The sequence below is a fragment of the Chiloscyllium plagiosum genome, unplaced genomic scaffold (assembly GCF_037043375.1).
Source record: "Chiloscyllium plagiosum isolate Xiang-an unplaced genomic scaffold, Cpla_swu_hap1 HiC_scaffold_29, whole genome shotgun sequence".
NCBI classification, from domain to species: Eukaryota; Metazoa; Chordata; class Chondrichthyes; order Orectolobiformes; family Hemiscylliidae; genus Chiloscyllium; species Chiloscyllium plagiosum.
Genome location: NW_028270167.1, coordinates 94020625 through 94092713, shown reverse-complemented (window position 1 = coordinate 94092713; position 72089 = coordinate 94020625). Strand labels below are relative to the sequence as shown.

Genomic DNA, 72089 nt, shown 5'->3' with positions numbered 1-72089 from the left:
CATTCGTTCACACTGCCAAGAAACTGACCTTTAATCCTGGATTCTGCAATCCTTCAAAATGAATCACTTCACACTCTTCCAGTTTGAACTCCATCTGCCACTTCTCAACCCAGGTCGGCATCGTATCAGTATCCCGTTGCAAACTACAACATCCCTCCACACTATCCACCACTCCAACAAATTTCATCGGGAATCCTCTTAACCTGCTCTTTCACATCCACAACCATGTGTTTTCCCAGAAAAGATCCCTGCAGAATACCACTGATCACTAAGGTCCAGGTTGAATGCTTCCCATCTCCTACCACCCTCCAACTTTTATGGTCAATCAATTTTGTGTGCAGATAGCCAAAATTCCCTGTAATCCATGCCTCCGTACTTTCTGAATGCAACTACCCTGGCGAACTGAAATATTTTTTGAAGCTTGAAACTGTTCAACAAATATTTTCAAGAATGTTGCCAGAGTTGTAGGGTTTCAATTGTAGGGAGACGCTGAAAAGACTTGGAATTTTTTCCCTGAAGCATCAGAGGCTGAGGTCGAACATGATAAAGGTTGAAATAATCATGATGGGCATGAATAGGACAAATAGGCAATGTCTATTTCCTGGGGGAGCTTGACCAGAACTAGAGAACTTATGTTTCGCGTGAGATCGGAAAGATATAACAGTTAACTTAGGGGCAACATTTTCATGTAGAGCGTGGTGCGTGTATGGATTGAGCTGCCAGTGGAACTAATTTGGCAGGAGGAACGTGGCTGGTAAAATAACAGCATTTAAAAAGCATTTGGATGGGTATATGAATAGGAAGGGAGTAGAGGGATATGGTCAAGTGCTGGAAAGTAGGACTAGATTAGGTTGAAATATTTGGTGGGTATGGACGAGTTATTTCGAAGTGTCTGCTTCCGTGCTGTACATCTCTGTGCCTCTGTGTCACTGTGTCACATCAATGTGTTTTGTCACAGCCTGAAGGAATTCTTTAAAATTTGTGAGGCTTCAACTGCCCCGCAAAAAGCCATGCTGACTATCATTAATCAAACTATGGTTTTCCAAATGATCATAAACCCTGTTTTAGAGTTCTCTCCAATAATCTGCGCAACACAAAAAAGGACAAAAACAAAGACAATTTACAGCTCAGGATCAGGCCCTTCGGCACTCCAAGCTTGAGTCAATCCAAACCAACTGACTAAACCTCTCAGCCAATTTCTAAGCATTTGTATCCCTCTGCTCCCCACCTACTCATGCATCTGTCCAGACTCAGCTAAAATGCATCTACCTTGCCTGTCTCTACCGCCTCTGCTGGCAATGCGTTCGAAACGCCCACCATTCTTTGTGTGAAGTACTTGCCGCGTGTATCCCACTTAACCTTTCCACTTCTCACCTTGAAAGTTTATTGAATCTTCACCCTAGTAAAAGGCTTGTCTCTATCCACTCTGTCTATACCCTTCATGATATTGTAAACCTCAATCACGTCCCCCCACCCAATCTCCTTTTATCGAGTGAAAGTAAATCTAACCAACTCAACCTCTCTTCATAGCTAGCACCTTCTCATCCAGGCAATATCCTCGTAAACCTTCTCTGAACCCTCTCCAATGCATCCACATCCTTTTGGTAATGTGGCGACCAAATCTGGATACAATATTTTAAAGGCGGCCGAACCAATGTATTGTACAATTTTAACATGACTTACCAGCTCTAATACTCAATATCCCGTCCAATAAAGGCAAGCATACCAAATGCCTTCTTGAACACTCTATCCACCTGTGCAGCAACCTTCAGGGTACAATGGACCTGCACTCCCAAATCTGTCTGCCCATCTCCGTTTCCTAAGGATCTTCCATTCGTTGTATAATTCGCTCCAGAATTAGACTTGCCTAAATGCATCACTTTACATTTGTCTGGATTGAAAGCCACCTGTCACTTTTCCGCCCAAATCTCCGGTTTATCTATATCCTCATATATTCTCTGACAGCCCCTAATGCTCTCTGCTACTCCAGCAATCTTTGTTCCATCTGCAAACTTGCTGATCATGCCAACTGTACCCCCTTCTAGATTCTTTATGTATATTACAAACAACAGTGGACCCTGTGGAACACCACTGGTCACCTTTCTAAATTTCGAGAAACTCCCATCAACTTCTACTCACTGTCTCCTGTTGCTCAACCAGTTCTTTATCCACCTAGGTAGAATACCCTGCGCACCATGTGACTTCACTTTCTCCATTAGTCTACAATGGGAAACCTTATCAAACGCCTCACTAAAATCCATGTATATGACATCAACAGCCCTTCCTTCATCTAACAACTTGGTCACTTCCTCAAAGAACTCTATTAAGTTGGTAAGGCACGATCTCCCCTGCACAAAACCATGTTAGCTATCACTGATAAACTCATTATTTTCTAAATATAAATAGCTCTTATCTCTCAGTACCCTCTCCAGTAACTTCCTAACACTGACGTCAGGCTCACTGGTCTGTAGTTATCCGAACTATCCCTACTAACCTTCTTGTACAGGTGGAAAACATAAGTTACCCTCCAGTCCTCCTGCACATGGCCTGTATTTACGGATGCCACAAAGGTATCGGTCACGGCCCCAGGTATTTCCTCTCTCGCCTCCTTCAGCAACCTGGGATAGATCCCATCCGATCCTGCGGATTTGTCCACCTTAATAACCTCTAACACACCCAACACATCAACCCTACTTATGTCACGTGATCCAGACTAATCAAACTTCTATCACTAATCTCAAGGTTCATTATGTTCCTCTCCTCAGTGAACACTGATGCAAAGTAATCTTTCAGAATCTCACACATTCTTTCAGGTTCAGCACAAAGCCTTTCTTCTTTATCATTTAATGGAACAATCCTTTCTCCTGTTACCCGCTTGCTTCTTATATAAGAATAAAATGCTTTGGGATTTTCCTTAATTCTGCTTGCTATAGCTATTTCAAGACCGCTTTTCGCCCGCTTGATATCTTGTTTAAGACTTGTCCTACTCTTCACATATGCCTCCACTGCCCGTAAGACTAAATGGTATCTAATTCACACAATTTGATTTCGTCCCTGTCTTGAACCAGGCAATAACATTTGCCACCCTGCAATTATCTCGCATGACTCCAATGGACAGTGAGGACACAAAGATCATCGTCAAACGTACAGCAATCTCTTTCCTCTGTTCTTGTGTTAATCTTGGGTATATCTTTTTCTGGCCCAGGGGATTTATCTATCCTTAATGTTTTTCAAAATGTTCATCACATCCGCCTTCTCAACATAAACATGTTCTTATATATCAACCTGTTTCACGCATCCTTCACAAACGACAAGTTCGCTCTCAGCAGTGAATACTGAGGCAATGTATTATCTAAGGACCTTCCCTACCTCCTGTTACTCTAGATACATATTTCCCTTCACGATCCCTGATGGCACTACCTTCACTCTGGCAATCCTCTTTTTCCTCACGTAAGTGTAGAATGCAGTTGGAGGCGTGGGTTACTTGTGTGTGAATTGGGGAAGATGCACTGGAAGGTATTTTTGAGGTTTTCGAAATAGAAGGCCATCCAGGATGTTCTGGGCTGGAATTTCTCCTCTTGGGAGAAAACACAGCGGAGGAATTCGGAGTTAGGGATAGCGACTTTACAAGGAGCGGGTGTGGGAGGATGTGCAGTTCAGGCAGCTGTGGGAGTTCCTGGGTTTGATATAGATGTCCATCACTTGGTCACCGGAGAGGGAGATGTACAGAAAGAAGAGGGAGGTGCCGGAAATGACCCAAGCGAACTTGAGGTCAGAGTGGAAGGCACTGTTAAAGTCAATGAACTGTTCAACCTACTCGTGAGAGCACGAGGTGGCGCCGATACAGTCAGCAATGTAATGGAGGAAAAACGACGGATCTGATGCCAGTGTAACTGCGAAAAATGGACTGTTCCACGTATTTTCTGGACCAACCTAACTTGAGGAAACTTTACCAATGCCTCAGTAAAGTTCATATCGACAACATCTGTTGTCTTACCCTCAATAACGATTCTTGCCACTTCCTTTGGTTTCCCTTGTTCGAGATAGTGTGATTGGAGGCATAAAATCCGAGCAAGACTTTATTCATTCACGACAGAGATGAGGAGAAATTTCTTCCCTTACAGGGGAGTGAATCTGTGGGATTCCTTACCGCAGTGGGCTGTCGAGGCGAGGTCATTAAGTATATTTACAGAAGAGAAGGTCAGATTGTAACTAATCAGTGAAACAAGGCTTTCGCATGAAAAGCAGGAAAGTAGAATTGCAGATTATCGGACCAGCCATGATCCCATTGAAGGGCAGAGCATACTCGATGGGCAAAAGTCCTGATGCCATTCCTATGAATTATGATCTTAACTAAATCTGTTTCGAACTCAAAAAAACGATTCTTTCACATTCTGGTTCTCTGCTCACAAAACTCCGCTGATATGAGATGATTAGACATTTCTTTTTACAGAACATTTGATCTCGAACAGTCCATTCTCTTGATTGCTCCTTGATATGCTGTTACAGAAAACCATCTCATATACAATCCTGGATTCCATCCATTCCAACACTGATAGTCATTAGTTATCCAGTTCGGATGGAATCTACTTTAATACACAGTTGCTGTACTGCCCTTGCTGCAAGTACATTCTCAGTTTTTTCAGTTTTACTAAAATGACTCTGAAATTTAATTCATTTCATAAATTTCATTTTCCGTGAAATTCCCAGGTTGAATTGGTTATCTCACTAATTCGCAAACTCCATTGATTCTTCACAACACTTTGTTTGTCGTTTTGCCTATGCTGCGAAAATCATGGAAATCTTTCAAAATTCACTTCCCAGACATGGGCATTCTACAGCCACATTTCCATACAGACAGTTCAATCATTTTTGATCTCTTCAGTTAAAGCGACCTTTCATCGACATTGCTGCAAATATAGGGAGTGTTTCAGTGACAGTAGGGGCTAAAGGGGTGATTTAAAGAGACAGGGAGGCATCGAGGGGCAGGAGGACCTTACACATTTAAGGATAGTTGCTGGTGCTGCTGAATACCAGTTGGAGATAGGAATTTAGCATTGGAGGAAATTGCAGCGATAGAGGGGCCTGGATAAGGTTCCAGGCTTAGGTATGTGTGTAGGGCTGCAGATCATTAGACACTACATTGAGCTGGATGTGGTGGCATTCAGGGGTATCAAGGTTGTGGCACATTCAATGCCACTTGCCGCATCTGCAGAATGTGACAGAGAAAGGGAGGATAGTATAGACTGGAGAATGTGAGAGGAAGTGGTAGAGGCTGGTGCAATTGCAACATTTAAGAGGCATTTGTATGGGTATATGATTGGGAAGTGTTTGGAGGAATATGGGCCGGGTGATGGCACGTGGGACCAGATTGAGTTGGGATATCTGGTCGACATGGACGGGTTGGACTGAATGGTCTGTTTCCATGCTGAACGTCTCCAGGATTCTATGAGTCCAGGGCTGGATAATGTGACAGGAATAGGGAGGTTGTATGGACTGGAGATTGTTACAGGGATAGGGATGATGGCATGGACTGAAGAACGTAATCGACATAGGGAGGATGGTATGCACTGGAGATTATTTCAGGAACAGGGAGGATGATATTGACTGGAGAATGCTACGGGATAGGGATGATGGTATGAACTGCAGAGTATTACATGTATAAGGAGGGTTGTTTGGACTGGAAAATATTAAATGGACAGAGAGGATAGCATGGACTGGCGAATATTCGAGAATGATCTGGTTTTATGTACGAGAAAATATTTTAGAGTGAGTGAGCGTTATGCATGCTGGACAGGAATAGGGAAGCTTATCGTGACTGTAGCAGGCTGCAGTCATACAAAGTGTTGTGATGCACTGGAGTACCTTACGACATTAGGATGGGCTATAGTGAGACGAATTGTTTACAGATATAAGGAGAATTTAATTGCCTCAAATTCGTCACACCGATAGGGAGGTATATAGCATCTGATGGAGTGTGGAAGTGGGAAGCTGTCAGGGTGTGAAGAGTTTAAAAAAGATTGAGCGTGTTTTCGAGATTGGAAGGGATTACACAGACAGGGATGGATTTAGCGACTGAAGAATGTCAAGAAATAGAGAGGGTTGCAAAGGTGAGAGAAGGTGGCAGCAAGTTGAATATGGAGGTGAAGGTTATTACACAGATAGTGATGGCTGTAGGGTCTGGTGGACATTGCACAGCCAAGGAGCTTGCAGTCACTGGGGGTATTGACAGGTACAGGGAGAATACTAGCGGCAGGTAGAGTTTATAGAGATGGGGAGAATGGTTGAGGTGGTGTGAGATTACAGAAATGAGTAGTATTGTATGAATTGGATGGTTTACACAGGAGGGTGAGTTTTAATGGTAAGAAACAAGGACTGCAGATGCTGTAAACCAGAGTCGAGATTAGATTGTTGCTGGAAAAGCAGAGCAGGCCAGGCTGCATCCCAGGAGCAGGAAAATCGACGTTTCGGGCAAAAGCCCTTCATCAGGAACAGAGGTAGGGTGCCTGCAGAGTGGAGAGATAAATGAGAGGGGGGGGTGGGTTTGGGGAGAAATTAGCATAGAGTACAATAGGCGAATGGGGGTGGAATGGAGGTGATAGGTCAGAGAGGAGGGTGGAGTGGATAGGTGGAAAGGAAGATAGGCAGAAAGAACACTTCATGAGGGTGGTGCTGAGCTGGAATGTTGGAGCTGGGATGAGGTGTGGGAAGGGGAAATGAAGAAACTGGTGAAATCCACATTGATAGCAAAGGGTTGAAATGTTCCGAGGCGGAAGCTGAGACATTCTTCGTCCAGGCGCCGGGTGGTGAGGGAGCGGCGGTGCAGGAGGCCCAGGATCTGCATATCCTTGGCAGAGTGGGAGGGAGAGTTGAAATGTTGGGCCACAGGGCGGTGGGATTGATTGGTCCGGGTGTCCCGGATATGTCCCCTAAATCGCTCTGCTCGGAGGTGTCCAGTCTTCCCAATGTAGAGGAGACCGCATCGGGAGCAATGGATACAATAAATGATATTAGTGGATGTGCAGGTGAAACTTTGATGGATGTTGAAGGCTCCTTTGGGGTCTTGGATGGAGGTGAGGGAGGAAGTGTGGGCGCAGGTTTTGCAATTTCTGTGGTAGCAGGGGAAGGTGGCAGGATGGGAGAGTGGGTTGCACGGGGGCGTGGGCCTGACCAGGTAGTCACGGAGGGAATGGTCTTTGCGAAAGGCGGAAAGGGGTGCGGAGGGAAATATATCCTTGGTGGTCGGGTGTTTTTGGAGTTGGCAAAAATGTCGGCGGATGTTATGGTTTATGCGAAGTTTGATAGGGTGGAAGGTGAGCACCCGGGGGGTTCTCTCCTTGTTACGATTAGAGGGGTGGGGTATCAGGGCGGAGGGGTGGTACGTGGATGAGATCGTTGGAGGGCATCTTTAACCACGTGGGAAGGGGAATTGCAGCCCCTAAAGAAGGAGGCCATCTGGTGTGTTCTGTGGTGGAACTGGTCCTCCTGGGAACAGACATGGTGGAGGCGGAGGAATTGAGAATACGGGATGGCATTTTTGCAGGAGGTAGGGTGAGAATAGGAATAATCCAGGTAGTTGTGGGAGTCGGAGGATTTGAAAAAAAATGTAAGTGGCAAGTCGGTCGTCATTAATGGAGATGGAGAGGTCCAGGAAGGGGAGGGAGGTGTCAGAGATGGTCCAGGTAAATTTAAGGTCAGGGTGGAATGTGTTGGTGAAGTTGATGAATTGCTCAACGTCCTTCCTGGAGCATGAGGTTGCGCCAATGCAGTCATCAATGTAGCAGAGGAAGAGGTGGGAGTGGTGCCGATGTAACTATGGATATGGACTGTTCTACGTAACCAATAAACAGACAGGCATATCTGGGCCCCATACCGGTGCACACGGCTACCCGTTTTATACCCGCCTCAGGCGACTGACTGTGTGGAGTTTGCACGTTCTCCCCGTGTCTGCGTGGGTTTCCTCCGGGTGCTCCGGTTTCCTCCCACAGTCCAAAAGATGTGCTGGGTCAGGTGAATTGGCCATGCTAAATTGCCCGTAGTGTTAGGTAAGGGGTAAATGTAGGGGTATGTGTGGGTTTCGCTTCGGCGGGTCGGTGTGGACTTGTTGGGCCGAAGGGCCTGTTTCCACACTGTAATGTAATCTAATCTAAAAAAAAATAATGAGTTCACCAAGACAAGGAGAAATGTAATGATTCGGGGATACAGATATGGCTGTCACAGAAATTAAAAATTGGGAGCACTGTGGAAGCCGGAGCATTTCATTGCGATTCAGATGGATTGTCAGAGTGTATGAAGTTTGCAGAACTAAGAAGTTGTAAAGCATTCCCAGTAAATAGTAGTTTGGAGTACTATCCAGGCTGGGGTAGGTTTCAGAGGGATAGAGCAACAGGAAGTGGTTGCAGAAACATAGAGGGATACTGACTTGGATACTTGGGTCCTTTGCCTGCTGAGAGTCATCAGGATGATAACTGAACTCATTAAATGTCCGGATTCCCAGGGAACTGATAGGATGGATGCTGAAATGATACCTCCTTCCTCTTATGGGACAGGCACACAAGGAAGCTCATCTTGACAAAGAAAATTCCCATATAAGATGGAGAAGGGGACTTTATTTCAGTGATTCAAATCTACTTCGGGTTTGTTTCCACACAGCACCAACGAATTTCACAGGGTAACAAAGAACAAGGTCATTGCGGACTGCAGGAGATAATAGACGAAGGCGAGGCTGTAAGGTCTGGAAAGAATTAGAGAGAGGGGAGACGTTCAGCGGCAGAAGTGGGTTACAGTGAGGGTATCCTGCCAGGAATGGAGAACGGAACAGGCTCACTTAATGAGAGGTCAGTAATTATATGGTATAATGTCAGACACAACAGAAAGACCTCAAGCTCTCGATTTGGCATTTCCTCAGTTAGCTGCGCTCACTCAGTCTGGTGCAAGCCCCACATACAAACAATAGGAGGTTTCCCAGCTCCTGGTGCTCAAGTCCCAGTGCACAAACTTCTGAGCCAGTTGGAGATATACCATCTTTTCGGTTTTTTCACTGTTACAGCCTTGCCACAGCACAACATCTACGTTACAGTCACATGATGACTAATTGCACCAAACAAAGAAAATCATCACTCAGATTCCCAGGTTATATAATCCTCTGAACGACAGTCTACAGAAAACGGCAGAATCCACAAAACCTCACTGCATGGGTCAAAGTTAATGAAGAATATTTCATTCTCTCCACTTGGAAACCAGTTCCTGCATTTTACAAATTTGCCACTTTACAATAAGGAGAAAAATCAACAAAATTCCAAATTAAGGTTTTGCTGAGGTGAACTCTGGTGTATCATGCAGATCTGAAGATTACATGAGCAGCACCAGGTCAGAGTCAATCACTCCGACAGAATGGCCAAATACATTCACATTTGAACTACATCTCTCAACCTGGGAACCTGAAGCTGCGCTCAGCCATTCCAGGAAAGTTCTCCAGATGCAGCTCAACAAGATCCCAGGTTTGTGCATTTAAAATTACAAAATATTTGTTTTGAATCCCTTGGTCCAATCAGAAGACGTCCGTGATTCAGATTGCAATATCCCTCAGGATTCACAGCCCATTATCGATCCAATCCTGCAGATTCTTTAAATGCCGCTTCCTCTACTCGAATGCAGGATCCACGGCCCGTCCAACATTTGAGTGGTCCTCCAGCTTCTGAAGCTCTTCCTACCTCCGTAACATAGCCCAACGTCAACAACGTTTCCTCTGCAATGTTCACCAGAAGGGCACTGGTGCAGGTTACAGAGACAGGGAGGGATATCAGCACTGGAGGATTTTGCAAAATTGCGAGGGTTGAAGTGGCAATGGAGGCTTTATATTTATGAGGGTTCATGGTGATGGAGGAAGTTCCTTCGCTCGGGACGTTGTGGGAGAGGGCGACATTTGCTCAGAAAGGGGCGTCAGTGCAGAAGCAGAATATGGAGATGAGTAGATGGATGGAGAGACTGCTGGAACTTGCATTGAGAGGGCGTGTGAACGCGATGGGAGGATGTTGCATCGATAGTGAGTCTTGTAGGAACTGGATCGGGAAAGTCACAGGCATTGGAGAGGGTTCTACAGATCGGGAAGCTTTCAGGGACCTGAGAGGATTATACAGAATGCGAGGATTGTCGGTTCTCCACAGATTGATATTGTTATTGGAGGAAGTTACACCGATTAGCCACATTGCAGGAGATGCAAGAGTTATAAGGAGGTTTGGTGGGGTTGGAACAATTTACAGAGAGGGGGAGAGTTTTAGAACAGTAGTAGATTACAGATAGTGAGAATTGTGTGGCAGGAGAAACTTGAGGGAGTTCTTTTGGATCTGGAAGAGATCAACATAGATAGGGACAGCTCAGGAAACTGGGACTTGCTTCATCAATAAGGTGAATTGAATGGTCTAGGTAAGATAACACAGATAATGAAATATGTGGGGACTGAGGGCAAATACGCAGGCATGGCCAGCTCTTTTGACAGAAGGAACTTCGAGGGGTAAGGACTGCTAGAGCGAGTTTACATGGAGAGTGAAGTTTGTATTTACTGGCGAGGTTTACATTGATACAGACAGAGTGAGAGAGTAGAGAAGCTGACAGAGGTTACGTGTGTTCTGTTGAGTCGAGGAGGTTACACGCAGAGGATCACAGGAACTGGAGGAGATTACTGCCAGAAGGAGGACTGTAGAGTTGGAAAGAATTTACCAAGATAGCCAGTTCAGGGATAGCAGCAATTTACACTCTGCAGTAATTTTGTTAAGACTTAATTACTTTATTGTTATCGAGGGGGACTGAGGAAGTGACAGTCAAATGCAAGTTTATGCAAACTAGGTCAGTTTGCACAGCTTTATGAATGGTTCTGGAAGTTGCATGCAGTAATTTTGATGGCGAGTGCGGCAACGAATGCCAACGTATTTTTTTTAGCGTTCGTACCTGTATTCTCTTATTAAGGATTATATCTACGTATCCTGTACTTAAAATGATACTGCGTGTTGCTGATATTGCTGCATTGTACCTAAACTTGTAACTGAAGAGTCAGTAAATAGTTACCCTTGTCAATCCGATGGCGCTGTACATGGAGAGTCAAAAGCTTCTCACTCTACTTGTTGGAGTACATGTGACAAAAAGCTAACTTATTCGTTCATTTATTCGAAGGTTGCAGTCACAGGCAGAATTCTCAGGAAAGAAACAAGTGACAGTCACAAGGAGCTTTGTAAGGACTGCAGAAGCTTATAAAGGCAAAGAGTGTACAATAGCCTGTTTTCAGAGTTAAGCAGAATAGTGGGAAACAGGCAAAGTTCAAGAGACAAGGATGGTTCGTCGGAGGAAAATACTATGATAATGAGCATTACAAAGACTGGACGAGTTCCCAATCTCCACAAGGGTTATTTGAACAGGAAGAGGATACTGCCAGGGTACAGCAAAAGAACGGGAGGAATTATTAATAGCAGTGTGTTTTCGAGGGACTGGAGAAGGGTACAACAATAGGGAGGACGGTGGAGGTTCTAGTCGATTACAGAGATAGGGAAGGCTGTCGAGAATGGATGAAGTTAGCAATACTGATGGTTTCACAATTAGAAAGAACTATTCAGACTGACAATGCAGAGAGTGTCGTAGGGACCGGAAGAGGTGACAGTAATCAAGAGTATGTTAGACATTCATGGATGGTTTTAGTAGTGGCAGGAGGTTACAGGGTTAAGAAGGCTACTAGTGACGGAAGGAGATCACAGAGATAGAGAAGATTTCAGAGATTGGGCGAGTTACAGATCTAGGCAGGGGCAAGTGGTTTCATAATGTTACACAAAGAGAGGACTGGCAGGAAAGGCTGCATGAACTGGAGTAGTTTATGCAGATAAGGAATTTTATATAGATTGTAGAAGATTAGACGGAGTGAGGTGCTATAGAACAGGATGGAAGAGTGTTGTGGGGTTTGCAATGTTACCTTATGTAGATAGTGGAAGAAAGTGCACAAATGGAGAATTTAGTAAAGGCAGGACGATGTTTGAGAGACAGGTAGGCTGGAGTTCCTGGACAAGATGACAGAGATAAGGATTATATAGTTCTATGGAGTAAGTTGCCATAATTCTGTAAGTTTCGAAGTCATTATGGAAAAAAATAAGGATTGTCTAGAAGTATTATGCCTAAATTTGGCGAAGGCCACTTGTCATTAGAATATCTCTATTACATAAAATTACCACGACCATTATACAGGATCTGACAAACATAGACTTGGAGAAACTATTTACAATAAAGTCCATAGTCGAAAAAGGAGCATCTTAACGTGATACAGAGAGAATTCAGGGACAATGAGTTCCGTGAAGAGTGAATGGCAAAGGCAGTAACTCCAGTGAATACTGATAAAGTGATGTCATGAGTTTGATAAAGAAATTAGAGTGCAATCAGAACAGGGGAAGCCCTTCAAAAGTGTAGAGGGTGGATGAGGGTCATTAAAATGAGGGGCGCAAAATGCAGAGTTATTAAATGTTTTCGCAGGCATAAAAGTGGAGGAATTCTCAGTGTCCAATGAAAAGAATCCCAGGCAGCTATGGGAGATAAGTGATTTGATTGTTGGTGCCGTGGTGTGCCATAGGTTAAGTGCCGAATTACTGGAGGATAGCAAATTTGGTTCCTTTGTTCAAGAAGGGCAGCAGGGGTAGGTCACGTAAGTACAAGCAGATAGTCTGACATCAGTGGGAGGGAAATTATTGGAAACAATTCTGAAGATGAATCTACAATTGAAAAGGCAAGGAGGAATTCGTCATAAGCACAACAATTGGATAGAGGAAGAACTTGTCTGATGAATTCAATTGAGTTTAGTTTTGAAATGATGTCCAAATGTATCGATGAGTGCAGTGCAGAATATGTGGATTACATGTACTTGAATCAGGCTTCTGACATGGTCCCACATTGAAGGCAGGTCCAAGAGGGATGGGCCCATGGGATCCAAGGCAAGTTGGCAAATTGGATCCTAAGTTGGTGGATAGACCTTTTTGTGATTGAAATGGGTCACTAGCGTGTGTAGCGCAGGGACCTGTGCAGGAACCATTGTTGTTTATTATGCAAAGTAATGACTTGAATGTGAAAGTAGAAGGTTTCATTATTAGAAATGCAGACCACATGAAAGATTAGGGTGGTGTGCATAGTGAGGGGGATGGTCTCAGTCTACAGTCCGAAGTCGATCAGACGATAAAAAGCGCAGAGAAATGGCAGATGGAGTTTACTTCTGATCGGTGTGAGGTAATACCCTGTGGGAAGTATGATAAGTGAAGGACATACATAATGAACTGTAGACCGTTGTGGAGTACTGAGCAACGAAGTGACGTTGATCGACAAGTCCATAGGTCCCCGAAGGTGGCATCACGTGTCGACAGGGTGTAAAGAAACCTGAATTGGGGTGAGAGGGGGATCCACATCCAAATGGGTAGAAACGTTTGGGCTACTCGAGAGTATTTAAGCTTGTCTAGCAGGATGTTAGACTTGACACAATTGTAAGGCCAGCGAGACGGTTGAGGCTGGTACACAAGTAAAAGAGGAATTTCAATTGGCAAGGCAGGCAAGAATGCAGCAGGCAATAAGGGAAAACTGATGATTAACAGCATTTATTCTAATGCAAGGGTCCCGACAGTTTAGGCAGATGAACTCAGGTCATGGATGGGAACATGGCTCTGCGGTATTATACATATTACAGAAACAGAGTTGGGGCAGTGAATGACTGACAGCTCATTGTTTCAAGGTACGGACGCAACAGGAAAGGTATAAGGGGAGGAAAGAGAGGAGAGGTTGTGGTGGGTTTTAACAACATTAATCATCGCAGCAGTACATATAGAGGATACTCCTGTGGGATCACTCAGTGAAGCGATGTTAGTGGAACTGAGGAATGAGAATAGTATCAGAATAAGAAGTTTGATATGATTGTGCTACTGATCCCAGATAATCAGTGGAAGATTAATGAACAAATATGTTGGGAGATCTCAAATATCAATGATAACAATGGGTTGTAATGGTAGGGGCTTTTAAACTTCCCAAAGCTAGATTGGGACTGCCAGTGTTCAGCATTTGGCAGGGAGGCATTTGTTAATTGCGTTCCAGTAAACGCCCAATCAATAAATAAATGGCCCGACTGGTGGAAGTGGAAAGAATATTACCTTCCATAGGGAAAGGAGGTGGGGAAAGGGACTGGGTGTCAGTAATAGACAATGTGATCAGAATTCAATTCGCTTGAAAATAGTTATGAGAAAGGACAGGCTTTTCTCACAAGTTTAAGTTGATAAAATGGGGAATGACCAATCTTGATAGTATTAGGCATGAACTTTCAAACTGTGATTGGAGGCGTCTCTTTGTAGGGAAAGGGGTGTCGAAGGAAGTGGGAATATTTTCAAAGTGCGATAAAATGAGCAGCCAGGGCCAGCATGTTCCTTTTAGTGTGATGGTCAATGCTGACAGAATTAGGAAACACTAGATGACTGCTCAGACTCTGATCATGGAAAAGGGAGACATGTCAGGGATAATCAGGTCGATCAGGTGAATCTCTTGGGCAGCATGCAGGTTGGAGATATACACTTTGAATGGAAATCAGGAATGCAAAAACGGGACATGGAATAGCTTCAGCAGAGAAGTTTAAGGAGAATTCAAAGTGATTCCAAAATACATTAAGGGCCAGAGAGTAACTGGGAGGAAATAGGGGCACCTAAAGGTCAATGAGGTCATCGATGTGTGGAACGACTTCAAGAGATGGTTAAGATTCTAAACAAATTTGGCCCATATTTGGAATACTCTGTAACTCCAATCTCCATTCTACATGAAGGATGTTATGAATCTTGATAAAGCTCAGAAAAATATTTTCAGATGTTGCCACGGTTGGGGCTGTGTTCCCTGGAGCATCGGAGACTGAGGGGTAATCTGACAGGCATTTATACAAACATGACGGCCATGGATAGGGTGAATATTCAAGGTCTTTTCCACGTGGTCGTGGAGCCCAAAACTATGCGGCATATGTTTAATGTGAGAGAATAAAGAGTTCAAATTGTACAAGAGGCAATGCTGAAAGGTTGTAAAACACAAAGGTAGATCAAGTTCAGAAACTGATGAAGTGTATTTCAGGACATTGTAGGAAGCTAGGTAATAAATTGTGGAGCTCCTTGCAGAGATATTAGTACCATTACCATGTATGTTGTTCTGGAAGACAGATGGGCGGCAAAGAGGACAGTGAGAGAGGTTTTCTTAGATGAGAAAGGGAGGTTGCTGATATGAGTGAATGGGATGAAAAACTGTCGATGGAATTCAATTTGAATAAATATGAGGTAATGCATTTGGTGCAACAAACAAAGGTAAAACAAATGCTATTAATGCCAGGGCCTTTGTCAGTGTTACAGAGCAGCGGGACCTCCGGATTCAGGTACATAATTCTAGAATTTTTCATCGCAGAATGGATGAGACAGTGCTTTGCATGCTTAGTCCATTGCGTACAGGGTTTGTGAATTCATATTGAGGTTGTACAAGTCATTGATGAGGCCTTTTCTGTAATTCTTGTCCACGTCTGGTCGACCAGTTATAGGAACGATATTAGTGATTATTTAGAAGATTTGTAGCTCAGGTTGATGATATGTCTAAAGATAACTCACTGAGCATGAATATTTGTTTTCAGACGTTCCGTCACCATACGAGGTAACATCATCAGTGAGCGTCTCCGGTGAAGTGCTGATGGTATGTCCTGCCTCTCTACTTACAAGACTTGGTTTCTTAAGGTGGGTGATGTTATTTTGTTTTGTTTTTTTTTTCTCAAGGGAAGGCAGGTAGGATATAAATCGCTGTGTTTATTGTTTGAGTTCTGGTTAGAATGTTATGGCTCTCAGAATTCTCGTGTGTGTTTCTGTTTCGCCTGTCTTAGGCTGGATGTTGTTGTCGTAGTCAAAGTGGAGTCTTTCTTAGTCTGTGTGCATGGAAACTAGTGACAGTACATCGTGTCATTTGGTGAACAATTGGTGTTCATGTACGCTCGTGACACGTTTTCTGCAAGTTTTTCTGATGTATTTTTGACAGTTCTTGGATGGTATCTTGTAAACGACGTTGGTTTTGCTAGGAATATCTAATGGATATATAGTTTCATTAGTCGCTGTTTAAGTGTATTGTTAGGTTTGTGGACTATCATGATGCAAAGGGGTCTGAAAAGTGTGGAAGTCATTTCTGATATGCCTTTGATGTATGTGAATGTGGCTCTAGTTTTTGGTTGCGTTGTGTCTGCTTGTTTTGGGTTTGTTTCTGAGGAATCATCGGATTGTTTTTAGTGGCTACCCGTTTTTCTTGAAAACGTTGCAAAGATATTCTTTAGATGCCAGAGGTTCAGAAGGGATTAACCAGGATGTTGCCAGCTATGGAAAGTGTGAGTTATGAAGGAAAGCTTTGTCGGCGGAGTCGCTTTTCACTGGACACTGAAGGTTGAGAAGCAACCTTATCCAAGTTTTAAAATAATGAGGGATATAGATAGAGTTAATGTTCGTTGTCTTTTCCCAGGATGGGGTATTTGAACAGGAGGGCCACATTTATTTTAGATTTAAGGATAGATACGTTTAATAAGAACATGAGGATTCAACTGTTACATAGTCGATGCTTTGAACAGTGTGAGGAATGAACCTCCCGAGGGAGGGGTGGATGTGGGTACAATTACAACGTGTAAAATACATTTGGATAAGTACTTGAATAGGGAAGGCTTGCAGGGATATGAACCAGGAGAAGGCAGGTGGGACGAGTTTAATTTTAGATTATGGTTGGTATCAACCGATGGGTCAGTTTCCATGCTGCGTGAATCTATGAGTACGAATAGTGTGATGTTCGACTATTTAACAAAGACTGAGAGGTAATCCCAAGGAACGAAAGATGAAATAGCCAGATGTCGGTTGTGGGACAGTTGTAAAAGCGAGTCTGCCAGAGAGGAGTTAAATGTATTTGGAAAGGCAAGGATTGATTAAAGTTAGTCAGCACGGCTTTGTCCATACAATGTCAGGTGTCACAAATTTGACTGTGTCTATTGAAAAGCTTGTCTGTACTGACTTCAGCATGACATAAAACAGGGTTTCACATAGCATCTTGGCTAGTAACGTAATCCCACATGGAATCAGGGAGGGATAGCGAACAGGATAGTAAATTGGCTTGACAGCAGGAGACAGAGGGTGGTGGTCGAAGGGTTTTGTTCAAACTGGAGGCCTGTGACCAGTGGTGTGACACAAGGCTCGGTGCTGTGTCTGTTGATTGCATCATTTACACAAGTGATTTGGTTAAAATGTAGGAATAATACTTCGTAAGTTTGTGGATAACAAACTTAATTGTAGTGTTGGCAGTGAATGCGGTTACCAAATAAAATCTTGTTCAACTCGGTCAATGGGCCAAGAAAAGAAAGATGAAATTTAATTCAGGTGTTGGATTGTGTTTAGAAATACCAGGGAGGCCCAACACAGTTAATGGCTGAGCCCTGGGCAGTGTTGTTGAACAGTGGGACAACAAGGGGTGCAGCTACATGTTTCCTTGGAAGTAGCATTACCGTGGGGCAGGGTGAAGAAAGCGGCATTTGGCGCACATGTCTGCATTGGCCAGAGCGTTGAGTCCCTCAGTTGGAGATGCTTGTCGTCTTTGTTTCCCTTGGACGTAGAAGGCGACAGGGTGACATTATAAGCCTTTCTTAGAACATGTGGGGCATAAGTAAGGTGAATAGCCAAGGGTAGGTGAGTATTAAACTAGAGGGAAGAAACCTGAGGTTGAGAGAGCAAAGATTTAAGGAGGTAATTAAGGGGCAACATTATTAGACGATTGCACCTGCAAGGAATGAACTGGGAAAAAATCGTAAAAAGAAATACAGTTACCACATGTAAGAGACATTTGGGCAGGTACATGGAGAGACGAATATTACAAGGGACAGGGGCCAAACGCTGGAAATTGCAACCCGTTCAATTTGAGAAATCTGTCAGCATTGTTCAGTTAGGCTGAAGGGTCTGTTTCTGTGCTGTCTTCAGTAACTGGAAGGGAAGTAAATCGAGGCAGCTTGTAGAAACTGAAGTAAATTGCAGAATTATGGATGGTAGTTTGGCTTAGAGTACACTTGAACTCCGTGCAGGGATTGTAGAGAGGGCAGGAAGTTACAGAGATTGGAACTGTTCTTGGAGTTAGAATGGTTGAAGACACGAGTCCGTAAGTCATGCCATGAACAAAATGTTGGACAGGGAACACAGAACAGAAAGATTCCAGGTATCTTTAGCACCCTTCCGTGAGAGGTCTGTTTTCACCTCTGTTGTACAGATGCTCACTAAGACAACACAGGCCTGGATTCATAACTTGGAACTCCCTATGCTATTTTAGTACGCAAATCTTAAAGTAGGGCTGGTGATTGAACCTCAGGTGTATCTGTACTTTTCTCCCCCTTCAGCATTTTATCTATGTCATGTCTCATTCGCCGATGTTTGGAGCCCTCTAATTGCTCTCTGCTCTGTGCACTGTGTGTGACCTTACCTCACCGCATGATTTATCGAAGGCTCCAGACCCCTCTCGCTGTTGTCTCACTGGCTGACCAACCACCTTCGATGAGGTGGTGGACGAGCCACCCAGTAGTTGGGGAGTCGATTGAGTCAGGAACTTCCTGATTATTTGTAAGAGAGAGAAAATAGAAAGGATGAAAATTAGACTGATGCAGTGTGAGTTGCACGTGTAGAATGGCATTGAGTACCACAGAAATCTGATAACTCCCAGTGTCCATTCTTGGCCTGTGCTGCCTCGTCTCTCTGGAGTGAAGAATTCAGTTTTCTCAGTTTCGGGAGTAGCTGCAAGAGCGAGAGGCGATAACAGAGGCAGCAATTAGATCCACACAATGAGGGATACCACATGGAGTGACACTGAGTAAAATCACCAAAGTCTCGGAAGGTATACGGGTCAACCAATTGTTTAGGAATAAGGCGTTTGACTCATGTTGCACTGGACTGAGAAAACTGTCAGCAAGTGATGTGAAAGCGTTTGGCCACAGATTATGCGGCTTAATTAATCTAAACGCAAATTCTGCACAATATACGTTAACAAGACAAGGAGGAGAACAGTCTTTTGACCGCCTATCAGCATTTCATTGTTCATCATTCACAAAAAAGAAATTAATTGGAAAATGTAACAAAAGCACTCTGATAATTTCATGGGACTTCAATCTCCATAAAATCTTGGACAGTCAACTGGCAAGAGTGATATTTGAAGAGATTTTCGGATAATTTTTATGTCGGTGTTTCTATTAATAACACGTTGTGCAACTGTCTTGGGAATTAACTATCTCAGATCTATCATCGGGTGATGAAGCTGAGTGAATGAGTGATGTCATGTTGAGAGTTCCTCCGGGAAATTGTGATGAAGTGAAATTCAAAGGAATTATGAAATTTTAAGGTGACTACAGAAAGGACACCTGACATGTGAAAACAGAAACAAAGCCAATTATATGATTTTGAGAGGAGAACTGACCATGGTTAACAATGTAAGCAGCCTGACATAAGTGTCTGTAAGTGAACAGTGCAAAACATTTCAAGGAACAGTGTGAAACATTCAACAAAAGGACATTCTATTGAAACAGCCCAAACCTCAGCAAGAAATTCCCACCTGTCCCTCACTCAGAACAGAAAGCATCTGATTCGATTCAGGGACGCTCAGAAGACCACTGAAAAATCATCTAAAAAGTTTAAAGAGATAGTCTGCTTTATTAACAGACTAAGCGTAGAAGTATTTGCTAAAGGGAGTGCAAAGGGTTCTACTTGCGGAGGATTCAGTAGGAAGAGGAAACATTGTCAGGATTTAATAACACAATAGGAACAGGGAGAGTTGAAGTTGCTGGAGGTGGTGAGGGTATTACAGAGTGTGGAAAAGATTTAAATGATATTACAAAGCCAGAACGAACTATTGCAGCTGGATGTGTTTGCAGAAGTAAAGACGGAAGTATGCAATTGTACGTATATATTCTTCAGGTGAGGTGATTAATGGATAGACCAGCAAACATTGCTCACCGCTAATTGCTCGCAGGCAGCTTCGAGTCAACAATATTGCTGTGGGTCTGGCGTCACTTGTGAACTAGATCCAAGAAGGATGTCAGATGTCATTCCCTAAAGGGCACAAGCGAATCAGATGAGTTTTGTCCCCAAAATAATCAACAATTCATTTATTGCGGAGTCTTTTCAGCACATCACTGCATATTTGCACAAGTTCCTCAGATTACATATCTTTTGCCACAGCAAATACTGAAGCAAAACATTCGTTCAGGATCTCACGTATCTCCTGTATTACCACACATTGACGGCCTCCTGGACCTTGAAGCTCTTCTGACTTATGCTTTCGCCCTTGTAGAAACTTGTCCAAAGCCTTCTGAAGCTTCAAATAAGCAATATCCCCATTCCCCACTCTATCTATTTCAAAACTTATGTCCACACTAAGACATAAAATCCATCAGGCTTTCCAAAAAGTCATTTTATAAAACAGTATTGCCGGCATATTGGATATACAATTGACTTGATGGTATGAAGAAGACGTTAGTCGTGGCAGGATGTCTATTTTACTGCAACATTGTAGCTGCTGGAGTGCCTCAGTAGTCGGTGCTGGGCCCATTATTTTTTGTTATGAATATCAATGATTTGGGACGAGAACTTGCAAGGTGCGTTTAGAAAGTTTGCAGCTGACATTAACATATCGTTGATATCGTTGAGTATTACAACGATTAATAGACATTGTAGCAGGAACCTGAACAGCTGGGGAAGTGGACCAAGAACGGACAAATTGATGTACATAAATGTGAGCACTTGCATTTTGAACAGTGATCAAGGTAGGAGTTTCATAGTGATTGGTTAGGCAAAAGGAGTGCAGGGGCACAGAGAGACCTTGGCGTTCAGGTGCATGGATCACTGAAGTCGTGTCATAGGAAGACAGGGCAGTAAAGAAGGATTTTAGCACATGAGCCTTTATCAATCAGGGCATTGAATATAGAAATGATGAAGTTGAGAAGTTATGTTGCTGTTATATTGGACTTTGGTGAAGCTGAACTTGGTGAGTTGTGTTCAGTTTAGGTCACATTGATATGGAAAGAATGCAAATAACAAGAAATAGTGCAGAAGAAATTTACAAAAATGTTGACTGGACTCAATGGTCTGAACAATAAGGGGAGGTTAGACAAGTTAGGACATTTTGCTTCAGAGTGGAGGGGGCAGAGGCGTATTTTGTAGAGATTCATGAGACCATGAGAGGCATGTATTTGGTGAATGTACTCAGTGTTTTTCCCAGTCTTGTTGAATCGAGGGCGAGCGGGCATCAGGTTGACGTTAGCGGGGAAACATTGAGAGGGAACCGAACCGGTAACTTGTTTTACGCAGGAGATGGTATGCGTACGAATGAGCTGCAACCCGAAGTGGTTGAGGTGGGGAAATAAACAACATTTAAATGTGTGCCAGCCATGATGCTATTCTAAACTAATACCATCTGCTTGATCATGGTACCATTTTGAGTGCGAGCAGCAGCGGAGGCAAGATGAAGCCGGAACACTGCTGCTAAGTTCAGGCAGTATTTTTAAAAAATTACTTACCGGTTGCGGACAGTGGTGTTTTCCCTTTCACAGAAGGAGAGGGAGCAGCGGGGGAAGTGATGAGGACCAGAGGGGCAGCCGGGAAGGAAAGCAGTGAGTATAAAAGCTCGCAGGAGAGGAACCCGAGGCACTACTGAGGTAGTGCCTCCCACCCGCCCTCCTCCTAGAACCGAATAATAAGGCCCGTTGTGGTAAGTAGGTAAGTGCTGCATTTTGCTTGTTCTATTCTTTAGACCTGTTTTCTTTTTAAAAGGTTACTTTTAGAGGGATGGCTGTGAAGGCGGTGCAATGTTCCTCTTGCAACATGTTTGAGGTGAGGGATGCCATGGTCGTCCCTGCTGATTACACTTGCAGGAAGTGCACCCATCTCCAGCTCCTCCACGACCGTGTTAGGGAACTGGAGCTGGAGTTGGATGAACTTAGGATCATTCAGGAGGCAGAGGGGGTCATAGATCGGAGCTTTAGGGAAGTCGTAACTCCAAAGATTGCAGACAGATGGGTGACAGTGAGGGGGACTGGGAGGAAGCAGCAAGTGCAGGGACCCCCTGCGGCCGTTCCCCTCAAGAACAAGTATACCGTTTTGGATACTTGTGCGGGGGGGTGGGGGGGACTTACCAGGGGTAAGCAATGGGGTTCAGGCCTCTGGAACGGAGCCTGTCCCCGTTGCTCAGAAGGGAAGGGTGGAAAAGAGCAGAGCAATAGTTATTGGGGACTCGATAGTTCGGGGCACAGATAAGGGGTTTTGTGGGGGCGAGAGAGACTCACGTTTGGTATGTTGCCTCCCAGTTGCAAGGTTACGTGACGTCTCTGATTGTGTTTCCGGGTCCTTAAGGGGGAGGGGGAGCAACCCGAAGTCGTGGTCCACATTGGCATCAACAACATAGGTAGGAAGAGGGCTGAGGATGTTAGACAGGCTTTCAGGTAGCTAGGTTGGAAGCTCAAAGTTAGAACAAACAGAGTTGTTGTCTCTGGTTTGTCACCCGTGCCACGTGATAGAGAGTCGAGGAATAGGGAGAGAGAACAGTTAAATGCATGGCTACAGGGATGGTGCAGGAGGGAGGGATTCCGGTATCTGGATAACTGGGGTTCTTTCTGGGGAAGGTGGGACGTCTATAAACAGGATGGTCAACACCTGAACCTGAGGGGCAACAGTATCCTTGGGGGGAGGTTTGCTAGTGCTCTTGGGGGGGGGGGGGGTGAGAGTTTAAACTAACTCTGCAGGGGCATGGGAACCTAGACTGTAACTTGAGGGTGCAGGACCTGGAGTGTAGGGAGGTTAGGAACATGGCATCAATCTCAAAGGAGGGTGCCTGGAAACAGGAAAGTGGCTTGAAGTGTGTATACTTCAATGCTAGAAGTTTTCGAAACAAGGTAGGTGAACTTGCAGCGTGGGTTGGTACCTGGGATTTCGATGTGGTGGCTATTACGGAGACATGGGTAGAACTGGGACAGGATTGGCTGTTGCAGGTTCCAGGGTTTAATTGTTTTAGTAGGGTCAGAGATGGGGGTAAAAGAGGGGGAGGTATGGCATTGCTTGTCAAAGATAGTATTGTAGCGGTGGAAAGTACGATGGATGAAGACACGCCATCTGAGGTAGTTTGGACTGAGGTTAGGAATAGGAAAGGTGAGGTCACCCTGTTAGGAGTTTTGTACAGGCCTCCTAATAGTCCTAGAGACGGAGAAGAAAGGATTGCGAGGATAACTCGGGAGAAGAGTGAAAGTAATAGGGTGGTTGTTATGGGGAATTTAACTTTCCAGATCTTGACTGGGAAAGCTATAGCTCAAGTTCGTTAGATGGGTCGGTGTTTGTCCAATGTGTGCAGGAGGGTTTCCTGACACAATATGTAGACAGGCCAACAAGAGGTGAGGCCATACTGGATTTGGTTCTGCGTAACGAACCAGGCCAGGTGTTAGAATTGGAGGTAGTTGAGCACTTTGGGGACAGTGACCATACTTCGGAGACTTTTACTCCAGTGATGGAGAGGGATAACTGTGCACTGCAGGGCAAGAGTTATAGCTGGGGGCAGGGAAATTATGATGCGGTGAGGCACGACTTAGCGTGCGTGGCTTGGAAAAGTAGGCTTCAATGGGATGGCACAATTGTTATGTGGAGCTTGTTCAAGGAGCAAATATTGAGTGTCCTTGATAAGTATGTACCTATCAGACAGGGAGGAAAGGGTCGTGTGAGGGAGCCGTGGTTTAATAAGGAATTGGAAACCATTGTTAAAGAGAAGAGGACGGTCTAAGTAAAGATGAGGCGTGAAGGTTCAATTGGGGCGATTGAGAGTTATAAGGTAGCCAGGAAGGATCTGAAGAGAGAGAGAGCGAAAAGCAGCAAGGAGGGGACATGAAAAGTCCTTAGTTGGTAGGATGAGGGAAAACCCAAAGGCTTTCTATCGGTATGTCAGCAATAAAAGAATGACTAGCGTAGGAATAGGTCCAGTCAAGGATAGTAGTGGGAAGTTGCATGTGGAGGCTGAAGAGATTGGGGAGACACTGAATGAATAATTTTCGTCAGTATTCACTCAGGAATAGGACATTGTTGCCGATGTGAATACTGAGTCACAATTAAGTAGAATGTACGGCTTTGAGGTATGTAGGGAAGAGGTGTTGGAAATTCTGGAAAGGGTGAAAAAAGATAAGTCCCCTGTGCCTGATGGCATTTTTTCTAGGATTCTCTGGGAAGCAAGGGAGAAGATTGGAGCCATTGGCCTTGGTTTTATGTGCTCGTTGTCTACAGGAATAGTGCTAGAAGACTGGAGGATAGCAAATGTGGTTCCCTTGTTCAAGAAGGGGAGAAGGGATAACCCTAGTCACTATAGGCTGGTGAGTCTCACTTCTGTTGTGGTCTTAGAGAGAATAGTAAGGGATAGGATTTATGAACATCTGGATAGGAATAATGTGATGAAGGATAGTCAGCATGGTTTTGTGAAGGGCAAGTCGTGCCTCACAATCCTTAATGAATTCTTTGAGAAGGTGACTAAGGAGGTGGACGAGGGTAAAGCAGTAGATGTGGTGTATATGGATTTTAGTAAGGCGTTTGATAAGTTTCCCCATGGTAGGCTAATGCAAAAAATATGGAGGTATGTCATTGAGGGTGAGTTGGAGTTTTGGATTAGGAATTAGCTGGCTGGAAGAAGACAGAGTGTAGGAGTTGATGGTAAAGGTTCATCTTGGAGTGCAGTTACTAGCGGTGTTCCGCAAGGATCTGTTTTGGGACCATTGCTGTTTGTCATTTTTATAAATGACCTGGAGGATGGGCTAGAAGGTTGGGTGAGCAAGATTGCAGATGATACGAAAGTCGGTGGAGTTGTTGACAGCGAGGAAGGATGTGTCAGGTTACAGCGGGTTATAGATACGCTGCAGAGCTGGGCAGAAAGGTGGCAAATGGATTTCAATGTCGGTAAGTGTGAGGTGATTCACTTTGGTAAGAGTAACAAAAAGATGGGGTACTGGACTAATGGTCGGATACTTGGTAGTGTGGATGCGCAGAGGGATCTTGGTGTCCATGTACACAGATCTCTGAAAGTTGCCACCCAGGTAAATAGTGCGGTGAAGAAGCATATGGCGTTCTGGCTTTTATTGGTAGAGGAATTGAGTTCCGGAGTTCTGAGGTTAAGTTGCAGTTAAATAAGTCTCTGGTGCGGACGCATCTGGAGTATTGTGTGCAGTTTTGGTCGCCATACTATAAGAAGGATGTGGAGGCACTGGAACGGGTGCAGAGGAAGTTTACCAGGATGTTGCCTGGTATGGTAGGAAGATCGTATGAGGAAAGGCTGAGGCACTTTGGGCTGTTTTCATTGGAGAAAAGAAGGTTTAGGGGTGACTTGATAGAAGTGTACAAGATGATTAGGGGTTTAGATCGGGTTGACCATGAGAACCTTTTTCCATGGATGGAGTCAGCTATTACGAGGGGGCAAAGCTTTAACTTAAGGGGTGGTAGGTACAGGACAGATGTTAGGGGTTGATTCTTTACTCAACGAGTCGTGAGTTCATGGAATGCCCTGTCAGCAGCAGTGGTGGACTCTCCCTCTTTATGGGCATTTAAACGGGCATTGGATAGGCATATGGAGGATAGTGGACTCGTGCAGGTTAGATGGGCTTGGATCAGTGCAACATCGAGGGCCAAAGGGCCTGGACTGCGCGGTATCTTTCTATGTTTCTATGTTTCTATGTTTATATATACTCAATTGTTTTTCCCGGAGTAATAGAGGAAATATAGTACATTCCATAGTGATGTAATTGCTCCTATTTAGTTTGTTTTTATTTACTTTTAATTGAATAACTTCACTTGAGGAAATTCCTCATGTTTTATCAATTTGTACTCGTGGAAATTTATCACTGATCAATATTATGACTTGCTCTCCGATTTTTACTGCTTCTCTGTATCGCTTGAAGCCTGTACATTTTGGAAAATTGACGTACCGATCCCTCTGCTTGCCTTCAGTGACATTAATGACTTCAATCCCTGTCTCTTAACTTGTGATATCAAATCCTTCGTCCTTGTTCTTCAGACCCATTGCTTGAAAATATGCATCAATCAATCTTAACAATTTCAATTCCGCTTCACCGTTACTGGCTTTTTACTTATTAGTACCTCCTAATTTCTTTCCGGACCGTAATTTCTCGATCTTACTCTGTATCTCCCCCTGATGACTCATCCCTCGGGATATCTCCCCCCTTCAATCTTAGTTTAATCCTGCTCCAACAGAATGAGCAATCATTACCGGAGGGATTCAGTTCTCATTCTGCTTAAGGTGCAACTAGTATGGCTTTGCTACTACCTGACCAACAATTGTCACAATATCCCAGAAAGCAAATTCATCAAGATAAATTTCATGCAGACGAAAAACAAAAGTATGGTTTATTATTATCGAGGTTTGCAAAACAATTTAAGACAAATATAAATAAAATCCATGAGTGGTACTAAGAAATCAAAGGACTTGAGAGATAAGAGGTACGTTCATGAGAATGGTCGGGCAATATTCATCCTCGTAGAGAAGAAACCAACTGTAGAATCCTTAGAAAAAGGATTCTTGAATGAGCATCAGAAAAACCATGACATTCAAGTCAATGGATCACATGCTCAAAAGTGGGAAGAGTTGATAGACCGTAGTTTAGGCAGAGTAGCCTCGATGGTCCAAAGGCCTTATTTTTTAGTGGGTGATTCGATTATTATGTGCCTAATGACACGAGGTAACCCTCCCCCACCCCTCCGCCCCGCTAACTTAAACGAGCAAGACAGATAAGATTTAATCCATGCGGTAATAAGAAAATTTGAGATGCAAAGAACTATCCCAAAATTCACTATTTAAAGTAAATATTAGCATCTTTGTTTAAAGTCTATCAGGGAATATTAACAAACAACTAATTACAACTCATTTATCTAATCCTATCAATTACCTTCCTCTCTACAATACTGGATGATAAAACACCTGATTAAGGTTTGCTGAAAAATTCAAATTTCAATAAACAGCCACTGTTGAATCTTCTCTTGGCATCTTCCTCTGTAGGTTTGCTCTCCGGATCGGTGTCGATCTTCTTTTACTGTGCAAACTCCTTCTCCAGACAGGTAACTCTCAGAGAGTTCTGATGAGCAGCCTACATTTATTAGTATTTTGGCAATTCTCTCTCAACTGATCAAGTTTTTTTTCTCCTGGTTTTATACCACAAAACATTGGATCGCTTCATGGATTTGATATTGTCAAAATACCAAATTCAAATTTGATTAGAATGTGATGTGTTGGGGCCCAATGTAAACTGACTGGTTGAATTTGCATTTGCTTTTGTCTCACAGCAGCTCAGCCAGTGCTACCTGTTCTGACCAAGTGTTACATTGTAATCTTGTTCTGGGCTCTGTGCCTCTCTACTTTTTGCTAGCTTTCAACTATCTTAAAGTTACAGCACCCCTTACGTCATTAATGTTTGCAAAAGAATAAAAATCGTTACAAGTCAATTATTTTTTCAGAAATGTGGAAAACCACAATATTACTTGCTGAAATCACAGAAACCCAAGCTCACACGGAAGTTATGTATCATACATCATATTTAATATAGCACATAATTTATTCAACATGTAATACATGTCACACAGTTTACATTACAACATGTTGCAAAGGTGTCCAGCACACTGGCCAGCATCTTGAAACAGCACACTACATTTCAGTGATATTGTGAATAAAATATATCAAATTGCATTTCAGCTTGATGAATCCCCATTAGAACTGGAAAATGATTGAGATGTCCCTTTTTAAATGTGGAAATGGAGGCACGAAGAAACTAGTAGAACAAAGGCAAGAAAAGGGCACAAGCTCTGGTAGGAAGAATGTTGCTGGTGATTATGTGTGGTGAGGGATGAAAACACAACAAAAATATCTGGACAAAGTGATACTTTATGGAATAGATAAAATTTGCAGGATTCTTTCCTGGAACTACTAAAGGGTGAAGTGAAGTTTGATACGTCCAGTGATCATCTGTGTCACAGGGGAACTTGTCTCATAAGATTCTTCTTATCGAAAAAATGGCATTGTATACATCATTACATCTGTATCATTAATGCACATCAGAATTGAATTATGCATACAGTGTGCCTTATGAGACTTGACAATCCAAAAATCCAGTTTCAAAAACACATTTTTCATAACCTTTGGCTTTTTTACAAATACCATGTAGTCACTTGGCAATAATTCCTCTTTGGTCAACATAGAGCTCCGTTTCATCAAAAGTTTCGTCATTTCTTTCCCCCCAAAAAATTGTAAGTTCTGAAACAAAAAAACAGATTCATGACCTATTCTACAGGAGAATATAAAGCTAAGAACGTGGGCTGGCATGATGGGTCAGGGGTTAGCTTTGCTAAGTCACAGTGCCAGGCAGCTGGGTTCAATTCCCGTCTCGGGAGATTATTTGGGTAGAGTTTATACATTCTTCCTGAGCCTGCAAGGGTGTCCTCCAGAAATCCAAAAGATGGGCAGACGAGGTGAATTGTCCATGCTAAATTACCCGTAGTGTGAGGTGCATTATTCAGGATTAAATGAAGGGAAATGGGTCTGGGTGGGTTTCTCTTTGGATGATTGGTGTGGGTTGTTGGGATAAATGGCCTATTTCCACACTAATGTACAAAAATACATGAAGGCCCTTCAGTCCACTGTGTGCGTGCTGTCCATGTCGTCGTAATAAACATACACTATTTGTCTGCACATGGTCCATTTGTCAATTCGTTGGCTTTTCATGCATCTATCTGAATGCTTCTTAGGTGCCTCTATCGTATCCATTTCCCCTGGCAGCATACTCCAGGCCCTGTTCACGTGCTGTTTAAAAAGATTTTTGTGTTGCAAATCCCCCTTAAACTCTTTACTCCCCTCCCCCCCACCCCCCAACTAACATCAAGCTATGCAGCCCATTATGTGACATTTCCACCCCGGGATAAAGGCTCTGACTATCGAACCTATTAATTCATCCCACCATTTTGCAATTCTATCAGGTTTTCTCTTGGCCTCTGAACTCTCTTGAAGTCATTAATCCAAGCACATCCCTCTTCTACTGATAACTAATGGATTCCGATCCATGAAATATCCAGGTGAACCACTTTTTGCACGCTTTACAATGACTTCATATCCTTTCCTATATTTGCAAACAGAACTGCACGCAATAGTCCAATGTGACTCAAATCTTACATGCTTACAATATTACTGGCCAACTATCGCAGTGAAGGATCATACCGATGTCAAAAACCATAGCATTTTCTTTCTTTACCACCTTATGCACTTGTGTTGTCACTTTCGGGTACAAATGGTATTTATCCCAACTAATACTTCATCCACAATGAAAAAGAAATCTGAAGTAAGTTTGGAAAGCGTCAAATTGAATTCGATAAAATCTACAATTAAGTTTAGATTTAATTAAAATTAAACTAGTTTGATGGATATCACGTAACTATTTAAACCGCTGGAAATAACATCGAGTTTACGAACATGTTTCTTCGAAGGAAATTTGCCTGTCTTACCGGGCGTAGTCTCCATGTTATTAAAGAGATATGAACAATCCGGTTGATTCTGAAATGGTCTTTGAAGCAGATTCGGAAGCCAGTCATGTGTGCAGATAATTGTGAAGTAAAATAGGTTTTGAATTATCATTGAGAATTAAATTATTCATTTCTCTTGTGTGGTCATGTATACATATCACCTACGCATGTAAACATAAAAATCAATGTATTTCTCGGTCACAGTTAACTGTCAGAATCAACATAGTGGGATGATTCACCATCGTAGCCCCAACTTATTTTCAATAGTATTTCGAGCATTATTGGCTTCGTCGGAATTAATTATTTTCTGACACTTTTGTCGTGTGAAATTCATTTGAAAATTATCACTTCTAATCTGGAAGTTGTGCAGCTCATTAAGCACGCGGACATGGTTGATTAGGGTTCTGAGATGTCACTAATATCGTACAACCTTTGAACATCATTGGTCGAGGTGGACAAATGTGGTAATTCAACATTTATTAAGATGTAATGCATCGCTTGGTATGGTTGGATTGAGCACATTGCGCTGAGGAACACCTGAATTGGCAAGGTGTGATAATTGTAATCCCTATCAAGCAGAACAATCTTGTATGATTCCTGCTTTGACAGTCCTCAGACCTCCCGCTGGCTGCAATTGATTTCAGATGCATTTGGATTCTTCGATGTTGTGATTATTCAATAACTTACTCCAGGTCAGGGGTAGTTAGCCATAGTATGCGCATTTCCTAATCTCACTCATCCATATGAGCCAAATGGAACAGAATTTGTTCCTTTCAGCACATTCTGCGGAAATTGAGCATAGTTGAGAGGATGGTACGTTACATCAGTTTTGCTGAGACCTCCTGTCAATGTTAGTAATGGGAAACAATTGGACAAACTGATCTTGTCATGTTCTTTGTCAAGTAATTGACATCTTTCCCCAACAATGCACTGGTGCAGACTTGGGCAGTATGCAAGTCACCCTGAACAATATTTTAGACAATGGGATTGATTCAAGTTTCTGCTGTCAGGTCTAAAGCAATTGGAAGATTGATCTCTGCATTAGATGACATGCCTGCACTATTTATAACGTCTAGATTTGCACAAGCTGTTCGGAGGACTGGGTTTGTTGACGGCCATATGTCTGTTGAACATTACCCCATTGTTGAAATTTATACATCACAGATTCATGTCAGGTGGATGTGAAGGTAGTTCAATTTCAGTTTCTTTGCTGAATAGTTTGTATCATTGAAGAACCTCTATTGTTTGGTGAATCGTTACAGATTGGGGGATACTCTGGAGTTGAACCTCACGCACTGGTTGGAGAATGTCTGTTTTTTGGATGATATTACTCAATATATATTAGATTGAGGGACTGGGCATTCAACTTACAATATGATGTGTTGGGGTCATTTGTGTTAATTGTACTTATTTCAAAAGTCGAATAGGCTGTTTTGTTTGCAAAATGTGCTTCTTGGAACTGAAGTTCATTTGAAATGTTTTATTGCCTCGAACCTCCATCGAATCCCTCCACTGTGGAAACGGGTTATTTGGCCCAACACATCCATAACGACCGTCTGGAGGGTATTCCACTCAAACCCATTTCCCGACCCCATTTATCTACATTTCCCCTAAAGCACCTCACCTACACATCCTGAACACTATGGGAAATTAATCTGATCTGCACATCTTTGTGTTGTGGTAGGAGATTGGAGCACATAGAGGAAATCTATACAAACATAGGGAAATGTGCAAACTCCACACAGACAGTCTCCCGAGGCTGGAATAGAGTCTGGTCCCTTCAGCTGTGAGGCAGCAGTGCTCACCACTGAGGTCCATTCTGCATGAGGTAGAGATACTGAATGAGTTGATGTCTTAGAAGTAGATTCAGATTTTCAATTGAGTGTGTGTTTCTGTGTGTGCATATGGAGAGTGTTTGTTTTGTGTGGTTGCAATTGTCTTGCTCAGTTGTGAAAATTGCTGCCTCAGAGGACAAATTGTTGGAATGAACAGAACTTGACAGGCCTGGAGACAGTGTTTAAATATAGGTTTGTGAAATTGCGAAATAATTCCACCCGTCCACACAAATTGTGAAGGCAGGCTGATTGTAAATATATTCATATCAAAGAGGAGGCTTCATGTACTTTATAAATCTGGGATATGAAGCAGGCATCAGTAATATTGATGACAATGGTATCATGGAATAAAAATCGATTTAAAAAACTGTGGATGCTGTGAATCAGAAACAAGAAGCACAGATATTGCTGGAAAGGCTCAGCAGATCTGGCAGCATTTGTGGAGAGAAATCAGGTTTAACATTTCGTGTTGACTGACGCTTCCTCAGAACTGTTGACTCCGAGGTCAGCTTAGATGCAGAAGATCGTCTGAGGGAGGGGGTAAGGAGTAAGGGAATATAATCCGAAGAAAGAGAAGGAATGCTGCACAAATTGATATGGCCCAGGAAAGTGACTTGCAAATTTACACACCTGCCTCGCCAGGTCAATCAAGCAATTCTGATAGATGTTGAAAATGTTCTTTGCTTGTGTGATTAATGATCACCAGGTCGTCCATGTGCACCAGACAACCGAGTAATCCAGAAACAACTTCCTTGGCAAGTCTTTAAATTGTGGCTGAATCAATTTTCATGCAAGATGGTATGTCTTTAGATTGGTATAGTCCGTTATATGCCACAAATGCCAAATTGCCGTTTCTCTTTAAGATGAAGGTACCTGACAGTACCCACTGAGTATGTCCAGATTGTGTTGCCGATAGAATGAAGAGAAGAAGTATTGCGAATTAAATGTCGTTAGTCATTGAGGATTAAGGAAGATTCAGGCCAAGAAATAGAAGCATTTTATTGTTTTGGATTATACAAAGACGCCGTTGAATTTTTCTGTACCTTCATTCTGGACCAAGAAAGCCATAGGTAGAAATAAAATCAGAGCCTTTGATGTCAATTCCCACATTTCAATAGCCTTTAGACGGGTTATAATATATTGTGTACGTCCCCGAACTATAAACAAAAGTGGGAACCAATATTTTCTAATTGTAATGGGTGTGTCTACCATGCTTCCAGAGACAATTCCATGCTGGAATGTCAGGGCATAAAGGTTGTGGCGGAGCTGCTTGCCTTACATCGGAAGATTCAGTCAGACTAAAGGTTCAACTTTACTGCCGAATTATTCAAGGAGGTTATGGACTGTTCAGGCATCAGTCACTTTACGACAAGTGAGCACCATCCTGAATCTCAGGGAGTATTATAAAGATGGCAGCAGGTGCCAAGGCTCACTTGAGCACTTATTGCCAGGATTACACAAATGATCCTATGTATATTATTTACTATTAGGGATGCATCACATGAAGGGACTCCGTTTACACCACTCGAATTGGCATTCAGACAGAAGCAAGAGGGCATTTAAAATTAATTATGGAAAAGTTGGCAGGTCCGAAGTCAGATAGCTTGAGGTTGGATTAAATTTCTGAGGTGAGAGAAAGATTCAAAAGAGTAGATGAATTAGCTAGACAACATTGGACGGTGGCACAGTCCGAATGAAGCACGAAGCAGATAACAAATCTGAAATCCGTATGTTTGACGATGAAGATAAATAATTTGTGCTGTTAGCAGTGGTCGGACATTCTTTCAGAGCAAGATTGAATTATCCCTATCAGATTGAGAAGAATTTAACTCAGATGAATTATCTGGTAAAGATATCAAATAGGAAAAAAGACTTTCAAGGATATTGTTTGAGCATGGTGGAATTGAACTATGGTAGGGAAAAGGAATCAAGGAAGCAGGTATTGTTTCCTGCACTCAATGTGAGTAATCAAGTCATGATGATTTGGATTTTGATGTGCCACAGAAAAAGGTTGAAGGATGAAGAAGTCCTGAGGGAATTTGATAGGGTAGAGCTCTATCTGTCCCAGGAGAAGAGAACTATATTGAATGATTTTTGTTACCGTGCTATGGGCACCTATGCAGAAATGGGAGAGGGAGGACTATGGCCATAGTCGATGAGGCTGACAAAGGGATAAAACAACATCCGTACAGGTTCAACCTTTTGAAATAAACGCAGCTTCAGAAGAAAGTGGAAGTTCATTGAGATGAATTAAAGCAAATGTAGTTTGCCAAACCTGTTTACTAAATTTGAAGTTACTGAACTATTCTGGAAAGACTATCTGTAGATCAACGCTATGACTAAATCTGACTCACAATCAATTCCCAAACTGAAGATTTGTGTGGAGAAATCTGGACATGACATCACAAATTTAGACTTCTTTTGTGATTCGGGTCAAAGTCAGAGAGAACAATAGAAGTTTCTGCTTTTGTGATCCCAAACGGGCTATGTTAATTTAAAGTAATGCCCTTTGAAATTAAAACTGCAACAGCTACTTTTCAAAGTCTTGTGAACAGACCTGTTGTAGAGTTGACTAATTGTGCTGACTTAGTGATATTTAGCCATTCGTGGAAATATCACATGGAAAATTTGGTAGAGTTCTTTGAAAGGCTGTGGCAGGGAACGTTGATCATAAACTTGCAAAACGAGGAATTGTGAAGGTGGAAATGGCATTCTTCGGGCACAGCAACGGAAGTGGGTGATAACACTGAGGAACATGAAGGTGAAGGCCATCGAGGAATTCCCAAGATCATCCTCAAAGAAGGAAGTATTACGAGTTTTACAATTGAGCGGATTCTACAGGAAAATTGTTCCAAACATTACTAAACTTTTAGTTCGTAGTTAGGGGGACAATCTCCACTTCATAATAACGTGGATTTCACTCCTGCATACATTACATCAACTGTGACATAGCTACCGTTGAATACAGCTGCAGCATCACTTTCGCGCTCTTATTAACAAAGGCAAGTATACCATATGCCTTCTTAACGAGGTCACCCACCTGTTCTGATCACAGACTTCTTATGCAGCACCATTCAAAGCAACGACGTTGACAATCTGGTAGCATAAGGGCTGTCTCACGTTGAAACACTACTCTCTACAATTTCACCACCACGCTAATATCTAAAACTTCCGTTATTCTCTTGAATTGTTTCCCGTATTCTGATTTGGTCTATCTTTGCTTGCAGTTGGGTTGCTGGTTCATCATCATGCTTTGGTATACATGGTGAACTGTAACATTATGCTGGACCAGATAGCCTTATATTTATCTGTACAGTCACTGCAGAAGACAAGTTGGATTGATTCATGTGCGAATCCATGTTTTTACTGGTCCAGGTTCTAATTAGCAAAATAGAAGGACTATACAAAATCCTCAGAGAAAGTTGGCGATACTTGTTTAATTGACTGCCAAGACTTTATAATATTGAGTAGTTATTTATTTTGCATTTGAAGAAGATAATCTAATTTCAGACACACAAGAATGCAAGCCCTCTTTCTCAGAACCAGTCTCACACACACACTTCTGCACATGCACACATGTTTTCACACATACTCTCACACAAACTTTTTCAAACATTCTCATTGTATCAAATACACGAACTCAAAGTCACACACGTAGTCTCTCTCGTTCTGTCTCACTCTCACACACAAATGTCGTCACATGCGTGCACTATCAGACATGCAGAAAGACCCGCTCACTCTCTCCCACATGCAGTCACTGACGCACATGAGCAATTCCTGCCTCGCATACATACGCTGGTCTTTATCCAGGAGTTCGTGTTTTCATTTTAATACTTATATTTTGACGGTTCATGAAGACTTAGGTGCAGCTGCAGATCTTTAAATAATTCTTTGCGGTTACAGACATCTGGTGTGCTCTCTGTGTCGAACGAAGTCCAATTGATCAGTGAATTGAGACAATTTGTGCACTCAATGTGCAATTCAATGACAATTTTCTGGAATAACGGGACGTTCATTTTCAAAGTTTCTCCCTCTGAGGGGTAACGCTACAGTACTTTACTGAGGATTGTGGACTATCGTGGCTGTTCGGGCCACGTGTCCTGTCAGCACAGTCTTCAAATCTCTACCCTCAATCCTTCAGTTCTGGGATTATTAGTTAAATGGACTTTCGCACAAATTAACAAAATATTTAATTTGTATGTTGATTCCCAGAATAGTGAGGGCCTTGTGGGAAATCATTGCAATTTGAGAAAAAAAATGGTACGTCTACGTCATTTGAAATCCAATGAATGCAAATATAACCTGATGCAAAGTAGGTTAACAAGTGAAGCACATAAATTATATCCTTCACCCTCAGAAGAGTTTTTCGCTGCTGAAAACAGTGCAAAATATAATTACTTGTCAGTGAATGCCTCAAGGCATAGAGGGAAAGGAGAGAACCAGAGCAAACCTATATCAATTCTAGACAGGTTCAGTAAACGAATTATGACTGGTGAATATTCGAAGCCAATGCAACACCAGAAACCCTTCGACCTCTGAGAGAGGTTTACACCCTTGATGAAAGTCAAATCTTATCACCTGGAAAAGTATTCAAAGCTGATGCATTTATAACTGCTTAGCAGGAGAGTAACCTCCTGCTGGTTATGAGTTATTCTCTGAAACTAAATACTTTAGTTTCATGTCCAGCTCATAAATTGGAAACGAAGCTGGGTACATACAGTGAATGATTGGCAGTTGGCTTAACTGCAATACGAACAAAGGAACATTGTAGTTAGAAGCGGGAGTAGGGAATTCATTCCTCTGCCTTTCCTCTGCTCGCTCTGCCATTTAATATTTTCAAGGCTGATCTTATCCTGACCTCACCTCCACTATCCTACCAAATGCCTATAGCCCTTTATGACACATTTAATCAGAAACACATATATTTCTTCCTTGAATCCATTGATTGATTCTATCTCCACTTAACTCTGGGGCAGTAAGTTCCATATTCACAAACCCCTGAAAAGTAGTTTCTCCACATCTCAGTGTTGAAGGTGCCTCCTCTAAATCTATCTCTATGACCTCATTTTCGAGACTCTATCACAAGGCGGAAAATCTGATCAACATATCCAGCTTATAAATGCCCTTTAGTATTTTAAATACCCCAATCAAATCGGCTCAATTTATTCTGAACTGGATGGAGTACAAGCCCGAGCTATTTAAACACACATCGTTTCACAGCCCTTCCATTCCTGGGAAATAAACGGATGAACCTCCTCTGAACGGCATCCAATACCACCACATCCTTCCTCAAGCGAGGAATTTCATTTCTGAGTTGATCATTATAAATGATATCTGAAGGTCCAATATTTGCTTCCACTATTCACTTCCTGTTTATACGCTTATAAAGGCTTTTGGTATCAGTGCTTATGTTTTCTGCTGACTTAGCTTCTCTTAGCTCGATTGATTCTGCTCTGAGTGAATCTTTGCTGACGTTTACAATACTCCCACTGCTCCAGATCTTCACTAACGTTCACAGCATGAAATGTTTAGTGTTTATGCTCTCCTTGACTTCCTGGATGATTTTGAACTATTTTACAATTCATATACTTCAATTGAGATATATTTAGCAACTCCCTCAGCATTTGCCACTGTTCTTCAGCTCTTCCAGAGCTTCATTTTTTCCCCAAGCTACTCCGACCAACTCCTGCCTTAGGCCTGCATAACTGCTTTCTTCCCCAACACTAAAACTCTCATATAGGACTCTGTCTTCACTCGAGTATGACGAGGTCACTCCCTCCAAGTGGATTGTAAACGACAAGTTCATTTACCAATGTTTCATCGTTTCATAATATCAAATCAAAAAGTGCCAATTCTCTAGTTGGCTCCGTGACATGTTGCTTTAAGAAATAGCACCTTACACTCTGAACAGGCCTTCGAGGCTCCCCTAACCACGTTAATTAATCCGATCAATACCGATGTTTAAGTCGCTCATAACGGCCATTGCGCCTTTCTCACAAGCCCTCCTTTTTTTCCTGGTTTATGTCATGCCTTACTTCATACGTACTCTTCAGGATTCTGTAAATTATTCCTATCAAGGTGTAGGAGTACCTTGCTTTTTTATTTCCATACAGACAGATCAAAAATGTTTGTCCCTCATGTCAATATCAAATCTCAATACAACCTTGATCATATCCTTTTTCAATAAAGCAACTCCTCCTTGTATCTTCTTGTCTATCCTTTCAGAATATTGAATATCCTTGGATATTTAACTGCCAGTCCTGATCATCCTGTCACCATTTTTCAATAATCCCAACGAGGTCGTATCTAGTTGTATCTATTCGTCTCGTCAGCACAAATGTCTCCTTCTGTGCTGCATAAACAAAGCCCTGGGTAGTTGCTGCTTGGAGTACTGTCATTAGATGTGGTCAGCACATCTTGGGAAGGACATATCGAACTTGCAGGGAGAACAATATACACGTATCAGTCAAAACTAGCCATCTAACTATTCAAATCCCGTGTGCTCATCCATTGGCCCACAGTCTTGGCATTGTAAGTGCACATCTGAATACGTCCTCAATGTTGTGTCGTTCAATTTGCAGCTATTGCCCCACGAACAACCTGACACCATCATCCTAAGAAAAAGACTGTCACTGTCCGTCCTATCTCATCCTCTGAACATTTTGTATGTCTCTTTTAAATCCATTCTTAGCCTTCTTCTCTCCAAAGAGAACAGAACCAAGTTCCTCAGCCTTCCCTCATAAAACCTTCCCTCCAATCCAAGCAAAATCCTGGCAAATCTCCTCTGCACCTGTTTCAATGCGTCCACGTCCTTTCTGGAATGGGGCGACCAGAACTGTACACAATGTTCCAAGTGAGGACACAATAGCATTTTGTACAGTTGCAGCATTACATCATGGCTCTGGAACTCAATCCCTCTAACAATCTAACACACCGTCTGCCTCTTAATAGCGCTATCAAACTGGGTGGCAATTTTCAGAGATCTATGTATTTGGACACCAAGATCCTTCTGTACATCCACACACTACGTCTAATATTTCCATTGACCCAGTACTCTGCCTTCCTGTTATTCTTCGCAAAGTGAATTCCCAAAGTTAGTCATTTATCTGCAGTGGATTTCATATCTACATTGAAATACATGGCGTTGGAGATTACTGAACTTGATTTTGAATCCTGAAGACGTGAGTCTCCAAGAGGAAGGCTTTGCAGATGTACCAGCACTATGGACTATAGAATGTTGGATAAGTTGTTAATATTAAATCTGAGAGAAGGATTCAAATGTTGTTCAAAGTTTAAAGGGGTCTCAGCCAAAGACACTTGCCTTTGGCATATGGAGTTAGAGCAAAATGCTGAAGAAACACTTTAGGTATGTCAACACCTCTAGAGAGACAACAGAGTTAACATTTTGAGTGAAGTGATGCTTCTTCAGAACTAGAAGAAGCTTGGAAAATAGGAATTTCTGCTGCTGATGCGTCGTTGGATGCGGGTCTGGTGGGTGGAAAAGGAGCGATCAGATAAGTAGTGAGGGAGCAGAGAGAGAGAGCGAAATCAAACGACAGGTCGGCCAAGGCAATTTTGATGGTAAGCCAGGCAAGAAGACAAGCTGTACTGGTGAGAATAAGCTCTCTGAGTTGGTAACAATGAGTTGGTACCAATGAATGTAACCCATTTCATGATAGTGTGCGTAGTGTTGTTCTACCAAGGAATGGAGCACTTTGATATTATTGAACTCGATTTTGAATCCTGAAGTCTTCAGGGTCTCCAAATGGACGGTTGTTTGCAGCTGTACCAGCACTATGGTCGATTAAGAAAATTAGCTTTGACAGAAATAAGTTTTATAGAGCGTTTCTCTGATTGTTTCCTGGTTGGTTGACATCTCGTGGGTGTGCACGGTGGAGGAAAAGCCTCTTGAAACAATGAGGTTGCACCAGTCGAGAGCAAATACTGAAGTATTCTCATCCCATATTACACCAATTTCATCCCTGTCCATTGCCGCCATGACTTCAGCTGAAAACTCAATTAAGTTGTCAGGCACAACCTGCTCTTAACAAGTTGAAACTTTATTGCTGGAACAGCACAGCAGGTCAGGTAGCATCCAGGGAACAGGAGATTCGACGTTTCGGGCACAGGCCCTTCCTTTGCTCTTAACAAAGCCATCTCTACTATCTGGTATTAACTTACCATTTTTCCAAGTGGATATTGTTTACCTTGGTATCTCAAGTCACATCTAAATGCTTCTTAAATGTTTAAAGGTTTTCTGCCTCAATCACCCTCACAATCACTGTCATGGTATTACAGAAGTAAGTCGGTCAGACGAGGTCCTTCGACCCAAATCTACCAAACTGTCAAGAAATACTGACTACAAATGTAACCCTTGGGCTACACAAAACTTCATTCTCAAAACAAAATGTGTAAGTCGACACTTGCCCTATTTCATGCACAAGGCATTTAATTGTGAACTTTGTGACATTTCAAGTCTTCATTTAAAATACTTTTTAAAAGGTTTTGTGATTTGCATTCTCAACTACCCTGCCGGACAGTGCATTTCTGACCGCCATATAACCCTATATATTTTGTAACATCTACTGTCATTCAAGTTCACCTGATGCTCCCTGGTGCAATTTATCTCCACCACTTTCCCAGGTAGTGCATTCCAAATTCTGATAACTCATTGTGTAAAAACGTTTTACTATTACGAGGGGGCATAGCTTTAAATTAAGGGGTGGTATGTATAGGATAGATGTTAGGGGTAGGTTCTTTACTCAGCGAGTCGTGAGTTTATGGAATGCCCTGCCAGTAGCAGTGGTGGACTCTCCCTCTTTATGGGCATTTAAGCGGGCATTGGATAGGCATATGGAGGATAGTGGGCTAGTGTAGGCTAGGTGGGCTTAGATCGGCGCAACATCGATGGCCAAAGGGCCTGTACTGCGTTGTATTCTTCTATGTTCTATGTTTCTCATCAACTGGCTCTTGCTGACAGACTTCATATTGTTATCAGCAAGTTACTAATTATAATTGGAAAACGATATCACTCTTTACACTGTCAAAATTGATCATAGGTTTAAGCATTCCAAATAGGTCACTTTTTAATGTTCTCTGCCTCAATGAGAAAATGACTAATCACTCTATCCTTTCATTGGATCCAGAATTCCTCCATAATTCTTCTAAAACTCCCTTTCACTCTCTCCTGGGCATTCAGATGTTCCATACTGAAGCTGCCCACAGCTGAATATAAAACTCTAAATGCATCTTCCAGATAGTTTTTCTAGGTCTGTCACCGCTTCATTGCTTTTATCTTCCACGCCTCTATGTTAAATCCGTAGTATTCTATTCCTTTTTCAATAGCTGTTTCACAGTGCCTCACAGCACTAGGTACCCAGGTTCGATTCCAGCCTTGGGCGACTCTCTGTGTGGAGTTGGCACATTCCCCTCCTGTCAACGTGGGTTTCCTCCATGTGCCCCGGTTTCCTCTCACAATCTAAAGATTAAGTGAATTAGCCATGCTAAAGTGTTCAGGGATGTTTAGATTAGGTGCATTACTCAGGAGTAAATATCAGATAATGGAGTAATGGGAATGGGTATGGGGGGATTTGTGTTCCGAATGTCAGTGCGGACTAGTGGGGCTGAAAACCCTGTTTCCAAATTGTAGCGATTTCATGATATTCTATGATGTTTCAACTTCCCTGGCAACCGTCTGAAATGCAAACACATTAACCCTGAAGTCTCTCTGCTACTATACGTCCAGCGAAGTTGTACCATTCAGTCTGTATTGTCTCTCTGTTCTGTCTATCAAAAAGCATCGTCACCTGTACCTATTTATTGCAACTTATCTGCCAGGCGTCTGCCGATTCTGCCAACATACGAATATTCCTTCGAAGATGATCAGTGTCATCCTCATTACTCACTATTCCACAAACCACCTTATCATTTGCGAATCCATATTCGAGTATTATCCTCTCTGTTGCGTTTAAGATTCTCTTCCTTATTCTGACAGCTATTATCATCGCGGCATACATCACATGTCATTCACTTCCTTCCTTATTTTCTCATCAGTATCCTTAGTCATCCAGATTCCTACTATTTTGGATGCCTCAAATTTATTTCTGATGGGCATGTAGTAAGCATGCACACTATTCAACTATATTTCAACTATATTATTCCATTTTTCATGCATTGTTTCTTATCAACATGCTCCAATTTAGATTTTAGACCCATAACATCGTTCATTTTCCAGATGCAATATTAATCATTGAGTGAGGTTTATATACTTTGAACTGAATATCGAAAATGATTAAGTTGTTATCGCTATTGCCTAACTGCTTCTCCACTCTGATGCTCCGCACTTGGCCTGTCTCAGTTTGTAGGATCAGATACAGCACTGCCCCTTTCTTTGTAGGACTAGAAATGCTCAGTTCTCGGAAGCTCTCCCGCGCACTTTACAGAATTTCACCCCTTCTGACAGCGCACACCCTTGTAATCTATCAGCCTCCAAAACAGCCATCCAATCAGATGGAATGCCGGCTGGCGCCAGTGCACGAACTCATTGCTCCTCACCCCCGCAGCAAGTTGGTCCACAGCAGAAGACAGTTTATTGATCCTTCACGTCCTCAACATTACTAGCCAAAACACCACCTGCACCAAAACCTAGAGAGACTTCCAGACCGACCACTTGAGAACCCATAATGGTACCTACGCTATTTTTGGCCACAACGCCTACCCATCATTTCCTGACCCAGGAGCTGTTATGTTGTATATGCGGTGCAGTCCCGTTTGCATATCATTTCCAGTCTGTCCCTTTACGACGCCACCATATCACAGGAAGCGAAGCCTCAGCAATCTTGACCTGGTTCTCTCTATCCTTTCACCCAAATATGCAACCACTCGTTCTAAATAAAAACTCATCAGCTGGCCTCCACCTTGGAGGAGGTAACCAACGACCAGCTGACTGCCAAAACTGTTCGCATCCCCAATGTGACCCTGCAAAACTGTATGATCCAGGATTATCTGCTGTTCGAGAAAGTGGGCGCATGCACCCTCATCGTTTCCGATTGCTGCACATACATACCTAACCCCAGTGAGGACATCAGTAACCCAGCCTGGCATATCCAATGTGCTACCGCAGTACTGCTCAACCAAAAACCAAAATGGGACCTATGGAACTGGGCAAGAACTGTGGCAGTTTTCCTGAGGTACAGCCTTGCTACAGGGATTCATATTCGTCATTACTATCATCGTCGATATCGCACTTCTTGCATGGCTCTTAAAATGTGTTTAACTCGCCAGCGTTTGTGCTTCCAGGTGCTACCCCCGTCCCCTTACCATGCATGAATGAAGGCCCACTCGAACAATAACTTTGCAACCGACACGGAATAGGCAGCTTTGGACTAGGACTCCAAATACTACCCAACTGATGCTGGCCCGACCGCGTCAGATAACCCCCTAGCTCTTGCGACACACCCCCTTCACCTCAAACCCAGTTCTCAGACAAAAAGAAAAAAAGGAGGAATTGTTGGAGAAAAAAAACCTACTCTGCCTGCCCACTACTTGTTTGCAGAAGCCATGTCGGTTATTAACTAAACACAACATACGCAAAATGCCTCAACTTGACCACAATCAGCTCAGTAACAAAACAGCAAAACAAGCCATTTTCTAAACAGCTTCCAGACTCAATGATTACACTCCTTAGATGATCTGACAACAGTATTCCTAGCTCACAATAGCATCATCTCTATCGAAGTGATGCAAGGATATCCCCAGTCTCCTCAAGTACTGAACCACACAAAGCCTACCTAGACTGAGTGACACCTGATTCGACTGAAGATTGCACACCAACCTGCATAAGCATTGAAACGAGGATACTGGAGATGAACACCTGCGCTCGACGAGGAACGGACACCCCTGTTACAATTAAATTTTTTTTTCCATTCAATCAAATTTAATTCATATTTTCTTGGAAAATATGGCTGGAACACGGATGTAACACTACGCACATTATTTGTATCTACATCATGGGACATAGAATCCTGGAATTACCTGTGCAGTGTGTCCATGCTGTACCATTCCTAGCAATTTCTCTTGCCCATGATATTTTCAGAAATAAATTAGTATTCGTCTATTTCACAGATCTGTGTGTGACCTCTTTTTGTCATTGACCTTTCTCCACCAGTATTGCTTTGCCATACTTAAAATACTCCGTTTACCAGTTTTTCTGTTCAGTGCCAATCAATAGATGAAATTACATATTCGCATTTGTCTGAACTGAATCTCATCGGGACACTCCCAGTCTACAGTCTGGCCAGCCTAACCTGTTTCCAGGAGGGTTTTCTGCTTAGACTCTGTTCAATTAAGCCTTATTGTCCTCAACAACCCCATTGCATTTATTCAGTAGCTGCGCTAGTGTCAAAAAACACAGACTCTTCAAATTCTCTGTGCATTTGTTTACAACGTGGTTTGACAATAGATTTCATAGCAGACAAGACAATTCATTCGGCACAAAGACAAATACGTTCCTTTGGAACAAACAAGCTCTGAAAATGATTGCTGGCAGCCTTTATTATATTGTTGGACATCAGCAGTACATGCAGATTATTGTCTTCTACAAGCTGGAGAATGTATTCATTCTATCATTTACAGTGGCTATATGTATCAATCAGACAATGCCATTGGTTTTATATGAAGCGATAGAAATGTGCAAAAATCGTTATTATTTCACTTTTTAAATTTGCAACAGACAATGAAAGCAATGTCTTTGAATGAGTCAGCATTAACCGAAATGATCCGGTTTATCATTCAGCTGGGATTGATGAAGCTCTGTCTTATCAGTTGGCTCGTTACACGACAGGGTACCGCACAAAACTGGCAATTTCACAGTTATTCCCTCTATCCTTAGCAATTTTGATGTACCCGTCTTCACCCCAGTCTGTTCCCCAGCTGAAAAATAAGGAAATCCATTGGTGTTGGAATCAAAACGCTAATAAAAGAGACATGTTTGGGGAAGCATCTGTTTTAACTCTGGTATACAATTGGAATTATTTTAGGGACTGAATTCTGGAATTACTGAGCTGGATAATGAGTTGTAAAGAATAAGTTGCATCAGGATGGAAAGAGTCAATTGTTTTCTTTTACATCAATTGCTGATCTGTACAGTCCGTATGGACTCACTACAACATATAAAATGGCATGAGGTGAGATCATTATCAGGGATAGGTGTGCTGCTGGAGTAGATATGAAGGGGAAAGTGAATAGGGACGAGTGAGAGCTTTTCGATGGCCTCCTGGAGATTTCCTTCTTGCCATATGGAGGAGGAGATTTTCTCAGAGTTTTTTTTTAACCATCATCGTTCTGAGATTGCCTGCTACAGGATATAGTCTCTGCAGAGCACGAGTTGATTTGAGCACAGGTTACCCAGTGTCTCCTGAACTGCAACGATAACTCGGCCTTAAAATTTGTTCCATATCCGGTTACCCTGCCCAAATCACATTTCCAGCTTTACCAAACTATTCCAGCATCCATTACACTGTTATACTATCTACCTTATTAAACAATAATGTGTATTTTTTGTTATAAGACCCACATACTGTTTCTTCTGGGAAATCATGTAGAAATGTGTGTATGTGGCTGTGTGTGTGCGTTTGTGCGCGTGTGTGTGTGTGTGTGTGAGTGTGTGTGTGTGTCTGTGTGTGTGTATAGTCACGCGAAGCACATGATTTATTTAATCAAACATTTTGTATCCAACCTGGCCCTGAAGATGTGACTGCTTCTTCCAAACCTGACTGCCGTGATTGTAATAACGGCAGCCAGCGACGCCTCATAGAATAAATCGCTGAACAGAGACAGACGGTGGTAGTTGATGGAAAATATTCATTCTACAGTTCCGTTACTAATGATGTACCGCACGGATCAGTTTTGGATCCACTTTTGTGAGTCGATTTTTATATAAATGAACTGAATGAGAGCACAGAAGGATGGTGGATAAATATGCGGATGACATTAAGTTCGTTAGAGTTGTAGACAGTTACTAAGGATGTATGGATTGCAGAGATAAGTAGATAAGCTGCAGAGCTATGACGAAAGTTAGTGAATGCAGTTTAACGCGGAAATGTGTGAGGTGATTCAGTTTGGAAGGAATCCAATGTAATGGGCTCATGGTCAGATTCGTGCTTGTGGAGTTGAGCACAGAGATCTCGGTGTCGAGGTACATCGATGTTTGAATGTTGCCTCCCAGGTTGATAGGGTTATTGAGATGGCATATGGTGTGTTAGCTTTGATTGTTAGTGGGATTCAGTTTCGGAAATAGGAGATCATGCTTCAAGCCGTACAAAACTCTGTTGCAACCACATTCTGGGAAATGTGCACAGTTCTGGTCACCATGTTACAGGAAGAATGTGCATGCTTTGGAACGGGTTCAGATGAGATTTACTGGGAAATTTCCAGTTTTGGAGGGAGATATTAAAAGGAAAAGCTGAGGGAGTTAAGGCTGTTTTAGTTAGAAAAACGTTTGAGAGGTGAAGTAATTGAGACTCATAGGTTAATTAAAATATTTGATAGGTTGGAAAGTGAGAGGCTTTTTTTTCCTTGAATGGCGATGGCTCGCAGGAGGGCTTTAAAATCAACAGTGATAGATATTGGACAGATGTTAGTGGTAGTTTCTTTCCTCAGATTGTTGTAGGGGCTTGGAACTCTGCTTGCAACAGTCGAGGTATTGCCACATTTCAGAGTATTTAAATGGTCATTGGTCAGGCATATGGACGAGAATGGCATAGTGTTTGTAACATGGGTTTCAGATTGGTTCCACAGGTCGGCGCAACATCGAGTGTTAAAAGGCATGTACTGGGCTGTAAAGTTCTATGTTCTATGTTCCAGAATTAGGGCTGTTAATCTGATCCCATCAGTGCTCTAGTGACAAGTGATTCGAGCTTTGTCCTTGTTTCCCTGTGAACAGGTTGTACAGTTGGGTTTGGGATCTGACTTTGCCCCCCTTTTTCCCCAGTAACTTGCTTTTTGTTGTGTATAGCTGGTAATTTTAACCGTATGTTTGTAATTTGTACTGGTAAGTTTAAAAAATGGTTGTAATTCAGGGATAATGGCACTCTGATACCTGCCTCTGTATGAAGCAATCCTTCAGTCCAAAACTTGGTGATGGGATACCTGCCTCAGACGTTTTTTAGATATCATCCCAGACAGCACAACCATTAAGCATTCACTTCCAGATAAACACAGTGTTACCTGCTCGCTGAACAGATACACAGGTTGCAGCACAGAGACAGGAAATTCACGCCATGTCACTGTCCCTTCTTCTTCTGTGATCAGGTATTTGTTATTTCATAGAGTACGGACCTGTTTTTAACCAGCCAATAGTTCATTCCATCCTCAATTCCAAAACCAACCACCAGCACTTCATGGGTTACGTACCATTGCAATTTTCATCATAGTAAACTCCTGTAAGGAGACACATATTAAATGGTTTATCTGTGAAATATTTAATTAGTGTTAATTTAGCTTTGATTAATGAACACTGACATGTCTGTTTTTACTAACTGTCTTCAAATTGATCGTCCTCACTCCGCACCATTACTTCTGTTGACTTTAATCAATGTTTCCCAATGACATCGTCTCTCGCATTCTCACTTCCTCTCGGCACATCCTTCAGAGTCATCGAGTTTATAGCGTAGAAATGCTTCGATCCTTCGATCGAAATCATCCATGCTGAGCACATATCCACAACCAATCTAGCCCTATTTTCCAGCACTTGGCCAATATCCCTGTAAACCATTCCTGTTCATGTACCCATCCAGATGCCTTTTCTAATGCTGTAATTGTATCACTCTCCACCTCTTCCTCTGGTATTTCATTCCAGATACGTACCATGCTGTGTGAAAACTTTGCTCCTCAGATAACTTTTAAATCTTTCCCTTCTCATCTTAAACGTATGGTCTCTAGTTTTGGACTCTCCTTCTCTTTATTCGTCCCATACCCATTATTGTTTATGACCCTCCACAAGCTCACCCTTCAGTCTCTGTCGTACCAGCGAAGAAGTCTGCAGCCTTCTCAGCCTCGGGCGAAAGTGAGGACTGCAGATGCTGGAGGTCAGAGTCCAGATTAGACTTATGCTGGAAATGCACAGCAGGTCCTGCAGCATCTGAGGAGCAGGAAAATCGACTTCATCAGGAAGGGCTTTTGCCCGAAACTCGATTTTCCTCCTCTTCAAATGCTGCCTGACCTGCTGTGCTTCTCCAGCAAAACTCTAAGCTGGACTCAATTCAGCCTCACTCTAACCCTCAAATACTTGAACCCTTGCTAAGTCCTTGTAAATATTGAACAAAATCTTTCTTATAGCAGAAAGTCCAGACTTTAACATAAAATTCTAAAAAACTGACCTTACCAATGTCCTGTGCAGCTGGAACATGACATCCCAAAACATATACTCAATGCACTGACGAATGCTGCTTTCACTACCCTGTCTCTGTGTGACTCCAAAATCATGGAACTATGCACGGGGGCCCCGAGGTCTTTTTTTAAAAAAATAACACTCCCTCAGGCCCTGAAACTTACTGCATACATTTCTTTACTTTCTTTAATTGTCTCCATTCCATTCCTGCTGGCACTGGACCACCATTCCTTTTCTTATTTAATGTCCTTGTTCCACCCAATCACAGACTCTCTGTTTTCCAATTGAAGGTCCGACCTTGATTACAATCTTCCAGTTTTTATATTTTTTCTGTTGTTTTTATATCGATGATTGATATAGTATCTTGCTCAGATTACTTTCGATGTAGAAATAATTTACCAGACATTTGCATAACACACTGACCATGGTATCTGACCGTGTTAAACATCGGTTTGCTGCCATGTGTGTTAACACATTCTGTTAACTTACAAAATCCTACACCTGGAGTGATGAAGGAGCGCCACTCTGCATTCAGTATTTTCCAGTTTGTCTCCAATTGTGGGTTGTACAATAGAAGTGTTTTGTGATTTGAAATGTTGATGAAGTCAATAGGGATTGGTCCTTCACATAGAGACATCCTGTGTCATCATCACAAGGAAGCTGTGCAGGCGTCGATCTCCCTGTTCAGACCACCGTCTTTGCAAGTCATCTCGAGTTGCCACACAAGAGGAGATCAAGAACAGAATAGAAACAGCGGCTGACAGAAGAGGTGGACCAGAGAGGGAAGGACTCTCAGCAGGAGGCCAAGAGATTTCAAGTCGAAGGTCTTGCCTTTCCTCTTAATCCAGATACAGTGAGTGTAGCGTCTTCAGTTTACAATTAATAAAACGCTGACTTGTGCAGGCACTCAGCAGCACATCAGGACAGTTGCTCCTCACTATCAGTTCTCTTAGCTAGAGCACAATGTTTTGACCTATTTGCATCACTCCGAATGGGAGCAGGTCGATTTCTCATTACCATTCCTGAGCTCAGTTTGCAGCATGGTTGAGCTTGAACTCGATGATATCTGACAGAACTGGACGGCATGTAACACGGGGGGAGTGTAGGCAGGGACAAGGGTAAGGGTCATGCTCCATGGTGAACTTTGCAGTAATATTAATACCAAAATAGTGACAGTAAATGTGTCTGTAGATGTATGATTTCTAATACCTTTTCTTGAACAGTCGATAATCTGATTCAAAGACATCATCCAGTGCTCTGCAACTTACCTTCTTTATAATGTTGAAAGGATTTCAGACTTGCATTAATCACAACAGACATCGGTCCTATTTCTCTCAATGCTTGTTCCAAAGCTGCCTCGCCTCCCCAAACCCATTTGTGGTCAGTGATTTTAGCAGCAATTTTATCTCGCTGAAATCTGCAGTAGCCTCCACCCTAGATTTTAAATAAAATGTTCAAAAGGAATACTCATTAAGATCATAATAAAGGTATTTTTCATTGCTTGACACTTTTCTACATTCCAACTTTGGCAGCCAATTGATTTTCCCACACCTGTGCGATATTTGTTCACTTTTGTAAAGAAAAAGGCACATTTTGCGTGACTTAGCACGAAAACAAACCGTTTATTCTAACTCGTCCACGTCGATCACATATCCTGACGTATTGTAGTCCCATTTGCGACCACTTGGTCCTGAACACTTCCAATCCATACACCCATCTCCGTACCTTATTAATTTTGTAATTGTACCAGCCTCCGCCACTTCTTCAGGCAGGTCATTCCATACATACATGATCCTCGGCGCGAGACAGTTACAACTCAGATCATTTTTCGGGTTTTCTTGTGTCAAACTTAATATTTATTGCTCATTGTATTCGAAAAATTCTACACTGAGACGAAGCAAAGGTATTACAAATGACTTGAAATGTGAAAAAATAATTTAAAAATGTACTTTGCCTTGACAACTCAATATCCCAATCAGGCTCACTATCTAGTTAGCTCATACAGAAACTACATTAGAAAGAGTTGAGCCTCTTCACAGTTTTCGGTCGACTCTTCTGAAACCTGTGATCATACAGTAGTGAATTAAATTCTTCACATGCATATAAACGTTTCCCAAACCGTCAATAATTACATCATTAGAGTCATTGTATTACAACTAATTAGTATTAGTCTCAGTACCTATTCAAATATTTCCCCTTTCATCTTAAGGCTCTGCTCTCTAGGTTTGGACTTCGATCCTATGGCTAAAACATTCTGCTCTTCACCCGATCCATGTATTTGATGATTTCATAAACCTTGATAATGTCACCCCTCAGCCTCTGTTCCTCCGCTTGGAGCAAAGCCCCAGCCTAATCAGTCTCTCCCGATAACTGAAACCCAATCCCAGCAATATTCTTGTCAATATTTTCTGCACCCTGTGAAAGTTAACAACATCCTCCCTTTAACAGAGCAACCAAACATGTGTACAGTTTTACAAAAGTGGCCTCGTCAATGTTCTGCACAGCTGCAATGTGACGTCACAATACCTGTACCAATGTTTTGAACAATAAAGGTAACTGTGCCAAATGCCTCCTTCACCATCCTATCTGTCCTCGGCTCCACTTCCAAGGAATTATACACCTGCACCCCTCGGCCTTTCTGTAAATTCTTGCATGTTGGAAATGATGGCGTATATTGATTGTCTAAAGTATGGCCTCGATGCCCGTGTTTAAACGAAAATTATAAATGTGGTGACTTTGCTACACTCTGATGGAGTGAAGATTCTGGTGAATAATTTTCAATTACTTCTCTCTAATGTTGCAGTTGGTTCAGTTTCAGGATACAGGGCATAACATGATGCCAACTCTGGGGTGAGATTGATACTGGGAACGATATCGAAATGGGTGGGTGTGTTGCAGGAGGAATTGCCACATACACCCAGATTTAATTCCAAAATGGATTAAAATGTAGTTGTGGCAGACTGTGTCAGCGTTCATTCAAACTTGGCTTGGAGAAGGTGTGATGAGCTGCCTTCCAGAACATTTGCAGAATTTTTGATCGGTACTATTCTGTTCGAGAGGGAGTTCAAGGCTTTTGACCCAAAGTCGGTGGCGGAATGACAATAGATTTCTGAGCCAGGATGGTGAGTGATTTGAGGAGATGTTGCAGGGAGTGGTGTTAACTGTATCTACTACAGTCCTTGGCGGAAGTGGCTTTCGGTTTGGAAGGTTCTGTCTACAGTCCATCGGTCAACTTCACAGCTGTAGTTCGTGGATTGTATATACTGCTACCACTTTGTGATGATGTTGGAGGGAAATAATATTTGTGGATTTGATGCCAGACAAATGGAGTGAATATCCTGGATGGTGTCAAACCTACTCAGTGTCAAAACATAGAACACTGAACAGTGCAGTACAATGCAGGCCCTTCGGACCCTAATGTTGTGCCAAACATTTATCTTAATCTAAGATCAAACTAAATACACACCTCTCAAATTGCTGCCGTGCATGTGCTTGACCAGCAGTCGCTTAAATATTCTTAATGTCTCTAACTTTACTATCAATGCTAGCAGTGCAGTCCACGCATCAAAAACTCTTTGCGGAAATAACCTACCTCTGATATCTTCCCTTTACTTCCTCCAGTGACAATAAACGTATGACATCTCCTGCCAGCCTTTTTTCTGGGAAAACGTCTCTGGTTACCTTCCACCTCTTTATCCAAGCCATTTATAAAAAAACAAAAATCCTTAATCAACAATCTTTATCCAAACAATCCAAAATCCTATATCTGCGAACATTTTTCAGTACCTTGCTGACCACAGACGTAAACCTACCTAGACAATAATTTCCAGGTTTTTTCCCTATTTACATCCCTGAAGAGAAGTACAATATATGCCTCCCTCCAAACATGAAGAACTACTATGGAGAGGTTGGATTCAAAGATCATTGCCAGAGGTGCAGCAACCTCAATTCTCACTTCTCGTAGGAAATGTGGATATATCTGATCCTTCCCTCGACATTGAATCATACTCATGCTTTCCAGAATTTCTACCATATCCACATTCTTAATATCAATCTGCTCAAGCCGATTAAGCTCTTCCCCAGTATTCTCTCTAACATCAAGCTCCCTCTCTCTCATGAATACAATGGCAAAAAAAAAACTCATTTTGCTCCTTCTCTATCTTGCCACGCTCAGTGCTTAAGTTCCCTCCACTGACTTGGATCCAGCTTACGCTCTCTCAGATCATTCCCTTATTCCTAATGTACGTGTGCAAAACATTTGGATTTTTCCAAATCCTTCCCGCCAAGGCTTCTTCATGCCCCCAACCAGCTTTCCTCAGTCCATTTTTGAGTTCGTTCCTTTCGACCCTGTAATCTTCAAAATTTGCGCTAGATCCCGCTCTTCTGTTCTTCTCATCCAGGACTCCGTTCCTTTACAATTCCGCACCGGTCTCATTGGGACAAAGTTATTCAACACAGTAAAAAAAGCTCCACATTTCTGTTGTGCATTTCTGTAAAGCAATTATTACTAATTTACACTCCATAGGTCCTGTCTAAGAGCAGTAAAACATCCCATCCCCAGATTAAATTCCCTCTCATACAGTGAGTTTCTATTCCTCCCCGTGGCGACCGCAAATCTGAGGCATTTATGCTCTCTGTCACCAAAATGCTCTGTAACCGAGATATCTGACACCTGGCCTGGCGAATTGCCTCGCACCAAATCCAATATGGCCTCCCCCAGTCGGCATATCTAATTATTGCGTCAGGAATACTTCCTGTAAACAAATAACAAAATCATCTCTATCCAGATAATCTGCACCACGGATGTTCCAATTAATATTGGGGAATTTCAAATGACCCTTATCAGCAATTCTGTTATATCTGCACGTTTCCAAGATCTACTGTCGAATCTGTCCAATGTCTATAGCAGACAACCAATAAAATAACTGTTTCGTTCTTTGTTGTCGGAGCTGCCGTCATCCAGGGAAGTGGAAGTATTCCACCATATCCTTGCCTTTTGTTTAGTTGATGGAAAGTCTTCAGAGATGTTGATAGTGTGCGATTCAGTAATGGTTAAATTCTCTCCCATGTTGGATTATGTCATTTTCTGGCACTTGTCTGGTGAGAATGTTATTTGTCATTTATCTTCGCAGGTGGAGATATTGTCCACACCTTGCCGCATTGGACACAGATTTCTTCAAAATGTGATAAATTCAAATGGTGCTGACAATCGTGTAGATATTCCCTCTGCGTACCTTTTGGATAGAAGGCCAGTGACGAAGCAGCTGATGATGGCTGTACCAAGAAGGCGACACTGAGGAACTCTGATCGACATGTCCTGAGCAGAAAGACATCGAATAACTGCAAACACCCTCCAGTTTGTTCGATATAATTACAACGAAAGGAACTTTTTCTTCCAATTCCCATTCACTCCAGATTTTCTTGGGGTCCTTGATGTCACGTCATGCCTTGATGGAAAGGGGTGTCATTTTCACTTTAACTCTGGAGATTATGTCGGTTCCCCAACTGTGGAGTGTAAATTAGGAACTAAAGGTGTAATGAATCAAAAGCCGAGTATTCATGCTGGAGTCCAAACTGAGGCTGCCAAATTGGCAATTTATAATACTGAGCAGTTCTGATCCCAATGCCAAGAGAATTCATTCAGGGGTGAGTGAGGTGCTCAACATGAGAGGACAACGACATGCAAATGTGTTCAGCATTGCTTGTAGATTTCGGGGTCGGGAAATATCAAGTACCAGTTGAGGAAGGGTTCACCTGCTGATATGTGACCTTACTGCACCACACCCCATCCCGGCCAAACACACCCCTACACAAAGCTGTGTTGTGATCGTCACCTCCACTCCTCTCACTCAATCATTTACTGTTGGTCTGTTACCCAAGATCAATACCAGCCCTTTGGTTGTTATTGTACTGAATGTTACTGCCTTCCTGTTGAGCAGGGTCACTGGCCTCTGGCTGGTAATGACCACTCCTTGGCGCTGTCATTTGTGCAAAGTCCTTCTCTTGTCCAGCTCAGTGCCCGAGTGACAATACGTACACTGGGGCTTCATGAAAAGAGGAGACTCTGTTATTGTTGACTCGCCAGCCAGTGAGTGAGAGGCCATCAGCTCCATAAAACATAGCCAGAGAAAAGGTTTAGTTTAGACTGATGCCCAGTCACTAGATCACGTACGCCTGTCACATGAAGAGAGTGTTTCTTTCATTCAGTTGTTTATTTGGCCAATGAAACGCTGCATTTTGGAGAGCAGAGTGGATGGGTTTACAATGAACTTAAAGTCTGCGTGGCCTCAGATTACCACAGGAACAATTATTCAGTGTTGACACAAACCCAAAACAAAAGCAACAGCTGTCCTGGATGATAACTCACAAGTCATCTACAATGAGTCCAGACATGAGAGTGTGGAAGAGCTGGGGTAAGGACTTGAAGAATGAACTGAAGAACAAGGTGAAACTGTGTGGCAATGAGACAAAGAGCTGGGATTTGCAAGCAAGTGGCTGATCCCAATCAAATCCAATACACGGGACAATTGTGACGTGTAGAAAGACAACAACAGCTTCTGGAGGAACAACATCAACCGTAAAGCAACTTACACAAAAACGTCTCCTGAGTATAGATTCAAGCCAAGTTTCTTAATTACACACAATATGCCAAATGTCAACCCAGCAAGTTGCACGGTAAATGACATTCCTAAAGAGTAAACACCTCTCTTAACAAAGGACCATATTTACACACAGACCTACCAACGACATGAGCACATAATTCGAAGATTTCTCATCAAACGTTTATAACTTCTTATAGCTTACACTCCAAACGTAACTTGTTCGTTTTCATGTAAAATTGCAACTTATATTTGTGTGACTGACCAGCCCGATGGGGAATATGGGAGAAGCAGTCAGACTAAAATAATTACCTTTATTCCTGACTCTTCAGATCTGACATTCGCTGTGTTAGTATGTTAACTGTTATAGTGAATGGTGCACGTACCAGTCTGAAGGACAGAACATGCTGAATGTTCCGTTGATTCAGCTGAACGTCACATCCACATGCTAACTTACAGTATCAGAGAATCCCCAGAGTGGAGAAAGTGCCCATTCGGCCCTACCTTATCCCTTTAACCCTGCGTCTCCCATGGCTTACACACCTAACCTATAATTCCGGGCGCATTATGGTTAGCTTAACATAGACAATCCCACTAACCTCCACACCTTTGAACTGTGAGAATGGTGAGCATTAATTCACAGAAATGGAAGTACTCTTAACTCCTCAGACACATTGGCTGAGGGTACGAGGTGTTGTGTGTCAAGATGTAGGAGAGCATTCCAAGATAAGGTTGAGATGACTGGGAGTGCTGAAAGATTAAATTCTCTCAGCCTCCTTAACGCTGCTTGTACAGTGGCACTTTCAGAAACCTGAGAGCAGACTCTCAGAGAAGGACTGACACAGATCGAGGATGGCAGCTCCCACTTGAAAAGCGTTGAGTTCCACGGTCTAACGCCATGGATGTTGGAAAACGTCCGTGCTTCTGAAAAGCACCTAAGGATTTTCATTTGAGCTATTTACTGTTACGTGCATATTCTTTGCATATCCAGTGAAATGTGTTGTCTCGTGTTGCCATGCTGCAGCACCATCTCAAAACACATTTAATATCCCAACATACAACATAAAGGAGAAAGAAATGGAGAAATAAAGAAAACGTCCAACTTCATAGTCCTTGCTAAGTGCTCCATCATGGACATGCTGGTCAGGCATATGTCCCCTTCTCTATCACCGTCAGAAGGAAAGTCGCCCAATCTTTGGCAGCATCTTGACTCAGCTGATGCCTTGGTCAAAAGGAGGCCTTGATGGACCTCAGCAACGTAGCTGGCACTGATGTTGCTCGGCATGACATTGGTCCAAACACGATTCTGTTGTTACCACGAGCTGCTTTCGACATCGCTTACTAATGCAGTCACTGCAGTTGCTGCCGGATCTTGTACTGGGCCGAATCTCCATTGCTGCCTCCATGAATCTGTGATGGCGACCTGCACTGACAGGTACCCAAACTCACCTTCTCCCCATCTCCATGAATCTGTGCTGGATACAGATCATGACAGGAACCCGAAAACACCTTTCCCTTCCCTCCATGAATCTGCGCTGGATAGCGACACTGACAGAACCCAAACTAATCTTCACTCTGCCTCAATTAATCTATGATGGATGCAGTAATGACAGGAAACCAAACTCACCTTTTCTGCCTCCATGAATCTGAGCTGGATACATATACTGACAGGAAACAAACCTCACCTCCGCTCTGCCTCCAAGAACCTCTGCTGGATACAGACACTGACAGAATACTAACCCACCTGCACCCGACCTCCATGAATCTGAGCTGGATGCAGATGCTGCCAAAGTCCCAGAATCACCTGCACAGCTAATTTTGTGAATTTATGATAGAAACAGACATTGCCATGAACAAAACAGAGCTCATCTGTTGCCTGCACGAAACTGTACTGGATCTGGACACTGCCAGGGACCTAGACTCATCACCGCCTGAGCAGCCATGGATTAGCGTCAGGACCGGAGCCATCAGGAACCCAAACTCTCTCGGCTATCTCCGTTGTGAGTCCATGCTGCTCGACACACTCACAGATTTCGTTGCTCTTCACCAAGAGAAAATTAAAATAAACTCCACCAAACTTACAAGTGAACGCAGACAGGACCGAAGAAATAAAATAAAACGAAATGAGAATGAACCCCGACTCCACCACAATCTTACTAGAAGTTTTGGGGATTTACCTTTCCTGTGTAAGGGTAAGTGTCAGCAGAGTTGATGCCTTGAAGTTCAATCACTTCTTCAAACCCTTCCGATGCGGATCCACCATAGCATCCAGAACCCCAACCGGAACAATCAATCAGGTTCTGTTCACTGAGAGAAACCAGGTTTCCATGCCTTTTTGCCCACTGTCCTTCTATGCTACCAGTTGCACTGAAAGCCCAGGAAGAATGACATTGACCCTAGTGTTGACAGAAATGTAACCACATTAAATCATATTGATCTAAAAACGATAGCCAGTTTGCATCTACACTCATTTGGAACACAGTCTCACACTAATGCTCTTAGTCTAAATGTTTGTTCAGGTTTCTCAGAATTACACAAATCTGTGAATTTCGGTGTGCCTGGGTTCAGATTTCATTTGATTTATGTATTGTCACGTGTCGCGAACAACAGTGAAACACTTTGTTTAGGAGCAATAGAGGCACATGTTGGTATGCGAGGATGAAGAGATCAAAAAAGACTTGGACAAATGGTACATTGCAGAGAGTGGGCACAAGGCAAATTCAATGTCAGCAAGATCAGTATGATTTGAGCAAGGCAGTCTCATAACCGTCGAATAACAGCTGGGGCAAAGCTGTTTCTGCACCTGCTGGTGGATGTGTTCAAGCTTCAGTATCTTCTACCTGATGGAATACATGTAAGGAGTACATTACCGGGGTGAGGTAGGTCCTTGATGAAGTTGCCAGCCGTTTTGTTGCAGCGAGATGTGTAAGTGGAGTTCATAGATAGAGTATTCGATTCCATAATGGTCTGGGCTGCGCATACAACCTTCAGTAGTTTGCTATGATCCAGAGCTTTGCAGCTGCCATACCTGGCCTTCCGGACCCAGACAGTATGCGCTCAAAGGTGCAACTGTCGAAGTTAGTAAGGGTCCTTGTGCACATGCCAAAATTCCTGAGCTCTCTGAGGAAGAAGAGGCGTTGTTTTATATTTTGGAAGGACACAAACACATGGTATTTCCCGGAAAGTTTGTCCATTATGGGCAGTCTAGGAAATTTGACATTTTCCATTCTCTCAACCTCATTCCCATTGATGTAGATGGAAGCGTGTCGTTCTACTTTCCGTCTGAAGTCAATTATGTGTTCTTTAATTTTACCGAAATTGAGAGAGAGAGAGAGAGAAGCTATTCCCATTGCACCACGTCAATGATCCCTCTATCTCCCTTCTGTCTTATCATTCATCGTTGTCAAATTTCCTTTATTTTACAGTGCTGTCGTCAATGACTGTATAGATGATCTCCCTTCGGAATTCGTGGGTATAAAGGGAGTACAGTAACTGGTTGAGCACTCATTATTGGGGGACGCAAGTGGTGAAGGTTATTCGGGAGAAGGTTCAGTTGCCTATCTTCAATGATTGGTATCTGTGGGTCAGACAGCTGCGGATACAGTTGCAGAAAATAGAATCATGACCAATGTCACAGGGTTTTGAGTTCAATGTGGAGAGGATAAGAGTGTTGAAGGCAGAGGGGTAGTCAATGAGCAGGAGTCTGACAAAAGTGTCCTTGTCCAGATGTTCAAAGGGTGCAGGGCGAGAGGCTTTTCACTCACTGTGGACCTGTTACTTTAATAAGCAAATTTTAAATGGCCGAGGCAGGCTGGGAGAATGGAGTTGATGTGGACCCTCACCAGCCTCCCGAAGCACTTCATGATTATTGTGCTCAGGCCACTGGTCGGTAGTTATTAAGGAACAATGCATGAGTTCTGTTTCCTCACTTACGAAGATGATGGTGGTCTTCTTGAAGCAGGTTGGGACTTCAGCTTGTAGAAGGGAGAGTTTGAAGATGTCGGAGAACTTCCCGCTAGCTGGTCCACACTGGAGCTGAGTGCCTGGCGGGGACAGTGTTTGGGCCAAGCAGTGTCCTTAGGGTTATTCCCAGGAAGATTGATGTAATTTCTACAGCAGGAACCAACAATTTGAAGCATTGACAAGTAAGATAATTATTTGATTATGAAAAGTCTTCTTAATAGCAAAACTTGTCTCATTATTCAATTTCCTCTCTTGACAAGTTTACAAAATGCATTGGCTATCTAGGGTACGTGGCATGGCTCTCAGAGAGGGACAGGATGAACGTTGTTTCCGATTTGCTACAAACGACCCTGGTGTTCGATCAGACCAAAAAGCATCTCAGGACAAATTGCACAGGCTCCAGTTGTATGGGCCTTGTCCATGGACTTTGGCATGTGGCATTTGCTTGTCACCAATAACCATGATGACACTTACTGTGAGCTATGCCAGTACAATACTGAATTGAAGGGCACACCAGCAACTGGCATTGGAAGGTTGTTGCAGGTAAAGGTGTCCAGCTGACAGATTGGATCCAAAGTGCATTCAGGGAAAATCAAGGGCAGATTCAGATCCCAGTCCGGGGATCGACCATAGTCTGGTGCGGGGGCGGGGTGGGGGGGCGTGGTGTGGAGTTGTCCTTGCAAATGCAATCCAGAGACTTGGTTTCAACAGTCCTTTGGCTTCAAAGTGACCAGTTCGGGGATTGGGAACTGTTGTCACAGGAAGAGGATTTTGCAATTCTTCACTTCTGAGGGCTGTGCGTTGAGAGGTCTGGGAGATTGCAGTTGTGAGCGAAGATGGGTGATAACACGATATGCAATGGTGAATAAAATGAATCTTGGATGGCAAGGGATTCCATAAAGTTGTTGGATGAGGTGTGACGGTGTTAGCAGCACAGCCTTACCTCTGCAAACATTGTTCCTCTTCCTTCCACATGCGACACCAGGCTCTCCGTACACACATTGATCCTATGTGACCATGACGTCAGGCATCATGGTGATGCAGGTATATTAAGGCTTCTCTCCATCGAGGCAGGAACAGCCAAGTGGAAGGTCAAGCTGTTACCACTTATCGAAAAGGATCAAATAATGTACGAGGTTTTTCATGCTTGCCACTAAACCTCTCTTTCCTTCATTGTCTCAGATTTTATGAATACCGATTACGAGGTTGGGCAGGAAGGATCGGACTCATTGTTGCTGCCTGTTAGCCCTGCAGTGGTTTGTTCGGTCAGTCTCGCAGCATTTCTGTCTGGCATGGGTGAGGGAGCTCTGACAATGCTGAGCAGAATTGGGCAGCAGTTTTGAGGTGGAGGCTCAGCCACTTCTATGATATCTTGAGTCTGGGTCTTCGGACTGACCTGTGTGTGCTTCCTCCTCCAGCAAGGCACTGTCCATATTACTTGTGATTACAAACTGGCACCTCGACTACAGGCCCGTGGAGCAGTGGTCGATGGGTTACAGCTTTGTGCCCATGGCCAGCAGAGGCTGAGGTTGCTGGGCCTGCTTCTCCATGGCCACTGTGAAACTGTCCTTGGAGGTTAGATGATTCATTGATTGGGATATCTGGGTCCCCATAGTGTATCTGCATCCCTGTCGTCTTTCAAGTGTACATCCCTGTCTGCTGCATCTGCTGCTCCCTGATACATGTAGATATTTGCCGACACTACAGGGTCTCTTCTGCCCGTCCCGGGTCTCTGGCAGCCCTCTGAGTTCTGTGACAAATGACACAGTGAGGTGCTTACCAGACTGTGCTCCCACACCCTCAATAGCTCACATTCCCAGGAAGCTGGTGGTGTGTGCTGGACGCAGCCTTCCTGATATTTCATCTAAGGCCGCAATACGTTCATGCTCAGAGAACGAGGAGGTGTCTTCTTACCCTGCGGAGCTAGAGTAGATGCTGACAGAACCGACAGAACACGAGAGACAGAAGTTTCTGGGACCAATGCAAAGATACACTGAAGAATTAATGAGACTGACAGAGTGCTAACAAAGGAGTGAAGAATGGTATTTTCTCGCTTAGTGGAATGTGGGTGTATCATGTTTTCTTGTGAGAAACAGGAGTTACTCCTCACAGGTTGAGGAATCTGGTGTCAGACACCTCTCCACCAATCCAAGAGGTTTCTGTCCTCCAGTGTTCTCTATTCTACTGGAATGACAGAAAGGGAAGGATTGAGTGAGAGATTTAAGTTTTGCATGGTTCTTGGTGTTGGTGGTGGAGGTATTCCAAAGTAGTGAAGTGGAAATGCCGATGCGATGTTGGTTTGGAAGATGAGGAAGACGTCAGTGACAGCATGAATCTGGGTAGGAGGGGGTGCTGGGGCTGGGATAGAATGAGTCGGAGGGGGAAGGTGAGTGGTCACAGAGATTCTGACACAAAGCATTCTTATGGTACTGTTGGTTGTTTTTCTGTACCATCCTCTGGCATGTTCGAAAGCATTCCTATCTGAGCAGGGCAAGGTTGCCATGCTCGTGCTCATGTGGGTGCACAGCAGCTTTTTTGTGATGGCTCAGCTGCCAGCATATTGGGCACTAATCAGGAATCTATTGAATTGTTCCGGGAATAATGTGTGGGAAGATTAGGCTCGAATCGGATATGCGGGATCTTATAGCTGCATTGACGCAGCTGACGAGATGGTTTTGATAACGATAGTGAGAGATCTCACTGAACCTCTTGGTGGTATCCCTCTCAAACATACAACGCAACTGGCACTTAGAGAATTAGAGTATAATCCGATGTTTTACAACGCCCATTTGTACACAATACTTCATATACTTACCAGCAGGCTCTGCCTTCCTGTCGATCAGCCTTGTCCAGTTGGAGAGAATGATTGAGAGAGGTACAAAGCCCAACAGAAGTGAACTGTGAATGTGGTTTTAAAAGTTGCGGTGTCGATCAGATGATCGAATATTCTTTGAATAAGACTGGTCATGGTATCACAAGGAAGCTTGGCATTGCAGTTTGCAACATTACCATTGTTGAGTTGTGCCAATTTACATCTGAACTTATATATATATATTACATCGGAATTGTACTGGTATACTTCAATTTTACAATTTAATCTAACCATTGAATTTGTTTTTGAAGTGACATTTCTATAGATATTATGAGTAAAAGCACGAACATTACCATTGATACATATAGCATGCTCCCTTGCCTGACCATAACCAATACCAGGAAACAAATGCAACAAGAAAGCAGGAGAAGCAATTTAGGTTAAAAATGATCTACTGAAATGGAGCCTTTCCTAACAATATCCAATCCTATTGAGAAATTAATGTCTGCACTTAATCATCTTGAGAGCTTTTTCTGATTTTTACCTGGTTTTTCACTGGAGTAACTACACCTTCTCGACGCCAGTCAACAGTTGCAGTTCTCAATTGAATGTGACTTTCTTCAGATTGACTACTTCCATCTCTTTCATCAGTTTCAATTTCAGTCATGTTGACAGCTTCGATTCGGAGAAGTCCATTCATGAGCTTATTGAACTCTTCATTGGTCTGAAAATTCAAACACATTGGTGAAATGATTGACTTTTAGTGGTGATTATGTCAATAATGTAAGAGAGCTACATTCTACATATTCGCTGACTTTAGCATTAAGTGCGGGGAAAGCAATGAGGGCACTCGTTCCTCGTGTTTAATATTTGACTGAATAAATGAGCAGCAGGCAAATAAGTGGCGATCCATTTCGTCCCAATCCAATATAAAGCTGTGTGAGAAAGCTCGAGCAGCTCAAATATCTCTGCTCGATTGTTCAATGACCAAAATGGCAGGAGCTTTATACATGTGTTTCATTTTGCAAGAATCAATTCGATTGTCGTCTCTGATCATTAAAACCTGACAGGTCAATTTCATCATGGAAGGATAGGTTACGTCACCTCAGATTGGTGGGGTTTATTGGTGTTTGAGATGAACCTTCCCAATCAGGAGGATTACAACTTCCCTCACCGGCCTGACCTGATTTCCGGATAACACGTTGGTCTTGAGTTGGCCTCATGGCCCTTGGACCATTAGATTTAGATGCGAAACTCAGATTGTTCATTTTCATGAAGATACTGGATTGGAATGGTTAGAAAAGGACCAGATTTGATGCTATCCATCATCACATAACTTATCATCCGGAACTGTGGATGTCTGCATATCAAACTGAGATTGCAGACTGGTATTGAATCATCTGTTGTCTCTTTTTGATGGGTAGGGAGGGGTACATGCCGGTTTGAAAGGGGATTGAATGCGTCCCATCCTCTGAGTAATAAGCGGGGCCCTAGGTACATGCAAAAGTCCGAGTTGCGTCTGCCTTTTTGCAGGCTATATGGAGCACGCCTTGTTCCAGTCCTACTCTGACCCCTGTCAAAGTTCTGTCTCTGATCCATTGATTGTTGCTTCCTACTCTCACCCAGAATTAGAAATAGTAAGCAATTTTACCTCGAATTTCCACCCTTGTCTCAACCTCAAGTTCCTGAAGAAGGGCCTGTGCCCGAAACGTCGAATCTCCTGTTCCCTGGATGCTGCCTGACCTGCTGTGCTGTTCCAGCAATAAAGTTTCAACCTCAACTTCACCTGGAATCTCTGAAAATCTTCCTTTCCTTTCTTGATGTTAATGTTTCCATTTAAGGGCTAGACCATCGACTGTCTCCCACAGTTACGTTGAACTACGTCTCCTCACACCCTGCTATCTGCATAGATTCCATTCCATTTTCCAGGCTCTCCACCTGTACTGCATGTTCATTGGTGTCACCACCCACTGGGGTGTTTATCCTTACCTGAGGACTCCTCTCAATGCTGTTGACAGGCTGTCTTACTCAGTTTGCGCAATGGTTTCCTCACCCATAAGAACATAAGAAATAGCAACATGAGTAGACTAGTGGCCCCTCCACCTTGCTCCATCATTCCATTAGGATTGACCCAAAACTGCCCATGTTCCCGTTCCTTCATTTTCATTGTAACCCTTGATTCCCCTACCGCTTAAGAATCTCTCTCAGATTAGGCATACAGAGAGCCCTGGTGTCATAGAGATGTCCAGTATGGAAACAGACCCTTCGGTGCAACCTGTCCATGCTGACCAGATATCCCAACCCAATCTAGTCACACCTGTTAGCACCCAACCCGTATCACTCCAAACCCTTCCTATTCATATACCCATTGCAAATGCCCTTCAAATGTTGCAATTGTGCCAGCCTCCACACATGGTCTGGAAGCTTGATCCATCCACGTACCACCCACTGTGTGAAACAGTTGCTCCTAAGGTCTCTTTTATATCATTTCCCTATCACCCTCAACCTATGTCCTGTAGTTCTGGATTCCCGATCCCCGGGAAACGAAATACTTTGTCTAATTATCCTATGCATTCACCTCATAATTTTGTAAACCTGCATAAGGTCACTCCTTATCCTCTTACGCTGCAGAGAACACAACCTCAACTTGTTCAGCGTCTCCTTATCGCTCAAATCCTCAGTCCTGCCAAAATACTTATAAATCTTTTCTGAACCCTTTCAAGTTTCACATCTTTCTGAGTGGATTGAGACCAGACTTGCATGCAATATACCAACAGTGGCCGAACCAATGTCCTCTACAACAGCAACATGACATCCCAACACCTGTATTCAATGACATGACAAATATAGGGGAGCATAACAAACGCTTCCTTCATTATCTAATCTTCCTGAAAAAGGTATTCAGGCATCAGAGAGAAGGAATTCATCCTCATCTCGATTTCAAAACGCTGTTATTGCGATTCGATGATGTCAATTCCGAGCCTCTCTCATTCGCATCAACATCGTCTGTGCACTCACCCTGTCAAACCCAGTAAGAACATATAAATTTCAAAGGGATCAATTGTCATTCTTATAAACCCCATTCAGTAAAGTCCCAACCTGATTACTCTTTACTCGCTAGACAATCTTTGGTGCAGTTGTTCCCCTCCATCCCAGAAGAAAAATAGGATTATTTCAGTCTTCACTTTCCACCATCCCATTCTCTGTTTCTTTTTTAGCGAACAAATCCTCTACCAATGCCAATATGTTACGCACTAAACCATAAGCTGTTATTTTGTTCAGCAACAGCTGATGTGGCACTGCATGACATGTCTTTTAAAATTCCAAGTGCAGATAATGTATCAGCTTTCCGGTGGTAAAACAAATTGTGTCTTTATTCACTTATTAACATTTGTGTGCACATAGGTCCAGCAAGTTATTAAAGAGGCTAAAGAAATATTGGTCTTTAATGCAGAGTAAAGACTGTATCAACGTGGGGAAGTCTTGTTGCCATTGGACAAACACAAAAGGCACTGTGATGAGCATTGATTTCACTCGTTACGGAGGAATATTTGGAAGGAAATTTGAAGCAGGTTAATCAAAACTATTCCTACGAAGAAGAGGGTTATCACAAGAGAAAAATTATTTCAGACTGGGCCCACTCCACAATAAAGTTGAGGAGAATGAGTGCAGATCATACTGAAACAAATAAGATTCGAGGGAGATTGACAGGGCTAATGATGAGAGGATGATTTTCTTGATGGGAAAGGTGAGTACAGAACTAAGTCCTGGCGGAGACATTGTAGCTATTATTTACTTATCTATGCGACTTAACTCTGTCATCTGCCTGTATTGTTTGCAAGACAAAGCTTTTCACTGTGCCTCAGTACACGTCACATTAATTTCAATTCGATTCAATTCAATTCAATTCAGTTCAGTTCAGTTCATTTCAGCTCAGTTCAATTCAATCCAATTCAATCTAATTAATTTATTTTCAATTCGTGGAATGCTGGTGTAATGCTGATGTCATTAGTCTCACTTTTTTGAAATGACAAGAATAGGGGAAATGACCAACTGTCCTGAGGAGCAACAATACAGAGAGCAGGATCATGTACTTCAATTTGTTTGGAATGCAGGCTAGTTTAACTGCTGTGAGATAAAGTTTAGTCAGCGACAGGTAGGGCGGAGCCAGAGATACAGCAGACTCAAGAAGAATATTGTTGCCGAAGGGAGCAGCTTCCACAGTACAGAATGCAACTTCAGCATTCAGACGTCATAATGGACAGCATCTGTGAAGACTCAACAACATAGAGGTGTATCCATAGTGTGACTGCCGTCCATAGAGGGAACTCAAGCCAGCCAGTGTTGTTTAATGCAATTTAGTTGTACAGTCTCTGATCGTGCAAGTGAGCAGAAATTATCGAATCAGGGGATTGTTAGTCATGAGAATTCTCTTCCGCAGAGAGAAATGGAGACTTGAGTCATTGAATATATACAAATTTGAGAGAGATGTTTTTGATTTCCAGAGGAGTTACGGGTTATGGAAATCTGGAATGAGAAGGAAGGAATCAATAATTTGGAGTAAAGTGAGATCAGTCATTGAGTGTACTGAATGAGTGAGTCAGCTTGGAGGACCAAATGTCCAAGTGCTGCTCCTGTAGCTCGATATAACTTCACAATTATATAGCTTCACAATTTCACAATGACCAGCATCAAATAGATCCCAGACGGTACATCCTGTACACACCAGAGCTCCAAATTTGTTCATTCCCACTTTAGATGTGCGTTTTCCCAATGAGTGTTCGATGTTGTGTTGTTCGATGTATCTCATATTGTCCTCCCATATCATTCTCCTGTAACTCTCCTCATCCTGAATAAAGAGATGAATATAATCAGGCTGCAGCATCTTTCATTCATAAAATTATACAGAAGCATTAAAATCCGCTTGTGAAACCTGAAATAACATTTTGCTGTCAGGGTCCACCCTCCCACCCAGATCTGAAAATTATTAATCAGGTTCTCCTCACCCCACTCAAAATAACGCACCCGTAGCAAAACCTGTCGAGCTGCCAGTCTGAGAGATTCATGCTGAAAGTTAATTAAGAATAAAATAGCTGAACAAGCGGATGGTTTAATCGACCGTCATGAATGACGTTGACAATAGATACGTTCTCTCTGCTACCACCTGTCCCTGTCTGAAGTAAGGTTAAACCAGTGGCAGGCGGGGAATTCAATAAGCCACGTCCTTGCGAAAAAAACCGAGGCCAATACATGGGCAATTACTGTGCATGTATATACCTTCTTAACCTGTTGTGTGAGAATCCCGCCTTAAGCTGCCAGCATAGTAAAGGCGGTGTCAGCAAAGAGACGCTTCATTGAATGGGCCACTTGGGATGATCAGACGGCTTCCCCAGCCCTCTGTCTCCAAGTTGCCCACTTACAATTGCCTCTTCAACACCAAGAATGGATCTTAATCTTCTCGAGGCAGGTTTGTGGTCTTTGTAGTAAATCCAACAGGACTGCAGCGGGATCCTAGTAAATTAAGTTACACCAAGTCGCTACTGATTCACTTTGTGTTTGGTCAGTTCTCTAATGAAGTTAGAAACTTGGAGAATACCCATTGAATTTCAAGATCAATATTTTCTCAATGTCACTTCACTCAACAGATACCTCTCATTGACTGCAGCTACAAATTCTCAATCTCTGCCAGTTGAGTGCAGACCATTCCTATTCTGAGTGAGCTTAACATTAGAGACTCTCCTTTTACCTTGGTGTGCTGGTTCCCATGTTGTGATTTCCAAATTTTCCAGTCTTCATCCAATTTCGAATCAAATGTGCCTGTTGAGGCTGCAGCCAGAATAGATACCGCCACACTGCCCAGAAAGAGCCAGAAGTTCATGATGGACAACCTAATAGGCAAAACCAGCTTTAGACAGGGAGTGGGTAATTTTCAAGTTAGCTGTTTCCTTATTCTGAGAAGGAACAATATAAATTGTACAAATAATACAAACAATAAAATTCCAACAATTCATCCAATGCTGAAAGTTTAATGTAATTCACCTTCATGAGGCATCGTCAGTGGATTGGAATCTTCCAGCACTAGATTGATCAACTTAATGACGTTTCAAATTTAAAACCAATTATTGAAAAGAACACGGTAAAATGAAATCATACTTTTCCATAAATTGCCTTCTTGTGATGAAAGTTATTTGACTCACAATCCACAGGTTTAATCAGTCAACAACTCATGTCGTAATGATTACATTGCATTCCACCTGACATTGAGCAATGAATCCTTAGAAGGCATGACTGTACGTTTAGCAACAGGAAATAAAGCACAGCTGGACATATTATATTGTTATCTTCTGTCACTTTAGAGAATGCCAAAAAAATCTGAAGACGACATGTAAATCGCGAATTGAAAGGGAAGGAAGAAATTATCCAATGCAATCAACATGGAAAGAGACAGGGAAAAAAAATCAAACTGAAAAAACTCATATGTCCTCAGTAAAAAGATAGAATTAATGATAGAATTCCGAAATTGAATGTTTGCAGCATTTTTAAAATGTTGATGTATAAAGTCACGGAACAATGGGTATGACATGAAAATTGTTTCAGAGGAGTGGTTCCAAAATGGTCACGGATGGGACCAACCAACCAACTGATTATTCAAGAATCCTTCATGTTTAAGAAGTAAACGAACAAGGCGGAGGGAATTTGGCCAGCTCGTTTGATAAGCTTCAATGTGAAAAGGGAAAGTTGAAACGAGAGGCAAGCATTTGTGTTTTTTTTTTATACAGAGGCTTATACATGCCTGGAAAATGCTGCCAGTTGAGGTGCTCGAAGTAGATGCAATGTCGAAGTTAAGAGAAATTTAGACAGACACATGAACAGGCAGGATATGGAGGGTCACAGAACATTTGAAATCAGATGAGATTAAATTAGAAAAGCATCATGGTAGGCGCAACCATGTTTGTCTGAATGGCTAGTTTATTTGCTGCATTGTTTCATGATTAAAACCATCGGATATCAGTGAAATAGTTAGAAATGGTTTTCTGGATGACTATGTGTGGTGATGAGAAAGAAAATAAGTCTCTGGTGGGTCTTATTCCTGCGTTTCGTAAGAGCGTAGATGGAGAGAACAAACCAAGGAATAGTGGGATTTTGTAAGAAAGGTTTCGAATAAGTCATTACAGTTTTAAATTTCACGTTGATTGGATGAATCAAATTGACACATACAACCTTGTGGTTGAATTCATATGGTGTAATTATAAGAGTTTTTTGAAGAATACGTTATAGGATCAATTGGAGAACAAGCTATTTTCGTCCTGGTATGCATGAAACGAGACAGGATCATCAATAATAATCCAGTAAATGATTCGTTCAACAAAAGTGGTCACAGCTTTCCGGAATTTCATATGCAATCTAAAATAGAAAGTCTTGGATATCAGGCTAGTGCCTGAAACTGAAAGAAGATCAAGCACAAGAAGATGATGACAGCGTTTACCTCAGTGGGAGATGGAAAAAAAAGGTGAGGTAAGAGACTGGATAAACAGTGGGATGCAGTTAAGGTAATATTTAGGCATTCCTATCAAGTAACTATTCAATGGTGTAAATTGGAAGAGAAGAATGTACCATTTATGGCTAAATATCACGTCTAGTCGAAAGTAATTGATCATCGTCTGTGCAAACATCGATTCAGAGATTTAAAAAATAGGAACTGACAAAATGACAAATATTGATGAAGAGAACAAGAATATGAATGTTAGTGACAAATAAAAAAAGAAAGTGAAAGCAAGGACTTTAATACTTATTTAAAGGAAGAAGCTAGCTGAAATATTGATTATTTCGATGGTGACATTTGCCCATGAATAATGGAAAAGACGAAAGTAGCAGGGAGTTTGAACAAACATCCAGTTTCATGTTAAAAACAACAAAACAAAAAGATTCAGAATCAAGTTGTAAAGGGAGGGAATTACCTTGATCACTGAAGGAACAATTACTCAGAAAGCAAATGAAATTAAAGTCTGACATTCACTTGGATCTGACTGATTAGATCTGAACGTTTTCAATATAGTTCCTGCAGTGATAATGTGGCCACACCACAGTTTTGTACAGCTGCTATATTACCGCGTGGCTCCGAAACTCAATCCATCTGCCAATAAAAGATAACACAGCCGTATGCCTAAAAAGAAATTTCTTAACCTGGATAGCTATTTTTACGGATCTCTGTACATGGACATCGAGATCTCTCTGCTCATCTACACTAGCAAGAATCTTACCATTCGCCGAGTAACCTTTATTCCTGTTGCCCCCTCCAAAGTGCGCGTTACTTTTACGCGTTAACCTACACTTCGCACCGCAGCCCAGCTCTGCAGATTATCTTTCTCCCTCTGTACCTTGTAACATGCATGAGCACTATCCACAACTCCACCGACCATAATGTCACCCGCAAATTTGCTATCATATGCTTGTCCGCACTCATCCATATTATGAATAAAAGTAACAAACAGAGTGGCCCTAAAACAGAGCCTTGCATTGCAGCATTACTAAATGAATCACACTATACACATTTCCCGTCAACCGCCTCCCTCTGTCTTCTTTTAGCGAGCCAATCTCTGATCTAAACCACGAAATCATTCTGAATCCCATGCCTTCTTACTTTGTGGAATAACCTACCATGGGGAACCTTATCAAAAGCCTTACTGAAATTCATGTACACCGCATAATCTCTTTTACCCTCAACCAACTCGTTGGTCACCATCTTATAGAACTCAATAACGATTGTGCGAAATGGGCCTCCCCTGCGCAAAACCGTGTTGACTATCCCTAATCAATGGATTATTCTCCAGATGATCATAAATCCTGTCGCTTGTACCCTGTCCCAACACTTCACTCATAACCAAGGTAAGGTTCACCGGTCTATAATTATCAGAGTTGTCTCTACTCACCTTTTGAACAAGGCGAGAACATTTGCTATCCTTCAGTCTTCTGGCACGATTCCCGGAGCCAATGTCAACATAACGAAAAAAGCCAAAGTGTCTAAAATCTCCTCCTTGTTTCCCAGGAAATCCGAAGATAAATCCCATCCAGTCCAGGGGACGTATTTAATTTCAGACTTTCCAGAATTGCTCCATCTCCTATGTGTGAACCTCAGTCCTGTCTAGTCTCTTAACTTGCATTTCAGTATTCTCGACATCCTTTCGCCATAGTCAAAATGTCCCCCATACCAGGCAACATGATGGTAAGCCTTTTCTGTACACTCTCTATGGCATTGACATTCTTCTGGTAGTGTGGCGAACAGAACTGTGAACAATATGCTGAGTAAGGCCTTAAATAGAGTTCGGTAAAGCTGAAGCATAGTCTCTCCACCCTTACATTTTCTGCAATTTCAATGAAGCCAAGCATGCGAAACGCATTTCTTTAATTACCTATCTACCGACGCTGCTGCCTTCCATGATCTGCGGATCCAGAAACCCAGATCTCTCTTCATACTAACTCTCCTAATGATTCTTCCATTCACTATATAATTTTCATCTGTACTTGACCTTCCTTAATGCATCAACTGACTTTCTTTCGAGCTCAACTCCACCTGCCATTTTTCTGCCCATGCAGTGACTCATTTATATCCTGCTATCTCCTCCGAAGGTCATCCTCACTGTCCACAAAACCACCAATCCTTGTCGTCCATAAACTTACTAATTTGCCCAGTCATGTTTTCCTCCAAATCAGTTATGTAGATCACAAACGACAGATATCAAACCACTGAATCCTGTGGAATTCCAATTGTCAGAACCCACCATTTTGAAATAAATTGTGAATCATCCACAAAAACCCTCGTTCTTCTACGTCGAAGCAAGGTCTGTTTCTATCTTACCAGTTCACCCCTGAGACAGTGTGACTTTACCTTTTGTACCAATCTGCCTTGAGGGACCTTATCAAAGCTTTTACTGAAGTCCATGTCGACAGCATCAACTTTTATTCCCTTGTCTATTATCTTTCTCACTCCCGAAAAAAAACGATCAATTTCGTGAAGTGTGACATTCCCCACATATATATGTTGAGTCTATCCCTCAGAAGTCCATTTGCTTCTAAATGCCTACAGATATTGTCTCTGAGAATCTTTTCCCATCGTTTCTCTACAACCAATGTGAGGCTCACAGGCCTGTACTTTCTATACAAATCACTGTGCCCTTCCTTAAACAATGGGATAACAATGGCTACTCTCAACTCCGTTAGATCCTCACCTGTGGCTTCCCCTGGTGGAATCCATTACAGCACAAATATTAAGTAAGGTCACAAAATGCCTGAGTCCCATGGGTTTCCTCTCTCTCAGTGGACACAGACGGTATGTCATGGTTAACCTTAGGGGTCACCATACCTCAGGAACAGGCAGTGGTCGAGAATGATGGACTTTCAAGGGAACCGTATGCGATATGGAAAATAAAGAATAACAGCACCTTTAAATATTACACGATAAGCAAGGTCGATCAACATCGTTTTCTGAAAGGAAATTGCATTAGTTCAAACGATTTTGAGGATATAACTACAGATTAGAACTCGTAGGAAGCAGGATAGTATTGTGTTTAGATATCTAAAAATGTTCAAAATTGTGAGAGATGAAAGACACAAGAGTTCACACTGATGGAGTTGCATAACTGCGGAAATAGAGAGCTAGCGAGCTAATAGGAAATAGGGAGTTGGGATGAACAGATAACTTCTAAGTTGGCAAGTTTCAATGCGTGGAATGCCGCAGCGATTGAACATGGAACATTATCTGTCTATCAGCTATAGCGGTGACATAATGAATGAAGAGAGCCTTTTTCAGTCAAATCTACGGATATATTGATTATTAGATTACATTACAGTGTGGAAACAGGCCCTTCAGCCCAACAAGTCCAT

The 72089-nt window shown here is 42.5% G+C and overlaps 1 pseudogene across 1 annotated transcript; it reads right to left on the bottom strand.

The window, feature by feature from the left end:
* Window positions 1-43981: 43981 nt before the first annotated feature.
* Window positions 43982-67089, bottom strand: LOC122552133 (digestive cysteine proteinase 2-like; annotated as a pseudogene). Its single transcript, XR_015752096.1, has 7 exons — window positions 66955-67089; window positions 65935-66057; window positions 61753-61932; window positions 56611-56829; window positions 49103-49268; window positions 46784-46885; window positions 43982-44377 (listed from the first exon to the last, which is right to left on the bottom strand). The product of XR_015752096.1 is annotated as a digestive cysteine proteinase 2-like (transcript).
* Between the last annotated feature and the right edge of the window lie 5000 nt (window positions 67090-72089).